This window comes from Schistocerca americana, chromosome 11 (assembly GCF_021461395.2).
Source record: "Schistocerca americana isolate TAMUIC-IGC-003095 chromosome 11, iqSchAmer2.1, whole genome shotgun sequence".
Taxonomy (NCBI): domain Eukaryota; kingdom Metazoa; phylum Arthropoda; class Insecta; order Orthoptera; family Acrididae; genus Schistocerca; species Schistocerca americana.
The window spans coordinates 9,692,124-9,764,212 of NC_060129.1; positions in this window are offsets into that span (position 1 = coordinate 9,692,124).

Below are 72,089 nucleotides of genomic sequence, written 5' to 3' on the forward strand. Positions count from 1 at the left end.
TTCATTATGAATAACTTCTTGCGGAAGCGCCCGACCGCGGCTGTGTTCTTTGATTTGGAGAAAGCTTACGACACCTGTTGGAAGGCGGGCATTCTCCGCACCATGCATACATGGGGCCTTCGCGGTCGCCTCCCTCTTTTTATTCGTTCCTTTTTAATGGATCTACAGTTCAGGGTACGTGTGGGTTCTGGTCTGTCAGACACCTTTCGCCAGGAGAATGGGGTGCCACAGGGCTCAGTCTTGAGCGTCGCTCTCTTCGCCATCGCGATCAATCCAACAATGGATTGCCTCCCAGCTGATGTATCAGGCTCCCTTTTCGTGGACGATTTTACCATCTATTGCAGCGCGCAGTGTACACGTGTCCTGGAGCGCTGTCTTCAGCGTTCTCTTGACCGTCTTTACTCCTGGAGTGTCGCCAATGGCTTCCGTTTTTCTGCCGAGAAGACGGTCTGTATTAACTTCTGGCGCTACAAAGAGTTTCTCCCACCGTCCTTACGACTCGGTCCCGTTGCTCTCCCAATCGTGGAGACAACCAAATTTTTAGGCCTTACATTTGACAGGAAACTTAGCTGGTCTCCACATGTGTCATATTTGGCCGCCCGTTGTACCCGTTCTTTAAATGTCCTCCGTGTTCTCAGTGGTCTGTCGTGGGGAGCGGATCGAACCGTCCTACTTCATCTATATCGGTCGATCGTCCGCTCCAAGCTGGATTACGGGTGCTTCGTATACTCCTCTGCACTGCCATCCATCTTACGCCGCCTCAACTCCATACAACATCGGGGTTTACGACTTGCGATCGGAGCATTTTATACCAGTCCCGTAGAGTCTTCATGCTGACGCTGGCGAATTGCCACTCACCTACCGGCGCGATATACTGCTTTGTCGGTATGCCTGTTGGCTACTGTCAATGCCCGACCATCTGTCTTATCGTTCCTTTTTTGACGACTCTCTTGACCGTCAATACGGGTTGTATGTCTCTGCCCTGCTACCCCCTGGAGTTCGCTTTCGTCGCCTCCTTCAGCACCTTAATTTTTCACTCCCTGCAACCTTTCGAGTGGGCGAGAGCTGCACGCCACCTTGGCTCCAGGCTCAGGTCCGCGTTGACCTTGACCTCAGCTCGCTCCCAAAAGAGGTCACCCCCGGTTCGGTCTACCACTCCCGTTTTTTGGAACTTCGTTCGAAGTTCATCGACATGACTTTCATTTATACAGATGGCTCTAAGACCAATGACGGGGTAGGGTGTTCCTTTATTGTCGAGGCACAAAGTTTCAAATACCGGCTCCATGGCCATTGTTCTGTCTTCACAGCTGAGCTCTTTTCCCTCTACCAGGCTGTTCTTTACATCTGCCGCCACCGACATTCTGCTTATGTCATCTGCTCAGATTCCCTGAGCGCCATCCAGAGCCTCAGTGATCCGTACCCGGTTCACCCTTTCGTACACCGGATCCAACGCTCTCTTCAGCAGCTGGTGGACGTCAGTTCTCTAGTTAGCTTTATGTGGGTTCCTGGCCATGTCGGTATCCCTGGGAACGAAGCTGCAGATGCCGCGGCCAAGGCTGCGGTCCTCCAGCCTCGGACAGCTTTTTGTTGCGTCCCTTCGTCCGATTTTAGCAGGGTGATTTGTCGGCGCATCTTATCTCTGTGGCATGCCGATTGGGCTGCACTTACCGACAACAAGCTTCGGGCCTTAAAACCTCTTCCCGTGGCTTGGACGTCCTCCTCACGCCCTTCTCGGCGGGAGGAGGTCGTTTTAGCCCGGTTAAGAATTGGACGCTGCCGGTTCAGCCATCGCCATCTGCTGACGGCTGCGCCGGCGCCGTTCTGCCCATGTGGGCACTTGCTGACGGTTAGACACATTTTAATGTCCTGTCCAGATCTTAACACACTGCGCCTCGATCTTAACCGGCCAAATACTTTCGATGCCATTTTAGCGGATGACCCACGAGCAGCTGCTCGTGTTCTTCGTTTTATCAATTTGACAAACCTCGCTAAGGACATTTGATGATGCTGTTTTTTAATCCTATGCCTGTCAGTCTGTCTTTTATCGTGCTTTCCCTTTTAGTTGTTGTGGTCAACTTGTGCCTCGCGGTGTATTCTTAGAGTAGTCAGGGCGCTAATGACCATTGAAGTTGTGCGCCCTAAAACCACAAAAAAAAAAAAAAAAAAAAAAAATTCTTCTGCAGAGTCGTCACATGACATAAACCATCGTGGGTAGCACCTGTGATGGTGGAACCTGAACCATCAACGTAGCCACTAGTTTTTCCGAGGTGGCTATAGTAAATTGCTGGTGCCAGACAAGTGGTAGAGGTACCACATTTGTAGGTAAGATACAAGAAGTCACACAAACTGAGTGTTTGAAAGTTGTACTTGGTTACACTTGTTTTCTAATTCTGGACACAATAAAACGTGAGGCTGTTAGAAATGGGTTAGCTAGTGAGTAAGGATGTGTCTGCATAAGTATGAGGTAGGTAGCAAATGAGAAACATTTGCCTGCCAAGGACAGCTCTGTTTCAGCTGCAGGCAATAGAGGTGCAGGACTGAGATCAGTGGCTTCTGTTCGGGACACAAAGCAAGTGAACAGTGCACTACTTTAATGAGCAATAGTGGTGGTGGAGGTGCAGCAGTGTAAGGGTTTCTACAGACTTCATATATGATCTCATTTCGTATAATACAGAATCTGGTTTCACCACATGATCTGTGTTCTCGTGTATTTCTGTTCCTGCTCAGAAATCTGTGTTTGGACTGCAAGATTTAAATGCATTGTACGTAAATTGCTCATACTGGCACTTAAATCCATACTCAATGTTAACAAATTTCTCTTCTTCAGAAACACTTTCCTTGCCGTTGCTAGTCTACATTTTAAATCCTCTCTACTTTGACCATCATCAGTTACTTGTCTCCTCGAATATCAAAACTCCTTTACTACTTCAAGTGCCTCATTTCCTAATGTAATTCCCTCAGCATCACCCCACTTAATTAGACTACATTCCATTATCCTCATTTGGCTTTTGTTGATGTTCATCTTATATCCTCCTTTCAAGACACTGTCCATTCCGTTCAACTGTTCTTCCAAGTCCTTTGCTGTGTCGGACAGAATTACAATGCCATCGGCGAACCTCAAAGTTTTTATTTCTTCTCCATTGATTTTAATACCTACTCCGAATTTTACTCCTGAGTGATATGATTTCCAATCTATTTTTTAAGTGTTCATTTGTTAATGGAAATGCTAAATTCTTCAGAAAATTACATCAAATTTTTACGGTTCCTTTTGGTTTTGAAAGTGAATACAAAATTTGACAATTTATCCCAGATATGTTTAGCTTACTATAAAATAACACCATAGGCCAACTTTTTCTGATTTTGGAAACAGAATAACCTGTAATCATTTTATCTACAGTATCCACTCCTCCTTCAGTGTGAATGTAAAAAAATAATTGGCTTCCCTGTTTTGGGGTTATCATCCATGTCATGCATTGTAGATAGGAGTATCAGCAAACAGTTACTTCCTGGTTGGGTACAAAAAATGAATTCATTAGCTTGGAAGCAACATTTTGAAACTCCACATGTTGGTCTCTTAGATGCAAAATTCAAGAGGTATCTCTCTTTCCTTCTTGTGAGGAGTGCGTAGAATGGTCAATTTTTTCTCCAACATGTCCTCCACTACTGGCAGTTTGTGTGACAATTGTCAATGATGACATTTCTGTGTGCATCTTTGATGTCACTGACAAGCCTTCCTACATATACTTCAATATTACTGGTATAAAACCTTTTTGTCACTCATGGCACATATTTTAATTGAATATTTTTTGGGTTTGTGTGGTGTATATATAGGGTCCAGGAGTAGCAGCCTCTAAACAGTCAACATTTCATGGACTGTAACATAATCAGCAGGATTATAGAATCACTTCAGGTTGACTGCAAAGGAATGTGGACATTTTCTGACAGCAGTTATGCTGTCAAGTTTTTTCCTTTCATTTGGAGTGGAAATGTCAGCAAATATCATACAATGTATTACAAGCAGAAATCTCTCATAGCCCATTATGGCTTTCAGGATATTCATATGTGTACTGCCTGACTCCCGAAATTCTTTTACATTTACATGCTGACCTTTCTCTATACTTGTCAAATGCAAAATGCCAAATATTGGCATAATTTCGTAACTATCCATGGCTATACAATCTCTTGTACATTTTTATTTTTTTTTCAAGGCTGTCAGTATATTTGGTAGTAAGGGATACTATCATATCTGCAATATTAGTGCCAAAAAGCTTGAAAAACACAATTTCATTAGAGAAATCTTTTTAATAGCTTATGAGACTGGGTGGCTTGCAGAGTATGTATGTAGGTGTAGATATATACAAAATGAAACCGTGTATCAGATACCATCCCCATATATCGTCATGATGTAAAAGTGATTGCTACAAAGTCTGCTCTGTTTAACCAGTCTAGTGGCTTATAGTGCTTCCTCTAGATTACAGGGTCCTGGGTTCGATTCCTGGGCCAGTTGGGTATTTTCTCCACATGTGGACTGTGTTTGTATAGTTTTCATCATCATTCACGAAAGTGGTGAGATTGGATAGAGTAAATTTAAGGATTTGTACAGGCACTGATAACTGCCCAGTTGAGCACAACACAAACAAATCATCATCATCATGATGTGTTCTACCCTGACTGTTGACTCAACTATCACCTGTGTCATCATCTTTGTAATTGTTGTCATTGGTGGTGTTGCTTTTGTTGTTATGAGGTACTGTCTCCCATAGGATTATTTCCTCATCCTGCAGATCAAATCTCGACAATTTTTTTCTACTCATAGCCATTTCTATTGAACCTACTGCCATAATTGTTGTCATTGTGCATTTTTGGCATCGGAGGATACTAATCTCTGAATTGTACTCATTTAGAAGTCTTCGTCTTTGATTTCTAGTTACTTGGTCTGTATGGCTGTGGCAACACCTCTAGCTTCCATCAGTGATGGAAGAATCATGATCAAAAATTCAAGTCGTAATACTCCAGTTTTTGTGGAAACCTTTGAAATGCTTAAATATTATCTTTGCAATATCTTGCTTGTATAATGTGCCTTAACTGTAGGTGAGACATTAAAAAATTTACTTACAAGGTACATGCACCGACATACAAATTTCTGCCCACGAGCCTAAGATGCGTGAGCCTATTTTGAAAATTGCTCTTGTTACACATTAACAGCCTTTGTGAAGTGTCACACTATCTTTGTGTGCAGCCCATAAATGAGCAGCAGCAGGCTGCCAATGTGACAGCAGTGCAGCGGAAAGTGACAAATGTAAGCTGTCCTAATTTTAATCTGACCTTAATTGAGAAATCTTGTCACAAAACACAGTTTCCAGATTTTGTCCATGTTGTCTTCAGTCGAAAGTATGGTTTGATGCAGCTTTCTTTAACAACACACAGATACCGTTTACTGTTAGCTTTATTTTTGAACTGCTGAAATTGATTAGGGCTTATTGTTCACTTAAATAATCTACCCTTAAAATTGTGTGTTGGGTAAGGAGTGCAATAGAGAAAAGTTGCTGCTAACTTAGGTCATTGCCACATGTAGTTCAAAGTAATTCACATTCAACCTTTCCTCCACCCTCACAATTGTTCCCTTAAATCTCATTATTGGTTGTAATTGATTTGGCCGGATGGCATCTTTCTCGCACCTACCATATGCAATATCACTAAAAGAGCGAAACTAGTTATTCATTATCCCTGCCCTCTGTCCTCACTGTTGTCAATTACCACTTGGCTTGTCACTGTTGGGAGAGACTTTCTCGAATGATTATTTCCTGGGGTCATGAATGTAACCTTAACAATCTTAACATTATATGCCACTGATCTCTGCTAGTAATGGCTGTTTTTGCTGAACTTAACTGACATAATTGTTTTTATTCCTTTGTGGGGGTGCAAGAGCCAATGCTTGTGGCAGTTGGATGGTATTTAAATATCATAACCGAGTGAAATTCAGTTATTTGGTCTGTATGGCTGAAGCAAGACATTTGAGTGCCCTCCATAGCTACTTGACGTTATCAGTCAGGAAACAAATTTAACAAATTCTGGTGCAATGGTTTTCTGATATCATGTGTGTTAGACTTACAAGTAAGTTAGACAAATGTGTGATAACCAGTTGTGCAGGACTACATGGATTGTCAGAAACTATTATTTCTTTGGAACCATGTATCTGAGGAAATGGGCAAGACTTCTAAAAAGTCAGATTGTTGGAAATCTGAGTGATGTTGTTTGGTATCAGCTTACACTGGTTGTAATCAGATCAAAAGTAACACATGACAGGACATATAAGGAAGAGGCCACATGCTGATACACAATTCCACTTCTAAGGAGCTGCACATCAACCTTAATATTGTGACAGGTAGGGTACAAGAGAGCCATTGAAGTCTTTTACCTGCAAGTTTTTTGTGATCTATCGAATTGTACGACGAATATTTTGCCTCTGAAAATGATCGTACTCAGAGGAGCTCGTTGTAATGTTGGGAGTCGTGTTGTTCATTACGGCACCCATCATTGCTTGCTACCACTGTACTATCCTCTGTTGATGACCAAAATTTTGTTCCACCTCCATCAATTGAACTAGAAGATTGTTGATTAAATTGGGTTTTGAGTCTGATGGCATGGGGGGATCTGGCACCCCTGGCATCATCATGGGGTAGAATTCTCTCTTTAATTACTTTAAAGTACTGGAGCATTAGAGGACTTACCTGCTGCAGCAGTAGCATCTGACAAGGAACCAGCAGCTGTGGAACGTGTTGTCCATATCTCATTCATCCATTGGCATTTGTCAGGTTACTGTGCAACCTAATGCTTTTGTTCATAGTAACAAAATTGTAAAGCAAAAATAAGCAAATGAAACTACCGTAGTGTGTGTGTTCTCCAGTGGTTTTATAGTAACAACCTACATACTGAGACTCTATGAAGTACTGTTAGTTTTTGGGGAATACTGAGTGGGCTGTGGCATGAATCGGACTTCAGATTGAGGAGTGAAGCATGCAGGATAATTGGTGAGGTTATGCAAAACCACTTTGCCATCTTATTAACTATAGTGGTTAGCACATCTGCCTAATGAGCAGGGGGCTTGGGTTCAAATCCTGCCTTTCACAATTAATTTTCATTCTTTTGAGTCTCCATGTATATATCATTGGTGTTTGAGGCCTCTGGAACTATATAGTTCCACTCGAGTAAATTATGTTGCTTTAGTGTTTTCACTACTAACGTAGGTGTCTAGTTGCGTAACCTTCCATTGTGCCCTAAAGAAATATGAGAATCACAAGGGAAAGTCAATGACTAAATTGCAAAACACCAATAAATGTCGAATATTAAACTGGATGATATGGTAACAGGCTATTACGATAGGGATGTACTGACAACTACAGAGGTTAATATTATAGATAGTGTAATAAATGTGATTTGAAATAGCAGTGCAGTCAGAAGAAGCAGAGCGTGTACAGGCAGCATTGAGCATATGCCAGTGTCCTTGTGCTGTGTGCCACAACGTTGACGGGAAAAATTAATCACTTTTAATAGTTATTGCTGAATTGCTATTCAGTACCAAAAATCAGTATTCAGAATGAATACAAATTACCGAGTTCCAAACCGATGCACTAACCACTTCAGCACACAGATGACACATCATACGCTGAAGCTCTTAATGCATTACCCACGCAAGAACAGCGACCAAAAGACGACGACACATGCTCGACCTGCTCCCTCCTCAACTATCTTGCCAATGACATCCTTCATCCACAGTTAGTGCATGCGTGACCACCATTCCAAATTTCATATGGATTTTCAAATATCGCAAATGTGAAGAACACAGTTCAGATAGTAGTAACTGAACACCACTAGTTGTTGTTGTTGTTGTTGTTGTCTGCAGTCCTGAGATTGGTTTGATGCAGCTCTCCATGCTACTCTATCCTGTGCAAGCTTCTTCACCTCCCAGTACCTACTGCAGCCTACATTCTTCTGAATCTGCTTAGTGTATTCATCTCTTGGTCTCCCTCTACAGTTTTTACCCTCCACGCTGTCCTCCAATACTAAATTGGTGATCCCTCGATGTCTCAGAACATGTCCTACCAACCGATTCCTTCTTCTAGTCAAGTTGTGCCACAAGCTCCTCTTCTCGCCAATTCTATTAAATACCTCCTCATTAGTTATGTGATCTACCGATCTAATCTTCAGCATTCTTCTGTAGCACCACGTTTCGAAAGCATCTATTATCTACTTGTCTAAACTATTTATTGCCCACATTTCACTTCCATATGTGGCAACACTCCATACAAATACTTTCAGAAACGACTTCCTGACACGTAAATCTATACTCGATGTTAACAAATTTCTCTTCTTCAGAAACGCTCTCCTTGCCATTGCTAGTCTACATTTTACATCCTCTCTACTTCGACCATCATCAGTTATTTTGCTCCCCAAATAGCAAAACTCCTTTACTACTTTAAGTGTCATTTCCTAATCTAATTCCCTCAGCATCACCCGACTTAATTTGACTACATTCCATTACCCTCGTTTTGCTTTTCTTGATGTTCATCTTATACCCTCCTTTCAAGACACTGTCCATTCTGTTCAACTGCTCTTCCAAGTCTTTTGCTGTCCCTGATGTTCGCCGATGACATTGTAATTCTGTCAAAGTTTTTATTTCTTCTCCGTGGATTTTAATACCTACTCCGAACTTTCCTTTTGTTTCCTGTATTGCTTGCTCAATATACAGATTGAATAACATCGGGGATAGGCTACAACCCTGTCTCACTCCCTTCCCAACCACTGCTTCCCTTTTATACCCCTCGACTCTGCCATCTGCTTTCTGTACTAATTGTAAATAGCTTTCGCTCCCAGTATTTTACCCGTGCCACCTTCAGAATTAGAAAGAGAGTATTCCAGTCAACATTATCAAAAACTTTCTCTAAGTCTACAAATGCTCGAAATGTGGGTTTGCCTTTCTTTAAACTTTCTTCTAAGATAAGTCGTAGGGTCAGTATTGCCTCACATGTTCCAACATTTCTACGGAATCCAAACTGATCTTCGAGGTCAGCTTCTATCAGTTTTTCCATTTGTTTGTAAAGAATTCACATTAGTAATTTGCAGCTGTGACGAATTAAACTGAGAGTTCGGTAATTTTCACATCTGTCTATGCCTGCTTTCTTCAGGATTGGAATTATTATATTCTTCTAGAAGTCTGAGGGAATTTCGCCTGTCTCATACATCTTGCTCACCTGATGGTAGAGTTTCGTAAGGACTGGCTCTCCCAAGGCTGTCAGTAGTTCTAATGGAATGTTGTCTACTCCTGGATCCTTGTTTCGACTTAGGTCTTTCAGTGCTCTGTCAAACTCTTCACGCAGTATCATATCTCCCATTGCATCTTCATCTACATCCTCTTCCATTTCCATAATATTGTCTTCAAGTACATTGCCCTTTATAGACCCACTATATACTCCTTCCACCTTTCTGCTTTCCCTTCTTTGCTTAGAACTGGGTTTCCATCTGAGCTCCTGATATTCATACAAGTGGTTCTCCTTTCTCCAAAGGTCTCTATAATTTCCCTGTGGGCAGTATGTATCTTACCCCTAGTGAGATAAGCCTCTACATCCTTACATTTGTCCACTAGCCATCCCTTCTTAGCCATTTTGCACTTCCTGTCAATATCATTTTTGAGACGTTTGTATTCCTTTTTGCCTGCTTCATTTACTGCATTTTTCTATTTTCTCCTTTAATCAATTAAATTCAATATTTCTTCTGTTATCTGTGGATTTCTACTAGCCCTCGTCTTTTTACCTACTTAATCCTCTGCTGCCTTCACTATTTCATCCCTCAAAGCTACCCATTCTTCTTCTAATGTGTTTCTTTCCCCCATTCCTGTCAATCGTTCCCTTATGCTCTCCCTGAAACTCTGTACAACCTCTGGTTTAGTCAGTTTATCCAGGTCCCATCTCCTTAAATTCCCACCTTTTTGCAGTTTCTTCAGTTTTAATCTACAGTTCATAACCAGTAGATTGTGGTAAGAGTCCACATCTGCCTCCTGGAAATGTCTTACAATATAAAACCTGGTTCCTAAATCTGTCTTACCACTATATAATCTGATACCTTTTTGTATCTCCATACTTTGAAGGTACATATTACATTTTATATTCTGCATGAACTGAAAATGTGATAGCTGATCTATAGATCATTTTTACTCTTCTCTTGTTTTATTCATTTATCTTTCTTGTAAATGTTAATCCACAAATTGCTGTTTGAATGAATATAAAAGCAAAAACAGGTTAAATTCTGTAAATAATGTACTGCCAGTGACCTGAACACGGTAGTGACACAGGTCAACACCCTAGAGATGGGAAATAAATGCTACTACTTCTTCCAGGTTTCAAAATAAAAGGCGATGAGAGCTAAACTTTTTGAGTGATGTAAAATGTTCAGCCACATTTTGAAAGCTCCTGCTCTTCTACCATCATTGAGCACAATTTTTTTCTTTTTCTTTTCTTTTTTTTTCCTAACATGAAAATAATGCTTCCATTAAAGCCATTGTCTGCATCAGGATCACCATATTTTTATTATTCCTCTTAAGAATTTCTTCCACCTACTCCCATCTGGTATTACATACAAAATTTTCTCTAAGATGCTCACCTCCTAAATTTCTCTCAAGAAGAATTATCACTTGGTTTTGCTGAGATATTATTTTTGTTGTACTGGTATACACTGAATTTAAAAATCACAACCTTCAAATTCTAACTCTCAATTGGTTTGGTCTGCTGGATAGTAGTCACCAATTTAGTAAGAATCAAAGTGTATTATTATATGTGACAATATGACATCCCAGTAACAGCAAAACTTTGCCATGGAAAGTGCATCTCTTCCAGTAACTATGTACTACGTCCCCCCCAGGGGGTCCACAACTCTTTCGTGGATACGTGCGTGGCGAGCACGGGGCCCCGAGCCATTGCAGCCTTCTTTCTCTCCCGGGCTGCATTTCCTTTCCCTTCCCCTCCTTTCCCCTCCATACACCTTTCCCCTCGCCCTCTCCTCTCTCTCTATTGGTGTCCTTGCTTATGTTGGCCCCCGCTATCCTCCTGGTTCTGTTGGTTTTACACTCCGGCTTTGTTGCGTAATCATCTCCTCCTTTTGGCATTCCTTGGTCCCCCTCTGGGGTTTGACCTCCATTCCAAAATTTCTCTTCCGTAGTGTGAGCCATTTGGGGAAGAGCACCTTACCTAGTGTCTCCAACGTGTGCCCTCATAGTACATTCCACCTTTTCTTTTACGTCGTTGTCTGATGCTAGGGTGCATAGCCAGCACGGTAGCCAGCCCGTGTGGTGGGGTCGCTATGTACCCTTTTGGTTGAGCCCCCTGAACACACAGGGATCACACTTCTGATACCTGAGCTGTGACCACCTCATGCATGCCTTGGAATGGTTGCTCGTCATCCTGGAGCATCGGAACTCCCGGCAATGGCCGCCGTGCCAGACGGCCCTTGCTGTGGCTGGGTGGCGCCCGTGAGGAGAGCCCCTGATCGGAGTGGGTGGTATCAGGGCGGACACTATGCAGATGAAACGCATACGGGTCCAAAACTCTGGCCGCTCTTCTGCGGCCGTCTCTCTGCGTGGTACTGATTCCTCAAGTGCTGCTTCTCTTGCCCCTTCGGCCTTCCCTTCCGTGGCTACCCCCTGGGAGGAGGGTCAGGCGCGTCGTCTAGGGGCAAAACCTTTCCCCCGTTATCTAGTTTGCACCAGGACTGATGGAGATACTTTCACCAGTGTCAAACCTTTATTCTTTGTGGAACACATTGAAGACAAGTTCGGCGAAGTGGACTCCCTGAGCAAGATGCGGTCGGGTTTGTTACTGATAAAAACTGCTTCGGCTGCCCAATCTGCGGCCCTTCGTGCCTGTACCCATCTTGGCACAATTCCCGTGTCCATTACCCCTCACCAGTCTCTAAATATGGTACAAGGTGTGATTTTTCACAGAGACCTCATCCTTCAAACTGATGAGGAACTTCGGGACAATCTTGGACGGCGGGGTGTTCACTTTGTTCGGCGTGTTCAGAAGGGTCCTAAAGATAATCGTATTGATACTGGTGCCTTTATCCTGGCCTTTGAAGGGGATACCCTTCCTGAGAAAGTTAAGATTATGGTCTATCGTTGTGATGTGAAGCCGTACATCCCACCTCCTATGCGGTGTTTTAAGTGCTTGCGTTTTGGCCACATGTCTTCTCGCTGTACCCAGGACCCTCTCTGTGGTGACTGTGGACGTCCACTCCATGAGGGGAGTCCCTGTGTTCCCCCTCCTGTATGTGTAAATTGTCATGGTAGTCATTCTCCTCGTTCAGCAGATTGCCCAGTCTATAAGAAAGAAAAAAAAGATACAGGGGTATAAGTCTCTTGATCGTTTAAGCTACACAGAGGCCCGTAAGAAATACGCACGATTGCACCCTGTGTCCATGACATCTAGTTACGCCTTGGTTACATCTTCATCCCTTCCTCCCCCTTCCTTACCCCCATCCCGGACCCCTCTCCTTCCCCCCTCCCCTGCGGCTCCCACACCTTCTCCTCTGGGCGCTGCTCCCCCTCCCCAGCCGGAGAAGTGTCCCACTCCTTCGGCGTCTGCCGGTCAAGGGCGCCTCTCCCGGGATGCCCCTTCCCGGCACCTTCCAGGTCAAAGGTCTGCTGCAGCGCGGCGACCGCGAGAGCCGCGGTCTATCGGCCCCCCGGTCGCCCGGTCTCTTTCCATTCCTGATCTTGCTGCAGCTGGCTCCATTATGCCACACAGCCCTCCTCGATCTCAGCCTGAAAAGAAGAAGAAACATAAGTCCCGGGACAAAGAGCCTCTGGTGTCACCGGAGGTCCCTTCCCCGGCTTCACAACCGGATTCTGACCTGTCGTTTATGGATGTCGCCCCCTCCTTGTCGGTGATGGGTGGGGACCCGGCGGTATGACTGGATTTAGCGTGTTCAGCCCTCATTTAAACCATCGTTCTGTGGTTCTCCAATGGAATTGTAATGGCTACTATCGACACCTTCCGGAATTGAAATCCCTTCTTTCGTCCTACTCAGCAGCTTGTGTGGTTCTCCAGGAATCTCATTTTACTGATGCTCACTCACCGACCCTCCGTGGGTTCCGTGTTTTCTGTCGAAATCGGGTCGGACCCTTGCGGGCTTCTGGTGGCGTTTGTACGTTGGTCCGTACAGACATTGCTAGCACGTGGATTCCTCTCCACACTACATTGGAAGCGGTTGCTGTTAGGGTCCACTTAGACTCTGCAGTCACAGTATGCAATCTTTATCTCCCTCCTGACAGGACTCTTACACCTGCTGCCTTAACCACCCTTCTTCAGCAACTTCCTCCTCCCATCCTCCTCCTTGGGGATTTTAATGCTCATCATCCTTTGTGGGGCAGTGCCTTTCCATCTAGACGAGGTCTTCTTATAGACCAATTTATTGCAGACCACGACCTGTGCCTTCTTAAGGGGATACGGAATCACCTATCCCCGCAATGTTAATATATGCCTACTATAGGGAACATTTTCTCTCAAACTACTGGAGACAGAGAGGTAAAAATTTTACTGTATGTGCATTCATATGTTACAACAATACTGAAACAACAGTTTATTGTCAAAGTATTTTCTTACAGAGATATTGTACATTTATTTTTAAGTAAATTTTTTCCATCGCTTTTTACTAGACTATCACCCCTAAGTCTTTTGTAAATCAAGTAATTAAAAAATCGTTGTTTCAGTATGTAATAGGGACCTATGTCACTACGTCATAAAAATTTCAGACTTCTAGGTTGACCAGTACCTGAGATAATGTTCCTAGATGAAGTAAAAAGTAAACTTACGGGAAACGGAGAAAGAAGATTAAAACATTCCTGATCCGTAGCTAATACCCCCTTCACAGTCTTCATAATCATCTTCAAGTCTTCTTTTGGCACCCCTCTGCACCTGTCTTGCTTTTTTCACTAATGTCTTGATTATATTATCAGCATGCCTTAGTCTGTGCTGATCTGAAAAGAACATAGCACGTACCGTACGGGAACCAACACACATACCCAACTTTTGAAGGACCTGGCATTTAGTTATATTTCCAAGATTGAAGGTTGCCACAGCATCATACACACCAAAATGTAGTGTATTAATTCCGACAAACACTGTTTTTGGGAGACGATGCCATATCACACTATTCAAGCACTCGTTGGGGTTCTGCGTTTTTCCGTGAAGACATTTCATCAGAAGACTTCTGTCAGCGAGATCTCTGAAAATGGGCTTTATTTCTGCCATGATGGCTGATGGTAGACTGTGGTGGTGAATGTATTTCTCTCCTGTTGTTAGTCCCCTATTGTATTTACACCAGCTGTTTTCACCTTTGGGGCACAAACCATGTTGTGGATGCTCATCCGTGGATGCGGTGTGGAAATATAAAGCCCATATAGCTCTCCTCATTTCTTCAAGATTGCCTGTATTTTGCCTGATTGCAAGGCCATAGCAGTTCTGAATGTGGTCTATTATGGAATCAGTCAATCTTCCTCTGCCATCCAAGGTTTTCCCATCATCTAGTTTTTTCCCTTTCATAACTGATTTTAACCTTCTCAGCCTGGCACCCATTCTCTTCTGCACATGTCCTATACATTCAAGTTTGCTTATATTTACACTGTTCCCATATGGTTTGCTTTCCAAAACTTCTTTGAATGCTTTAGAGTCACCATCTCCCAGATATTTGACATAGCGAACATTATACCACTGTGAAGAGCGATGAAAAATTTTCTTCACCCCAGCAACCTCCATGCCACCACTACTACCATAATAATTAGCAATACAGTCATCACTGTGTTCATTTTTCAGCCTGCCTGTGCACCTACAGTATTTAGACATTATTGGAACATCAATAACCTTGCCAGTATCAACACTAGTTGCTGTTACAACACCATTGTTGGAGGTGTGGCCCCTTTTCTGCCACGTGCCATCAAACGCCACTGTGAGGTCACGACTGCTGTCATTTTCTTCCACTGCTTCTTCCACAGCAACCTGCATTGACTTCTGTGCTACATCTTCAACTGCAGATCCTAGTACATAATTGTAAGCTTCAAACTTTGAAGGTGCACTTGGAAGATTTAGAACACCACATAGCATATCACCAGCTGCTTTGCCCTTACCAATTGCTCGCAATCCATAAACTAACCTAATATTTACACTATAAAGTTCAGTTTTCTTGTATCCATTATTTACAGTTACTGAAACCGAACTTGGAAACTTACAGCTGTATTTACAAACACTGCATATTAAATGAAACTGGGCAGCCAGGCCAACATGGGATTCTATTTTCAGAGAAACGTTTCCATGACATTTTTTGCAGCACAAACTGTTTTCAAGAGCTTCACACAATATATTCGTATCAATGAGTTCAAAAACTTCATTCCCTCTATCAAGTAAATTATATTTTTCTTCCAAATCTCTTAGTTTTTTATGAGAAGCACTGTTTTCATTTGGTGTAAGTTCGTTCGGCAAATCAGTAATAAGTGGATTCACATTTTCCAACAGTGATGATGATGAACTGCTTTGCTTTGCTAATGAATCATTATTTCTTTTCTTTTGCCAGTTCACACGCTTTTTAAATACTTTTGCTTTAGCTCTAGGCATTTTCACTGCGAAAAATGAAGCACTAAATACGAAATAACTCAACAACAACTACTTTCTTATATCACACTGTTTACAAAACAGTCCCGCCACAAAGTCAAAGAGTAACTTGAGGAAACCAGAGAGAAACATTTTCGGGCAACTAGTGTATAAATAGTCGCTGGAAACCGGGATATTTGAATTCATGTCACTTTAAAGGTACTGCCAAAAAGTTCATGGTCAGCCACGAGAGACGTGTATAACTAAAGCGCAATACCCGATCTCACAAATATATAAAAATAAAATAGTTATAATTGTAGTAGAGCTATGTATGATACGTCATTTTAAAGAGGAAACATGGCAGAATATAATACGCCAATAAAAAAAATTCGATTTTTTAACCCAAAATCCGATTCCGTATCCCCTTAATGATGGCTCCCCTACTCATTTCAGTGCTGGTCATGGTACCTTTTCTGCCATTGATCTTTCTCTTTCTTCTCCCTCTCTCCTCCCTTCATTACACTGGTCGCCACACGACGACCTTTGTGATAGTGACCATTTCCCGTTGATTATCACTCTCCCTTCCCGCTCCCCGATGGACAGGTTACCTCGTTGGTCTTTCCACCGCGCCGATTGGCCTCTATATACTGCACAGGTCGAGTTTTCTCCCTCTTTGTCGGGTTGTATTGATGACGTCCTACGTGACGTGTCTGACGCGATTGTTCGCGCTGCTAACCTTGCTGTCCCGCGCTCATCTGGACAATTTCGTCGTCGGCAAGTCCCGTGGTGGAGTACGGCCATTGCCATTGCCATCCGTGATCGCCGTCGAGCTTTGCAACACTTTAAGAGGCACCCATCTGTAGCCAGCCTTTCTACCTTTAAGCGCCTTCGCGCTAAAGCCCGTTATTTAATCAAACAGAGCAAACGGATATGTTGGGAACGATTCGTTTCTTCCCTTGGTTCCACTGTCCCTCTGTCACGGGTATGGGCTACACTTCGCTCTCTCCAAGGTTGCCATCGGCAGTCCACCCTCCCAGGCCTTCACCTCCCAGATGGCATTTCTACGGACCCATTAGTTCTCGCAGAACATCTTGCGACCCATTTTGCAGTGGCATCAGCGTCGGCCTCCTATCCAGCTGCTTTCCTTCATCAAAAACAGCAGGCTGAAGCTGTCACCTTATGTTTCACCACTTGTGAGTCAGAATCTTACAACGAACCTTTCACTGAATGGGAATTTCTTTCTGCTCTATCTTCTTCTCATGATACGGCCCCTGGCCCAGATTCCATTCATAACCAGCTGCTTCAACATCTCAGTGCTCCACAACGGCACCATCTTCTTCGGGTGTTTAACCGTATCTGGCTCCAGGGTGACTTCCCTTCTCAGTGGAGGGATAGCATTGTGGTTCCTGTCCTTAAGCCTGGTCAGAACCCCCTATCTGTTGACAGCTATCGGCCAATTAGTTTGACCAATGTTGGTTGTAAGTTACTTGAACGGCTGGTAGCCCGTCGGCTCACTTTGGTCCTCGAATCTCGGGATCTATTGTCCCCTTACCAGTGTGGCTTTCGAGAGGGACGATCTCCAATCGATCATTTGCTTCGCTTGGAATCCGCAGTTCGGCAGGCTTTTTCCCAGCGCCGCCATTTGGTTGCAGTGTTTTTTGACCTTCGCAAGGCCTATGACATGGCCTGGCGCCATCTCATCTTACTAACCCTTCATCAGTGGGGTCTTCGGGGCCCACTCCCGATTATTATCCGCCAGTTCCTGATCCATTGGTCATTCAGAGTTCGAGTTGGTACTGCTTTTAGTTCTCCACGGACCCAGGAGACGGGCATCCCACAGGGTTCTGTCTTGAGTGTCCTTCTTTTCCTCATTGCTATCGATGGACTTGTGGCCTCTGTCGGTCCCTTGGTCGCCCCTGCCCTGTATGTGGATGATTTCTGCATTTGGGTTAGTTCCTCCTCGATGCCATCTGCAGAACGGCAGCTCCAGGTGGCTATACGGCGTGCCTCTGCATGGACCCTCTCACACGGGTTTCAATTCTCTCCTTTAAAATCGCGGGTGGTCCACTTCTGTCGCCGTACTACGGTCCACCCTGATTCAGAGCTCTATCTCGCTGCACAAAGATTGCCTGTGGTTCCACAGTTTCGTTTCCTAGGTCTTCTTTTCGACAACAAGCTCACTTGGCTGCCCCATATCAGACTCCTGAAGGTAGGATGTTTCCGTAAACTCAATGTCCTTCGCTTCCTTGCCCACTCCTCTTGGGGTGCGGACCGTTCCCTCGTCCTCCGTCTTTATCGTGCTCTAGTTCTGTCACGTTTGGACTATGGTTGTCAAGTTTATGTTTCAGCTGCTCCTTCCACGCTGCACGTGCTGGATCCAGTCCACCATCGTGGTATCCGTTTGGCCACCAGTGCATTCCCTACTAGCCCTGTTGATAGTCTCCTGGTTGAAGCTGGGATCCCCCCCCCTTTCTGTTCGGCGGTCCCAGCTTCTGGTGTCTTATGCCCTTACTATCCGTTGTTCTCCCGCTGATCCTTCCTATTCTATCCTATTCCCAGACCATGGACGTCGCCCGCCTGACTCCCGCCCTCGGGCGGGTTTACCGGTTGGGCTACGCCTTGCGTCTCTTCACCGTGATTTTCGGCTTCCTTCTTTGTCCTGTCTTCCTCGCTCCCTCCCCTCCACCCCTCCTTGGTTAGTTCCTCGGCCTCGAATTCGGATGGATCTCCGCCGCGGTCCGAAAGATTCCATCCCCCCGGTGGTGTTCCGTTCCTTTTTCCGCCAAATTTTATGGGAGTTTCGGGATGCTGTTGTTTTTTACACTGATGGCTCTAAATCTGCTGATCATGTTGGGTATGCCTTCACGTCCTTTGTTGGAACGGAAAATCATCTACTGCCACCCTCATGTGGGGTGTTTACTGCGGAATTGATGGCAATATCCCGGGCCCTTACCTTTATTAAACAATCCCAACACAACCGCGTTTTGTTATGTACGGACTCGTTGAGTGGCCTTCTTGCTATTGACCGGTGTTTTTCGCGCCATCCCTTGGTCTCTGCCATCCATGACCATCTCGCTGATCTTCACCGTGCTGCTTGTTCCATTGATTTCCTATGGGTCCCGGGCCATGTGGGTATCCCGGGTAATGAGCTCGCTGATCGTTTGGCTGGGGGAGCAGTTACTTACCCCCCGTTTTCTGTAACCCCTCCTGCAGCGGATTTACGGCTTCACATCAAATCCCACTTTGCACAGTCATGGGCCAATTCTTGGGAGGCTACTCCACTGTCTAATAAACTTTGTGCCATTAAGGTGAATCCAGGCCCATGGCGTTCTTCCTTTAGCCTCTCCCGCAAGGACTCGACCACACTGTGTCGTCTCCGCATTGGCCATACCAGGCTGACCCATGGTTTCCTTTTGCGTGATGAGCCACCCCCGCTATGTGGTTGTGGAGCCTTCCAGTCAGTGCCCCCTTCTTTTGGCTCTGCGTGCTAAGTACAGACTCCCCCACACTTTACCTTTGATGTTGGCTGACGATTCCCGGATGGTCTCTCTGGTTCTAGGTTTCCTCCGGGAGAGTGGTTTTTATTCTCAGTTTTAAAGTTTTTAATGTCCCTCTGGTGTTGGGGCAGGGCGGTGAGTGTTTGGGTGTCTCCCACTGTAGGCAGTGTTCAGAGATTCCCGATTCACCTCCCTGACCGGAATCCTCTTTTCTTTCCCTTTTACTCTGTTTTTACCCCTTCTTTTTAAGGCTTGGTTAGTTTTTCTATTCCCATCCGTACTTTCTGCATTGTAGCAGTTGTACCTTTTAAGTCACAGGTGGTCTTGCCAATGCTGCTTCAGCATAGTGTTGGGTCCGTTCCCTTGCCAACTTCCCTCATTTGTTTTTACTAATGACAACGTGACTGCCCTTTTACGTTTCCCCTTTTTCCGTTTTATTTTTCTGACTATACTGAGATGTCCCGTTAGCAGAATGGAGTCTATTTGAAACAAGGGACTGATGACCTTGCTGTTTGGTCCCTTTAACCTCAAACAACCAACCAACCAACCAACCATGTACTACGTCTCCCAGTGAGTGACTGAGTTTGTGAGTACACTAATTGTGAATGCTACAGTGAAATGTTCAATGACTCAGTTACCCTCACACTTTCCTGCACCAAGGGAAAAATAAACAATATCAGAACCAATGTAGAAATTTTGCTTAAATTAGAATGATGAAGTATCGGTGCCTTACACAGCTGGTTTTTTAATTAACTTAAATGCTTCTTGATATTCCTTATTCCATTTCCAAATGGAGATGGACTTGTGAAGATGAACAACTTTGAGGTTGAAAACTGTGATAGAAATTACATACACTGTGTGACTTTCAGTTGTCTACAGTATTTTGGCGCAGGAAAATTTCCCTCTGGTTCTATTTTTGTCAGATCAGATATGATCCTGCACAATGAAATGTGCCTAAGGAAATTGTTTTGTGACTTGAATTCTTTTTTATCCATCTTTAATGTGACTCGTGCTACACTAAATGCTTAAATTACATAGTACAGTGTCTCTAAATGTTCTCCCTAAAGGCAGCGCTAATTAGAATATGACCCACATAATGCTGAGTGTGTCAATTCTTCTCTTAGAACTTCTGTGAGTTCTGTCATAAAGGCTACTGATAATCCTGACAGACTGAAGGGTATTCGTTTAAACACGTAACATGTTCCATTTAACAGAAAGCCTGTGTTTTTCCAGCTACACCTTCATCTTCCAGTTGGTCACATTGTACAGTAAACCACATCACTGCACCATGAGCATCAGTTAGTAAATTCACACTGCCATCCCTTTGTGCTACAGTGTGGATCGGATTAGAACATTCACTATCTGAGTGTTAAATTACCTGATTCTCCAACTTACCCTTAATTACTTTAACTACTGCTTTCTAGGGCAAGGGTACTGGATACAGTATGCTATGGAATGACTCACGATTCTTAACTACAGTTTTACAAGTGCAACATCTGATCAGACCAGGTGTTTTTAAAATACATAGACCTTAATATTTTTACCTGTTTCTTCCATTTAGCTAGAGGCATGTCCACTAATGTTTGAATCATACTGTGAGGATTAGTGAGAGCATCTTCATCAATATTATTCTCCTGGAACTCGGTATCTTCCTCAGATTTACTTAAAGTTGCAGTTCCCCCTTTTGTCGAAAATGAATAAGCTCATATTTATGATTGCAGCTCCCTAATTGTCTCCCTTGTTGAATCCTGAAACACTCTTCTCTTCTGTTCCCTCCACTAGTCAGACAGAAATGAAGTGTAGGGGAATGCATTTACAAAGCTATTCAGAATCAGTCAATTCTGAGAAATAAACTGATATTAAGTGATCCAAAAATGAATTCCCTCTGCTCACACATACTTTCCTGAATTCTGAATTTTAACAGTGCCTGGTCTTCAATTATATAGGGTACTTTTCCGGCTCCATATTATGTGAAAATCAACACCTATTTCTTTCAGGCACTGTTTATATTGTATATGTTTCACAGATTTTTTTGTTGATATCAGATAATGCAGCACACTTTCTAAATAAATTAGAAGTATTTTCAATATTTTTGAACCTGCTTGAGGTTATACAAAAGATTACATAGAAACTGATGCAACTCTTTTTTTCCCAAAATGCTTCCTCAAATTGACATGCCATTTTAATCCAATGTTGCACATTTGAAGGAGACCAAATTTTTACCAGATATGCATGATATTATGGCTGAGGTGCTAGACCTATTTAATTCCACCTATTATGTATATTACAAGTATGAAAACATTGTATCTTACATTTTAACCTTTACAATTTTTATCCTAATAAAGATGTTACATTTTCTATAATTTAGTTGATTCTGCAATATACCTAATACCTACTACCTAACTAACGACTATTACAAGTTAAAGAAAAATATTAGAGCAATGGTATATAACTTCAGGAAATATTTGTACCTGAAATCTGAAAAATACAGGTTGTGGGAAATTGTGAATGAAGACGAGTCCAATTAAATCGTGCCTCAGAACATTGCTGAAGCATACTCTTCACCCTGCAGCATTTATTCATCTTCAAGCTCCCTCTTGGCCCTCCTTTTAGCACTTCTTGCTTCTTAGGTAACTTCAAGAGCTGAATCCTTCAGCTTCATGTACCCATTGTCCGTCACACACAAGCAATTCATCTTCCATATTAGATCCACATTTTATGCCTAAATTTCAGAGCTTCCAACCTTCCTATCACTCCATCATTGAAACATATCACTGCATCTAGTACACCATTTTTAATGTATTTAGTCTTAGATAAACATTGTTGTGTAATCTTTCCCATACGCAATGGTTGAAACTTTCATTTTTATTATGAGTGCCCCCATGAAGACATTTACTAAGCAAAACAAGGTCACTCACATCTCTAAAAATTGGTTTTATTTTATTCATAACAGGCTCAGGAAGAGAATGCTTATAACAAAATATCTGAAATTTTTTTTCTTTATTGTAACCACACCAAGAATCTGCTCCTCTAGGGCAAAGTCTGTGAACAGGGTGGTCATCTGTGGGCAACTCGTAAAAATAGGTGGCCCATACAGCTTTTCTCATTGCTGTAACATCTTCAGAGTTGTTATGGACTGACCTTTAGATGACATGCGCCTCTGAATGAAGGTCTATTTCAGTTTCTGTCAATCTGCTTTGGCCAGACAGAGATTTTCCATCCGATAGCAACTTTCCTTTCGTTTCTCATCATAGCTTCCTCAATCTAACACCCATCCTCTTTTGCATATTTCCACAACACTCCAGTTTTGTTACTAAGGTGTCACCATAGACACTGAAGTCATTAGAGTCCCCATCACCTAGGCACTTCGTATATGTAACATTATAAGTGGGCACCGACCTCTGAAATATTTTTTAGAGCTGCATCACTCTCCGTACCACCACTGTAACCACCATAATTCTTAGAACACTGACGTTCAATACATACTTCAGTGTTACCATCACAGGTGTGCCAGTTCTTTGATAAGCACTCATCATCAAGAACTTTTCCATTCTCCAGAGAAGTACCACTTAAAACACCATTCAAGAAACCATGTCCTTGACATTGCTGTTGCACTTGATGGGACATGGCGATGTCCCTGGTTCCACTAATATTTACAGTTTCTTTAACTGCACATTTTGTAGATGCCTTAGGCACAACTGTCAAGGCACCTAAAAGTATTTTTATGTACTTGTTGAACCTAGTTTGAGGAAGAGGGAGGTCCATCAAACCACAAAATGTTTGAGTAGCCTTTTCCCTTTTCGTATTGCACACATGCAGGCACTAACTTTACATTCACACCATATGTATTATGCACAATGTTCAAAGTCATTTTTGAGGTTATTTATTGGAGGATGTACACAGAACAGCTACTTTTGATGCTAAACCCTTCCTGCTACCTTGTTGTTCAGTTATTTCCAGACAGCCTACACCATCACGCTGCTTACATTTCCCCACTTCCTTTATCAAAGAAGAAAAAATGCCCTCACCACCAACAACAAATCCACTACAGACAGCATCATTGTTAACAAAAAATTTTAAACACTGGGAGGCATGGTGGGAATTTCTCCCCAAAGAAATGATACATAAGTTACTATCAACAGTGTGGCTTGCTTTGTCATATATGTGGCACTTGGGCAACAGACATTCAGTAACACATGGGTAAACTGTTTCAGCAGAACAGTGGTAAATACTAACAAAGATAATCATTTACAGACACTAGAAACCTGCACTGTTACTAACATGTACAATGTATCATACGAATAATCACTGGAAACAGAAATTTCACTGTTCTTCCCAAAATAATACTGGTTTTTGCAACAGAAATAAAGGGGGTGTGGTGGCATACATGTCCATAACTCTAAAATTTGCTATATGTAGGTCATTTTTCATTGGAAACCCTATAATGTACATATATCAATGTAATCGGGAAAGACTGTAGAATTTAATAAAGTCATTAAAAAATTTAGGTTTTTCCCCCAATTAAAAGTACCCAGTATCCTTAATGGGTTTACTTTGTTTACAGCAATGGCAATATGCAAAGTATTAACAGGAAATACTGAAAATGCAGTGAGGTAGATTTTCCATAATTCCCATTCTCCCCAACGAAATGGCTGTTACATCCATAATTCAGCATATTTGGACCTCCACAAAAGGCATTAAAATATATTTATGGTGCTGTTTCCTCCCTCTATAAATCTTCTTTCACTTCAGTGAAAGGTTTGCACTTGGTAGTGTTCATTGTGACTTCTGAACCATTTCCGACAACTTCAGTTTTGGAGTGACCCATTTCCAAAGCTTTATTTAGTTTGCTGAATCACGACTTCTCATATTATGACTTGGGCTTGTGTAAATTATAGCCATTATTTTTGCACTCTTTCTCTGGCATATGTTGGAATTTTTGGTTTTTAGTCCTGTTGCTTTTCACAAAACCAAAATTTGTTTAAGAATGTGGCTTAAAATTTTTCACCTTTGGAATAATTTTTGGTAACACAAATGACCCAGATATGTGCTTAACATTACATGTGGCTAATGCATGTGTCTATTTTGCCCTGTTTCGTTTAATGTCTCTGAAATAAATGTATGAACTGTTTGAACCCAACCATGGCATACATCATGTGGCCTTTTTTGATTGTCCTGAAAGTTGCGTTATCTACAATTATTTGAGTTGCATTATCAATGTTAGTCTCTACTCTGCTTAATGCTGCATTAATGTTGTGCAGTAGAAGCCCTCTATTTATTCCATCGACACTTCCTCATAGTGTATGACTTGCTGGTGGATTTCATTTTTTCCAGTGCACACTACCACTCACCCACAACCTCTATTGACATTTTTTGCCATGTGTGCTACTGTACATTAATGCTGTCAGGGATATTAGATTCAAAGATGTATGGGTACTGCTCCCTTCTTTAGTTACAGTGGTACTTTGTAACTATGACATCACTTTCTAGTCATTTTCTTCTTGCACATAGCTGATCTCCATTATTTGTATGACTTCATTGTTGGACAACCATGTTAACATGCATAAACAGTATCTTTCCTAGAATTAGGCCTTTGGTTCAACTAATGCTTCAATGTTTAGTTGACATGTTTTAATACTTGGTCTCACTTCTGTAGATGTTTGGCACAGGTAAAGAGCTCTTGATGAGTCATTCCTTTCCTGACGTATGTACTTCTCATGTAGTAGGGAGATTAGCCAGTTGTGTTCTTTTTTGTAGTACCACCCTGGGATCACATGGAGAGTCCTTTGAGGTTGACACGTGCACTTGTGAAGCTACATTGATCCCTGATATAGCTAACAAGCTTCATAACTGACAGAAGGTTAATAAAAGTACATCTTATGTTGGATAAGTAGTTTATAAACATACATTACAACATAGTGATTCAAGAGAAAGTTATGTAATTTAGTTTTTAGTAGATATTTACTATTCCATAAGATTTTCAGCTCAGTGGGAAGGAGGTCGAGAATTTTTATAGCAGCATACATAGCATCTCGCTGCAGCAGAGACAGTGTACATAATTCTTTTAGTGCCACACCTGTGAGTTGCTGAGTTGTGTCACAAAGGATCCAGTCTCCAGGAACACTATACATTAGAGAAAATAAGTGTTGAGAGGCAGTAGCAAATATTCTCAGCTGGCTAAATTATTTGCAATGAGAGTTTCATGGACTCATTCTATATATGACTATTTTCACTGCTCAGTAGCGAGATGATAGTTCGATTAAGGAAGAGTTCCCCCAGGGCATATTTCTATGTGACACTATAGAGTGCACAGAAGCAGAATAAGCTACCTGTCTGACCCCTTCATCATCCAGAATGAGAGAACAAAAGCTGCTGAGCTGACTCTCTGCTCAGTCTTATAAATGTGACATTACTTGCATGATTTGCAGTGGATGTCAATGCCCAATAACTTGATGGTATCAACTGATAATATGCTGGTTATTCAGTGTCACTGGGTGTTTTGTCTGGCTTTTTGTGAGTTCATGTAAATTGCATAAAATTTAACATGTTTATATTGGCAGGAAGGGAGTTAATGAACCTGTTACAGAAGTTTTGTGAAATGTTATTGGAGACTGTGTTTGACAGATATTCTGTTACAATGATGGTGTCATCTGTAAACATGGTACATTTCCACTATACACCATTCACTACTGCAGGCAGATCTTAGCATAAATCAGAGATGCTGAAGGACTTGGAAGGACGGAAGGTGTTTCTTTACCCAAACTCTGTTGCAGCTGTACTACTAGATGACTTATCAGGTTCATGACACACAGTACCAGTTGCATGTAGCCTATATAAGTGCTTTCTTTGATTTTCAGTATTTAATACAAATGTAGAGTGAATTTAAATCCCTGCCATAATTTAGTACTTACATGTTGCAACAAAAGTTTTACCCTGTAGGACGAGTATTACAGTCGGAAACTGTGCATGCACGTCTTGCAGCAGTGTTGCTAGAGTTGCGCTATTTATACATACTGTAAACATCCAATGTTTCATAGTGAGAGCACTTTGTGATTTCCAAAAACTTCAAACATAATTTCAAACTTATCCTAAATGCTAAATGTCAGAACATACTTGTGCATTTGCAAAGCAGTCAGAAGTATGAAGTTGTTATATACATTGTAGTTTGATTCCTTAAACATACTGAGTATGTTTTATATGGAAGATACTTGTTGTGCATCATAATTTGAGCATATTTTTACAATAATGTGGCTCGTCACTCATGCCTGAAATTCTCTTATGCAGATGTAACAATAGTATATATCCTAAATGATTACTAAGTATTATTAGAAGTTTCAGTTATAGGTTTCTCTTCTAACTGTACTTCACAGACAATTAATGGATACACGTGTTGGCTGAAATGTATTGTGCCATTGTCCTAATAATCAGAATGTTAGTAGTCTGTTACAAGCATACATGCATTAAAACTTGAAAAAGCAGTTCATGATGTACATACATTTCTACTAAGCAGCAATCTTTCAAGATTGACAGAGCACTTTACTATACTAATATGATGCATATTTTATAATACTAAAGTATGAGATGGCAATCGTGAGTGACTGGATATTATCAGTCGTCTCACTGCATACAGTTGTTGCTAACATTCCAGTAACAGTGTTTATACCAATTTGGTCTATTTTAGAATGTAAGATTCAACTGACACTAATTGGCACAGCAGAAAACTATGTAATGTGCCTTGGCATACAGTATCGGAAGACTTGTATATTGTTTTTTAATACACATACTGTACTGCTCCTTCCTTTGTATTTGATACAGAACATACTGTTGCTCATGTGTGCCTGTGTGTGTGGGCTGTTCATTATCTGTATATCACATTTCATGGAACATGGTGCATATTTTCCAATGCAGTCTACAGTGGACGATGTTTTCTTTTACAAAATGATTATCATATTTGGAGGCTGCGGACGTGCATATAATCAAACTTGTTAAATGTAGCTACCATAACTGCTGGTCAAGAAGGTATGGGAGTTTGTTAATGACATTGTAAATATGATTGTTATTAGTTTTTAAATTTTATTTATTCATAGAAAACTTACTTTAGCATAGTTTAGAAACTCAGAGGAATTTGTGGAATGTTATATTTACCATGTGTTAGGTAGCCTGTGTATACAGGCACTTACCATATTTTGTGTTGGTTAAATTGTTATCTGTGCACGTTCCTATCATTACCACAATAGCAGTATGTTTTCCTAAAATTCTAGTTTCTCTCAACGTTGATATTTCTGTATTATGCTTTTCTGTATGACAGTCTGCATTTGTAACCCAATTTAGGAGGGGCATTCACTAAGTAATGGAACATTTTTCTATTCATGTTCCTATTCCAGTTCAAAAAAATGTGCACGAAACGTCTTTGGATATGATGAAACTATAGGAGCTGAAGTAGGAATATTCCACAAAGTTCCATTAAGTGGCAGCACTAATTGTGCCTTAAAAATTGTTTGTAACAGAGGTATGTTCCAAGCAGGGACCTGTTGAGTTTTCAGTGCAAAAGCAGACCATCACAGTTATTCATAGGCACTTGCAGTTGTGACTCTGCTGTGTCGGAACATGCAAACACTCTGAGGGTGATCTGGCAATCACAATGGATGGAACAATCTTGTTTCTCAGCTGGACATCTCTGATGTTAGTGCAGACACAGTTGTCCACCAGTTAGGGTAATCAAAGATGTGCCCTGCTCTGTTCCGGCAAACTAGAGATGGTAAAGACCAACGAACGACCATCTGTGCCAAACAGACTGTGCATTAGGAGGGTTATAGTGATAATTTTTGTTGAATTTGTCAGACGGTGAAACACTTTGAACTGAGAAACAAAACAGCAATCCACAGAGTAGTGCCACATCACCTCCTCTGAAGAAAAAGTTCAAAGCTGCATCCTCAACCAATGAAGTCATGGTGGTGGTCTTCTGAAATTTTGAAGTTGTTATTCTTTGTGCTTACCTCCATCATAATGTAGTGTTCTGCACTACCATCAGGAAGTTGAAAAATGACTTCAGCATGTAGATCACCACAAAAATTGAAATGAACTTTTCCTTCTCCATGGCATGGCAACACTGCACCAAGTCTGCACACGTTAGAGGAGCACACATACTTCATTGGGACAAAGAAAAAAGCCAGAAGGTGCGATATCCAGACTGTTGTGTGGACAAGGAAGAACTATCCATTGAAGGACGCTCTCTACAGAAAGCAGTGTGTGGATGATAGGGTAGTTGTTGAAGCAACAAGATGGCACCAATGTCAATCAGTAGATTGGTGTCGCACAGGTATACAAGGCCTCCCAGAAAGGTGGCATAAGGCCATCAAATTGAACAGAAATTATGTTGAAAACTCAGGTTTTGTATCAAAGATGATAGGAAATAATATGGTGTTACGGAATCCTGAATAGAACCAACATGCTTTCTAAAAAATTGTTGCATTACTTACTGTATATCCCTCATACAATTAATTGAGCATTTTAGACAATCCAATGTTCCAATTTAGTAATGTAGGACATACTATTTTGTGTATTATGATCAGCTCAAACAAGCTGCATAGTTATTTAAATTGTAATAGGTGCTAAGAAATTCCTTTTAACACTTATTATTTAATGTCAGCTGAGGTGTAGCCTGTACTGACTACAGATGCTTGTTAGATGTTAAATTTCATTAATGTGTCTGTGTTGTAAAAATAAAATTTCAAACAATTTAATATCAGCAAGGTACCATTAACTTGGAAGGAATATCTAACAGCATACATCAGCGCATAAAGTGCTGTTACATTTTTGAATAATTTAATGTTGCACTTCTGTATATTTACCCATTGTTAATTGTACCATGACCAAACAATGTACATGTGATGTTAGGAAACATGGTATTGCCAACTTGTTGGCTCAGCATAAACATGTAAATCTCACAGTATTAAATTTGACATGATCTTTGGTTTTAAATATGGTCAAATACCACTTGCCATAAACAGAACAATCATGTGTGTCTCACTATCACCTTTCTAGAAATGTCTGGCATTACTTCCACTTACTTGTGTCAGACATATTCTGTTTTCTTTCCTATCAGTCTCGCTTGACCAACTCTTGATCTCTTCGACCCCAATGGTATTAGGTTGCGAGGCCAGAGGGTGTCTTTCATTTTCTTTATTTAATCTTCTCTCTGATGGAAGGAGGACATGCTCATGTATTGAAGAACAAGAACAAGAACAAGATGAAGAGGAAGCAGTTGTGATACAATCTAGTATCTCCTCAAAGTGTCTGGAGAAATCTTTAGCAATACTTGCATCAGAACAGAGTGATGACCATGCTGTGGTGGAGCATTATTAAATTTCCGTGAAGTTGTGCAAAAGACTGGACATCCCTGATGGACACAAAAGTAATTTGGAGGTGCCAGATGTTTGGAGAAGACTGAAATAGAAATGAGGACAGGACTTTGTGATGGAGCAGTGTTGAAAGTATGAGGTACTGCTGTATCTCCTCACAAGAGAGTATCTTCTTGCTAAACAGTTTCCCAGATGCTACTATGTTCAGAGTGATGCCTCTCATCCCAGACCTCGTGGATGTCTGCTCTGCTCCTATCATTTGTATTTTGGTGTCCACTACTGGGAGACAGATAATTGTCATCATGGGTGAATGTTCTCCAAGGCTGCTAACGGGAAGATGACACAAGGTCCTGCTAGCATTGTCAGATTCCTGAAGTACCTTTACCTGCAGCCTATCACTTGGGGAAGGCACCAAACTGTCTCACATCAGAAGCCCTACTTGCTGAGCATCACACTTTTTCCAGCCATTTGCATGCCTCCCTTCCCAAAAATGTGCATCAGCATTATAAAAGCCAGAGCACAAATGTATTAAGGGTAGTTCACGAGTGTCGTCAACTAAAAGTTGTGGAATCTCCATCACGTGTCGACACTGTAGCTACTCACAGCACTTCATATTGGTCAGAAAGTGATGTTAAGTGGTTGTGGATATCACTATTGTCTGGTGTGGAAGGAGCCAGCTTAAAATAAATATTGTGCAAGTTTCCAGTGTTAACCCAGCACTTCAGATGTGGAATTCCCTTCCAGATGTTTTAAGACACATCCAGTGAGGCCTGGTGTGGTTAGGCAGGATCACATAACTTCAGAATTAAATGGATAATAGAAATGGTAAAGTCGCTATTTTGGTCATTTATTTATTTAGTCTTAAATGCCATATGCTTCTGGGATATTTTCATTGGTGTTACACGCATTTAATGTAAAATATGCAATCTGTTGTAAAACTGCCACAGATTCCTCTTGCTGTACACAAGGCATGTCAGAATTCCTATTACAGGTGTATAAGAGTTATAGAAGGGACTTTGTATGTTTCCAGACATGGGTTCATTAATGAAACCTGGTGGATAAAGTTTGCTCTAGAACCTCTCTGTAATAGGAATTGTGAAACACTCTGGAATTATTAGTGAGCAGGTGGATGGCATGTGTTGAGTGTAGACTTACTGAGGCTCAATAGTTACAAAAATCTTGCATTTAAGAAGCTTTGCTTTAGTCTCACCTAATCAATATAAATATGCAATAATACAAAAACATCATTATTTGGTGAAGTCCATATGATTCTCAGTTTAGATATCTTTTGTAGTAATATCACCTCAGTTTGGAGTTTTCAGTTATTAACTTCCAAGTTTCCCTTTTAAATTCAGTATTACAGTGGTGAAGAATGTGACTGAAACACAACAGGTAATATTACAATAGTTTGTTCATAAATATATTCTGAGTGCATGTGCTGTCAGCAAGAATGTATATATGGCACACTTACTCTGTTACAACAAACTTTTTTGTGGTTCACAAGTTACTGCAATAATGTCTTTGTATTCATAATATCCCTGTTGTGATAATCATATGTACACAAATTATAGTGATATTTGCATCTTCCTGTTGTTCATATGTGAAAATTTAGTACCTTACCATCCAGATTTTGTAAAGGTATCAACAAATTGCCAATTGTTCAGACTCTGATGCCCTTTTATACACAAGAGTTAATCTTCTGACTGGTTTGCAAATAAGTTAATGAGCTCAATGTTTCACTTAAAGCATAATTGCAAACATTTGCTTGACGTTTTCTTCCTTAAATGCTTGAAGTCGTCAGAAGTCTGTAAGTGCACTCATCCTGAAATACTCAACAAATAATGTTACACTGCCTTGACAAGCACACAGTTTCCCACTGTACTACTGGCCAATATCTACTCGCTAAGACGTATAATCTAACATCAAAAATGTCTTGTGTTAAAGTCCATCAATAATTAAGCAAAATATTTTTGTAGTTCCTGGAAGGCTTTAATTAGGCAACTTGCGACTGGTACTGGGTTCCAGGATATACAACTGAATCTCCAGTACCACAGTGTAAGAGTTAACTTGAAGGTCAGTTACTGGAATAACATTAGTTTAATAAGTGATGTGATTCGTTATGTGTATCCTGTGCATAGAAAGTCAGTTTCGCAATACTGTCTGATTGTAAAGTGACTCATGTCAAAAAAGCCTTGTTATTAATATAGTGCATCTTCATTGGGGCTCTTCTCTGTTTTTTATTACACTAGCCATTGGCTACAGATTTTTCTCCATCAGATGCATGTGCCCATGCATGTCCACTCCATGCACATTTCTTATTTAATGTGTAAGAATTTTGGGTACATGAACATTGATTAGTGTAGATCTTGTTTGTGTACATGGTTGTTGGGTGGTCATAAATCATTATCTCAATCCATTAATTTATGGCTAAAGTTAGAAGCAGTTCCCAGCTGTGGAAGGTTCTTGATTCTCCTATGTCATATCTTTACTTAAACACATGTTCCATTCTTCTTCTGATACTGATCACTGCAATACAGGGGACCAAGTATACAAAGTGTCTGTTAACTGTTGTTGTTTGAATATGAACTTCTGTTAGTGGATACAGGACTCGGAGCATGTGAGTGTGGACTACCACAATGCAAAGACCCACAAATACCATCAAAAGCATGAGACAGCTGTTTCCATAAGTTGTTCCTCCGTGATTTACTTGTAATTATGTTGGGGGATCTGATCGGGTCATTACTAAGATAGTGAGCTGCAGTAGGTTGGATTTAGCAGTTTACTCCCATTGACTTGCAATGTAGGGGAAGTTAGACATGTTTGCACACTTCCATTCTTTCACTGTTCATCTCTATTACTGTGATTCAGTAACTTCACGATTGGATAGAAGGCAAAGAGCTTGAGTAGTTCTCTAGAATGTTTCTAAACACTTTCAATGTGCCTATTTAGAGAGATTGCTATACTCATATTCATTTCCTGTGGTGGATTAAATGTACTAAGCAACCAGTAGGAATAAATGGAATCAGTACCGATGTAGAAATTTCTTCTGAAATCAGGATGAAGTACTGGTGCCTCATGCAGCTGGTTTTTAATTAACTCAAATGCTCCTTGATATTCCTTATTCCATTTCCAGATGGAGATGGACTTGTGAAGATAAAAAAAATCAAGGATGAATACTGTGATAGAAATAGCATGAAATGAAATGAGAGATTTTTTCAGTTGTCTACAGCATATTTGTGCAGGAAAATTTCTCACTGGTTTCATTTTCATCAGATCAGATATGATTCCACTCAAAGAAATTACATGCCCAGGGAAATTGTTTTGCAATTTGGCAAATTCTTATTTATCCATCCTTAAGGTGACTCTTGCTCCACTAAACACTTCAATTACATGGCACAGAATGTCTAAATGTGCTCTCTAAAGGCAGTACTAATTTGTATACTGCCCACATAATGTTAAGTGTGTCAATGGTTTGAATGGCTCTGAGCACTATGGGACTTAACATCTATGGTCATCAGTCCCCTAGAACTTAGAACTACTTAAACCTAACTAACCTAAGGACATCACAGAACACCCAGTCATCACGAGGCAGAGAAAATCACTGACCCTGCCGGGAAGCGAGAAAGCTACCGCACGACCATGAGCTGAGGACTAAGTGTGTCAATAATTCTTCTCTTTGAACTTTGTTAAGTGCTGTCATAAAGGCCACTGATGATACTGACAGACCAAAGGCCATTCTTTTAAACTGGTAACACCTTCCACACCACAGAAAGCCTGTGTTCTGCCTGCTATGCCTTCATCTTCCAGTTGGTCACATTGTACAGTAAACTGCATCATTTCTCCATGAGCATCAGTTAGTAAATGCACACTGCCATCTTCTTTTGTTACAGTGGGGATTGGAATAGAACCTTCCCTACCTGAGTTATAAATTATCTGATTCTCCTACATATTCTTAATTGCTTTATTAACTACTACTTTCTAGGGCAAGGATACTGGGTACAATTTGCTATGGAATGACTCATGATTCTTAACTGGAGTTCCACAAGCGCATCATCTGATCGGACCAGGTGTTTTTAGAACAGATCGACATAACACCCTTGTATTTTTACCTGTTCCTCCCATTTACCTTCAGGCATGTCCACTAATGATTGAATCATATTTTGAGTACTTTTGCACTGCATCTTAATCATTATTATTCTCCTGCAGACCAGCATTTCCTCAGACTTACTTGAAGATGCAGTTCCCAAGCTCATATTTATGAATGGAGCACCCCAATTGTCTCCCTTGATGAATCCTGAAACTATCTCATCTTCTGTTCATTTCTGTCTGACTAGTGGAAGGAAGTGCAATAGAATGCATTTACAAAGCTATTCAGAATCAGCCAACTCTGAGAACTAAACTGATGTCAAGTGATCCTAAAATGAATACACTCTGCTTGTACATACTCTCCTGAATTCTCAAATTTAATAGTGCCTGGCCTTTGGTGGGATTGCATTGATTGTTTACAGCAATGGCAATATGGAAATGATGAACAGGAAATATTCAAAATGCAAGGATGTGGATTTTCTGTAATAGCTCCCGTCTTCCTCGCATGAAAAGCATTAAAATGTATTCATGTTTCCATTTCACCTTCCTCTATAAATCCTAACTCACTACAGTGACAGGTTTGCACTAGGTTGTGTTCTGACTCATTTCTGACAATTTCAGTTTCTGAGTGACCAACTTCCAAAATTCATTTAGTTAACTGTATCATAACTTCACATATTACAGCTTCAGCTTTGGAATACCTGGCCATTGGTTTTGCACTCTCTCTGGCATATGTTGGAAGTATTTTATTTTCAATCCTGCTTTTTTTTTTCACAAAACCAAGATTTGTTTATAAAGGTGGTTTAAATCCTTCAGAATTGGAATAAATTTTTGTTAAACAAATGACCCAGATATTTGCTTAACATTACATCTGGCTAACACACACGTCTACTTTGCCCTGTTTGGTTTAATTTTTCTGAAATGTTTGAACTGTTTGAACCCAACCAAGGTGAACACCCTGTGCCCATTTGTGATTGTCCTGAAAGTTCCATTATCTGCGGTTATTTGAGGTGCATTGTCAACGTTAGTCTCTATTTTGTCTATTCTGCATTAATTTTGTGTAGTAGAAGCTCTTTATTTATTCCTTTTCATCCTTTGTCACAGTCTGAGGATTTCTGGTGAATGTTGTCTTTTACACAATGCACAGCTGCTCACCTACAACCTCTACAGATATTTCTTGTCACACACGCTACTGCACATTGATGCTTGCTAGCCACGTTCCTCTTGTATGTAGCTGATCTCCATGATTAGTATGGCTTTGCTGTTGGACAACCATGTTGATAACATGCTTAAACAGTATCTTCCCTAGAATTTGGTTGGTTCAACTAATGCCTTCATTGTTGAGTTGACATGTTTTAATACTTGGTCTCACTTCTGTAGATGTTAGACCCTGGTAAAGAGCTTTTGATGTGATGATGAGTCATTTCTTCCCTGACTGGTATGTACTTCTCATGTAGTCAGGTTAGCTAGTTGTGTCGGTTTTTTAGTAACACCCGGAGACCACGTGTAGGGTCCGTTTAGGTTGACACGTGCACATGTGAAGCTGCATTGCCCCCTGAAATACTTTTATTAACCTTTTGTCTGTTATGAAACTTGTTAGGTATATCTTATGTTGGATAAGTAGTTTATAAACACATTGTACAACAGTCATTAAAGATAGTTATGGAATAGTAAATAACTATTCAAAACTGAGCAATATGAGAAAACTACAGAAGGTTTTCAGCTCCATGGGAAGGAGGTTGAAAATTTTTACAGCAGCATACATAGAATCTCTCTGCAGCAGTGGCACTGCACATAATTCTTTAGTTTAGTGCCACACATGTGAATTGCTGAGTTGTGTCACCAAGGATGCAGTCTCTAGAAACAAGATTTTCTGTGGTGGATTAAACGTAATAAGTGTACCTGTGGGAACCACTTTCATAGCCTCTCACAGTCAAACACCACTGCGTTTTGTGACAGGCCTACTCTCCAATTTATCACCCTTAAGGAAAACACAGTTGCAGTAAATGTTAGTACACAACAACAGAAGAACCCACATAAGCCACAGTCTTATTGGTGGATGTGGTCTGCCAGACTGCTAATCTGACTCGTGGAGCAGTTAACAACCTGTTGCAGCTTCTCGTTGTTTTCAACTTTTATTAGAACTGTCAAACCCTCAGCAAATAAGATAACTTTATGTTCTTCTACACTTATATGCATTATGTTCAGCTGCTTTGCCTTTTGGTCACTTTACCTAGAGTACCATCTGCTAATGACGCTGTAATACACAGAAACATATAATCATTTAGGAACTCTTGGAGGATACATGTTGACCTGGACTGAATTTCTATTTAGTATGATGAACGGCAGCTTGTTCCACATGTAAAAAATGTAAGTGGATGTGAACAAGTAGGAGAAACAAGCCATTAATGTTCAAACACAGTATCGGTACTGTGATGCTTGACACCATCTACATCCACATGACTAATCCGCTATTCAGAATAAAGTGCGTGCAGAGGGTTCGTTGACTGACCTTCAAGCTATCTTTTCCGTTCCACTCACGGACAGCATGGGGAAAAATGAACACTTTAGTCACACCATGTGAGCTCTACTTTAATTGGTGGTGGTGGTGGTGGTGGTGGTGGGCATCATCATTTCAACCTATGTAGGTTGGTGCCAACAAAATATTTTCACACTAGGAGAAAACTGGTGATTGAAGTTTCATCGGAAGATCTCACTGCAATGAAGAAGACCTTGGTTTTAATGATCGCCACACAAATTCGCTTATTATATCCATGACACTGTCTCCCCCTAGTGAAGGATAATACTAATTGAGTGGCCCTTCTATGAACTGATTGTTTTAGTCTGTCAATAATATCTGATGCAGATCTCATAAAGCACAGCAATACTTCAGATGACGGTGGACAATCTTGATTATATGCACTCTTTCTTGTAGACCTGTGGTCCTCTCAAAGTGTACCGTCAATAAAGTGCAGTCATTGGTTAGGTTTTCTCACAACAATGCCTATATGATCATTCCAATTTAATTTGTCTGAAATTGTAATTTCTAGGTATTAAGCTTAATTGATAGCCTTTAGATTGAGATATTGTGAAACAGAAATTTAGCAGGTATCCCCTTGTACTCTTGTGGATGTTCTCATTTCTCCTTATTGAGAGACAATTGCCACTCTTCACACCATACAAATATCGTATAAATCATTTTGCAATTCGTATTGATCATCTGACAACTGTGCTAGATGGTAAATGAAAGGATCATCTGCTAACAATCTAAGAGGACTGTTCCCTAAATCATTTGTGTAGATCAGGAACAGCAGAGGGCCTATAATAGTCCAGTGGCACACCATAAATTATTATGGGCTATGACCTTTCTGACAGGAAATCGTCAATCCAGTGCATAACTAAGATTTGACACATAACTATGCAATTTTATTAGAAGTTGTGTCTAAGGAATAGTGTCGAAAGCCTTCTGGAAGCCTAAAAATATGACACCACTTTGGATCCCCCTGTCAGTCTCAATTGTTACATTGTGGAACTAAAGTGTGGATGTGTTGCCTTGCTTAACGAGAAAAACATTTTCTGAATCCATGCTGACTGTGTATCAACAGATTGTTTTCCCGGAGCAAATGGGTGTGTTGTTGTTGTTGTTGTTGTTGTTGTCTTCAGTATTGAGTCTGGTTTGATGCAGCTCTCCAAGCTACCCGATACTGTGCAAGTTTCTTCATCTCCCAGTACCTACTTCAACCTAAATCCTTCTGAATCTGCTCAGTGTATTCATCTCTTGGTCTCCCTCTACAATGTTTACCCTCCACGCTGCCCTCCAATGTTAAATTTGTGATCCCTTGATGCCACAGAACATGTCCTACCAACAGTCCCTTCTTATCGTCAAGTTGTGCCACAAACTCCTCTTCTCCCCAATTCTATTCAACACCTATTCATTAGTTATGTGATCTACCCATCTAATCTTCAGCATTCTTCTGTAGCACCACATTTCGAAAGCTTCTATTCTCTTCCTGTCCAAACTATTTATCGTCCATGTTTCACTTCCATACATGGCTACACTCCATACAAATACTTTCAGAAACGACTTCATGACACTTAAATCTACACTCGATGTTAACAAATTTCTCTTCTTGCCATTGCCAGTTTACATTTTATAATCTTCTCTACTTCGGCCATCATCAGTTATTTTGCTCCCCAAATAGCAAAACTCTTTCACTACTTTGTGTCTCATTTCCTAATCTAATTCCCTCAGCATCACCCGACTTAGACTACATTCCATTATCCTTGTTTTGCTTTTGTTGATGTTCATCTTATATCCCCCTTTCAAGACACTGTCCATTCCGTTCAGCTGCTCTTCCAGGTCCTTTGATGTGTCTGACAGAATTACAATGTCATCGGCGAACCTCAACACTTTTATTTCTTCTCCATGGATTTTAATACCTACTCCGAATTTTTCTTTTGTTTCCTTTACTGCTTTCTCAATATACAGATTGAATAACATTAGGGAGAGGCTACAACCCTGTCTCACTCCCTTCCCAACCATTGCTTCCCTTCCAAGTACCTTGACTCTAATACCTGCTATCTGGTTTCTGTACAAATTGTAAATAGCCTGTCGCTCCCAGTATTTTACCCCTGCCACCTTTAGAATTTGAAAGAGAGTATTCCAGTCAACATTGTCAAAAGCTTTCTGGAAGTCTACAAATGCTAGAAATGTAGGTTTGCATTTCCTTAATCCTTCTTCCAAGATAAGTCATAAGGTCAGTATTGCCTCACGTGTTCCAATATTTCTACGGAATCCAAACTGATCTTCCCCGACGTCGGCTTCTACCAGTTTTTCCATTCATCTAATTATGGAGTTATTGTGTAAGCATACTCTGAAACAAACCTGAGTGGCATACAATCCCGACCAGAAGCATTCTTTATTAAGTAATGTAAGCTGCTTCTCAACATGGAGAAAACCTGCTGCCAAGTTAGTCATGTTCGCATTCATTCTTGATTTGAATACTGGAATATATTCTTGGTTTTTGAAATTCTTTCAGCAAAGCAAACTATGCTTTCTGTAACTCAGCTTTAGTCTCACTTCATCAGTAACATCACTATTGTTATCGCACAGTGAAGGTATTGATTCCTTGTTGGTGTTGTTGTACTTTACATACGACCAAGATCTCTATCGATTCTTCTAGTTTTAAGGCCAGTTTCATTGTGGAACTTACTAAAAGCCTCTCACACTGGGATTTTACATTGTTTTACATTTGGCATTCATTTCTTCATAGCTTCTGTAATAGTGTTCCAATCTGTTTTGTGTACTATGTGCGACCTCTTATTAATTTATTTTGTACATAGCTCTCAAGTGCCATTGTTTCCATTTATTTGTATCCATGATCTCTGGTCTAGGCCTACGTAGTCAGATCAGATGGAGTTCAGGCTGCCTCTGAAAAAGGTGTCAAGTGCATTTTTAACTGTGTTTCTATATGTATACTTTACGTTTATTTTTGTGTGTTTGGATCTTAGAACATTTAGTCTCGCTACAATAAGCGTGTGGACACTAATCCGTGTATCCATCGTAATGCTCCCTATTTGCTCATTATTATTTGTTGCTAAGTAGTCAACAATGCTTTTGCAATAACTTACAATTAATGTGGGCACCTGCACTAATAATTATTGCTGTAAATACTTCTCTGAGAAAGCTTTTGGTATGATGTCAGATGACATACCTAAAATCGACTTGCGACATGTATTTTAGCCAACATATGGAGGCTAGATTGAAGTCATCATCAACTGTGTTTGTATGACTGGAGTACCTATTTGGAATGGCTAAGCTCTTCTTTGAGCTGTTCAGCAACTCATTCAGGTGGTTGGTTAAACAAGGTATGTAAGCTTCAGTGCTTTCTATTAGCGATTGGTGTTCTGGATCTTTCCCAACACAGCTACAATACTTTAGTTACAATACCAAATGCATCTAAAACTACCTTCATCCTGTTTTTGCCCTGCACTGTTTTAAACTGTCAACTATTCTGTAGCTTACTGAGACCCTCTAATATAGTAAGAGAGCCATTCACCACAACACAGCCCCCACTATCCGAGTAGGCACCTCCTGTGTGGAGTGGTCCCCTGACATATTAAGCATAACCCAGGAAACACCACCATAAGGCGCAAGTCGGAGAATCTGCAGACTGAGTGCAGAACTGTCGTAGCCCCTGATACAGAGCTGAATTGGTGGTATGTTACAAAGGACCATGGTCAATTCTGTCATAATGCTATTGATAGTGAGCTCCACCTTCAAATAGCAAGACAGGCAATCTTTACCATATCAGCTAGCCACCAAAAAGCAGGCGCACTGTGTGTGTGTGCTTTGGATCTGATCAGTGTTAGTACCAACATGAGCCACCGTCTGCAATTGGCAAAAACCTCTGTTCACCGTGGCATCCAGAAGCACCTATTCCACATCAGGAATAAGTAATCCTGAACTTTCATATAGGCTTGACCAGAGTTTTGCAACATTAGTTGGTCCGGTCCTAGTGTTATATTGCATCCTCAGTCATTGCCACATTTCTTCACTGTAATAGGTCTTCAGCAGTCCCATAAACATTTTATCCAGTGGCTGGATCCTACAGGTGCAGTGAGAAGGGAGTCTAACTAAGTGAACATGATGAATCCTACTTGCAGATAAGAGCCTCAATGCTTAGGTGGAGATTCGCTGGTAGCACAGTTCAACATGCTAATTTCATTGTTGCTGCCTCCTTCTCTGACTTAGCCAACAAAAAGTGTCATCCAAGGGACATTGTGGCAGCTTTAAAATATTGCATTTTCTATTCCCCACTAGGTTAACAGCCATTTGATCATAATCCAGTTTCTTTTGTTGCTGTTGGTCCTGCAACACAAATGTCTTGTGACTGCTACTAGAATCCCCATGTTATTCGTTAGCTCAGTAATACCCAGACTATATTTTACTGTAACATCCAGAAACCGCTTTGAACACAAGAATTAAGATTTAAACATCCATGTGAAAATCAAGGGGTTACGGAATACTTGGAAGCCAGACTGTTTCATAACCCCCCCCCCCCCAAATAGAATCTGTCTTCATCATTCTTTGGATGAATAACTTGTAGAGCCTTCATGGGGAGTTACAAAATTGACTTGCTTTATTAAATTACTATATGACCAACTTTTGCTCCTCAAGGACCTCTCACCTATAAATACTTCTTCAGTGTATATTGTAAATGGTCAGCCAGCCACATACACCCCTGTGTCTCCTAGTTTTCCTCTTGTTTCAGTTGTGTTTTGAGTTTTTAAACATCTCCCGACTTCCACATTTTTTTCATGTGGTTGTGCACCTGTGGTTGCGCCCACGAACACGCATATGTACCATACCGCACCTGTATCAATCAGCGGCTGAATGGGGCAGCGAAAGGAAGAGTGGCTAATGTACAGCATCGGGATCTCCCAGCTCTTGCATCTGTTAGAGCTGCTGCCACTCTGCTGATGAGATGCAAGAAAGTCAGTTATTCACTGATCTATCCATCCATCCATCAATTTCACTTCTTCAGTTAGTAGTATTGCCTCTGATGTATACTGTGTGGGATTTGTCTATAACAAAGAATTGGAGTGATGGACGACATAGAAGATGCACATAGAAACAGATGAAGAAAGATCGTCAGAACAGGACAGACTGACTGACTCCAGTTTAAATCTGTCATAAGACAGATCCAGCAGCACTCCACATGCACAGTGAAAGCTGGTTGGCGGAGGACTGTTTCAGAGGTTATTTAGGGTTACCTTTTCAGTATTTTGGCATAAGGGGTCTGCACTCTCCAGTATCTCATTTGAGAGTTATTGCATTCCATTTGCTTTCATGCCAGATTAGCTCAGTATCTGTAATGCACTAAAAATATCCCAACACTGCCAATGCTGAAGATGTGTACTGTGCATTTTGTTTACTAACAACTCCTATCACATCCATTAACAGTACTCTCTGCTCACAACATAATGCCCACCTTACACTTCAACCTTGAGCTCACAACCTCCAGGGGACTCGCCGCTCTTTGGTGGGTTCATGCTTGGCTACCACAGGCTCCCAGCCTTTGCAGCATCTGTTCCCTTTTGTGCTGCATGTCTGTCATGTTAGTATCATTTTTCCCTTTCCTTGGAGAACATGTCTGGTGTTTTGTTTGGGAATGTTGCACACTGTCCATAGCTGTTTTCCCTTTCCTTGGAGAACATGTCTGGTGTTTTGTTTGGGAATGTTGCACACTGTCCATAGCTGACATACACAGTCTCACCACTGGTTTTCATGCGCATTTTCCTTCCTTCATTCACCTTCTCCTATCATTCCTCCTCTTCAATATTTGAGGCTCCTCTTTGTCCTTCTTCCTCCCTTTGTCCATGTGAAGGCCAGTAAATGCATCTAAAATGTTGTACGTGACTGGGTAACATGTAATTCCCTGCCTTGGACCAACAGGTAATGTTTGCATGTACCACCTGGTGCAGGCCAGGCCCAGAGAGGGGCGATTGCCTGCACTGCTACCTTCCTAAATTGCTGTTTGGTACTTGTGACTTAGGATTGAACAAACACCTGTCACAGGGACCAATCACCTAAGGCTGCTGTGTGCCCATTTGAAAGGGGCACCCAGTTAGAAGGAGCAAGCCATCAGACATGCTGGCAGTCATGGGAGATTTCGTCGAAGTGAGCCAATTATCATCTTTGCAGTCCACGTCTACCAAACATAAATTGAATGAAGCTCCCAATTCAAAGACCCTCCCAGCTGCATCACAGTGCTGCTCAACACTCTAACAGAGGCCTAAATCCAAATGTATGTCTGATCAGGGTGGCATTGCAGTCCATCGGGTGACTAAAAAGGTAGATGCCTCCTTAGTGCCCACAAGCACTATTTTTCTCATCTTTGTTACAGTTTGATAATCTGTCCAGGATCAAAGCAGGCTATGATGTTATCACAGTCTGACTGTACATTATGAACCTAAAGTGCTGCTCCCAGTGTCATCATTTCAACCACACTTTATAGCCTTGTTGACAAGCGGCCAACTGTGTAACTTGATGTAGGGAAGCTAACCACCTTGCTGCTGCATCTACTGCAATGGTTATCATGCCACCTCCTGTCGTAATTATCTGTTATGTTTTGATGAGCAGCTGTCTAGGAGATCTGGGTAAAGGAAAAAGTTCCTTACTTGGTCACTCGCAAGTTACTGGCTAGTTAAAATCCCTGTGTCCTACAATCAGGCACTTATAATGTGGTTCTTGCTTCATCTTGCTCAATGAAGGACATGGCCGTGCAGACATGTGAGCTCAAATACATCTCAGAGATTGTGAAATCTCCCATTGTCATGGTAGTATCACCATCCCCTTGTCCAGCTGTGCAACAAGCCATCAAACCCTCGCCACAATGGGAGATGTCACCAGATACATAACTGACCTGCTGGAAAGGACAGATGAAATACTCCCATGAAGACTTCCTATCTCCTTTCAGTCAACCAACATCTAAGACATCCTCTGCCAACTGGAAAGGCTCAAGAAATCCAACAAAGGCAAACAGTCTTCTCCTAAACTGACTCGGAGATACTCTTCGATAGTGTCATCATGTACTACCTTCACCTGGCCAGCCTCCGTGCCACCAGAGCACAGAGGTGAAACCCCTTGATTTTTATCCTCATCGTGATTGTCCTTACAATGACCAACACTTCCCCAATTGTGATGCCAGGTAGAATATCTTACAAACATTATCCGTATCACCGTAGAACGTTCTGTTCCCTGCTCTTCGTCTATACAATGCATGTCAAACACCTTAGGTCATCATTTTGCGGAAATTTCAAGCTCTTCCCACTGTCGCCCGGCCTTCTTCCATCAGAAATGAATGGAGGTGGCTCAAGTGAAACCCTTCCCTTCTCTGAATTGTGAGGCACAGTACTGCCTATGATATGAGAGAGCAATACTCTCTTGTGGACAACCAGAATGCACGTTTCCCAATCACTGGTGGGAAGCCATTGTCATACCCATACCTAAACCCGGTAAGGACAAACGCATTCTTTCTAGTTATCACCCAATTTCTCATGCCAGATTCGTTTGCAAGGTGATGCAGCATATGTTTTATGCCTGGGTGGTATGTTGGCTCGAGTCTCGCAATTTACTAACAACTGCACAGTGTGGATATCGAGGACACTGTTCTGCAATTCACCATCTCGTCACTACGTCCACCCGTGTTATGGTTTCCTGCAGAAATCCCAGATTATGACCATGTTTTATGATTTGGAGAAAACCTAAGACAGCTGCTCCATGCCTGAAAAATTCCTGAAGATAATAGTTCAGGCTGCCATGGATGTCCCGTGTGTAGAGAGTGCACAGGATACCAAAGACTGAGTTTTCAAGGCCCAAGTGTCCTCTCCCTTGTCAATCACCTTTATTCCTGAAGATTGTGTTCCTAAGTATTCCTTCCTCAGTGACTGTACCTTTGTGTATACTCATGGTTCTCAGATTGACCATGGTGTTGGGTACACCATTGTCATTGGTGCCGACATCTTTAGTTATTGCCTTCTGGTGCACTGCTCAGTATTTACAGTGTAGTTTTCACCCTGTATCAGGCCACTGAATACATTTGGCGACACAGGCTTTTTAGATGTGTCAGACACCGTCGGCACCGTTCAAAGCCTCTGTGCGCTGTACACCACCCATCCCTTAGTGCAATTGTTCCAGGAAAACTGTCACTTGATCACTCGTGATAGAGCCACTGGGATGTTCATGTGGGTTCATGCCCATGTCGGTGTGGCAGAAAACAAAGCTACTGATACTGGTGCCAAGGGTGCAGTAATTTTACCTCTGCCCATTGGTTCATAAATTCCCTCTAATGATTACTGTGTTGCCATCTGTCAGGGGGTGGTGTCCCTTTAGCTTCACTGGTTTTCCATTCAATGGAATAAGCTCTGGGTTATTAAGCTTCTCCCTGTGGCTTGGACAAACTCCTGTCAGCCCTCCCTTCATGAGGTCATTTTATCTAGGCTGTGTATTTTGCACTGCCTTTTCAGCCTTCGCCATTTGTTAAGTGGTGCTCCCACAGCATGTTGTGGACATTGGGTGGAATGTTAAAATGTCAGGCATTTTCTGGCAGAATGGTGTTTTTTTTTTAAATAGTCTGTGTGCCTGTTTGAGTTTTGCATCTGAATTATAGCCCGTTTTAGCGAACGACAAGCGAGCTGTTGACCGCGTGTTACTTTTTCTCCATAAAAGCAATATGGCGAAGACCATGTAATTTTTATTTCAGGACCTCCATTACTCTATGGCATACTTTATACACTTTTCTCCACGTCTTTGTTTTAGCATTCTTCTGTTCCATCGATTGTGAATAGTGTAGTCATTTCTACCTCCTCTCTTAGTCTTCATGTTGTATAGTTCTGATATGGGCGCATATCATTATAGTTGCTTTTGCACCCAAATACAAAACAAAAGAAAAGGAAACAAACACCACACAAACTAATGTGTAGAAAGCAGCAGTTTCGAAATCAGAATGAAAGATGGAATTTCCATTTGTGCATGACAGCAGGGGGACTGAAACTCGTGCAGGGACTTCTGGAAACACAATTCTGGTATGCTCTTAGGCGATTTGAAGTGCTCCACGTTTTTCAGTCCAATGTGTGGATCTCATTGTGTGATTTTTCTTGTCCTCCGTATGTGATTAGGACTTCTGCATCTTACAGTCTCCAAATTGATCTGTTAATATGTTGCTTGTGTTGAGCGTGACATTCACTTACATCTGTTAGAGAGAAAATGATAGTGTGTATGGTGAACTTGATGAAAGTCATGGCAGTAAGAAAGCAAATACTGGGTTGGTGTATATGTTCATATCTCTTTCCAATTTTGATAAACACAAGACACACACATAAGAGATTTCAGTCACCAGTAATGTGTTTTTCTTCACTACTTACAACAGTCTGCCACAACTGGGGCAACTTTACTATTCTGTGACTAGAAATCGTGTGGTTTTGAGGCAAAGAACTCGCCAATCCATGTTCACAGTGCCTTTTCATCCAGAAAGAAAGGAAGTAAGTTTCTCAGAGGTTGTTATGCAGAGAGCAAAAAGGTGAAAATCTGAGTGCACAAGATTAAGTGAACCACATTGGCCTGGAAGGACTTCTAAAATAAACTCCTGTACAATATTTTTTGTCAGTCTAGCAGAATGATAGAGGCTGTTATAATGGAGCAGCATCACTTCATACAGTCTTCCTGGTCATTGTTCTTGGACTGCATCTGCAAGAAGTCATAGTTGTTTAAAATGAATGTATTTTCTTTGTGAATCTTTTGTTGATGTGTGCAGATCTTTGTGTCCAGACAAAGCAGCAACTCCCCAAACAATCATTCCTTTCTTTTCCTTGTGTTAGCATACACAAACCATTTCTCAAAGCCAGTGACAATACAGGATAGGAATCATTGGTGTTCTTAATGAACCACTAGAATCCCATCAAGCAGTGAGACACAGATGTACCCCTGCCGGTTTTTGTGATTTTGGCTTGGAGTACACGATACCTGTAAAAACAGTTTTTGAATATTCCCCTTTCGCATGCAAATGTAACATATGGTAAAATGATCACACTTAATCGTATTTCCCTGTTCTCAAGTACACTGACGTAGTTCATGGTGGGTTAAGGTGCCTTTAACTGAAAAAATGACTATATATTAACTTGACAAGCAATGGTGAACCTCAAATAAAAAATAAGCAATAAATAAATTCATAGCAATTGGAATAACAACATGCAAAACACAAAAGCTACAAAATTATACCCCGACCTAATACCTATTAAGTCATGGTGTGAAGGTATAAGTACAATACAATTTACAGACCATAAAAAAGTTTTCCAGTTGGAGCTCCTACATACCATGCACTAGGCTTTTGTCTGCATGTGATAAAGGTGTTGGACAGAGGTCAGGGTTCTGGGGTGGGGGCACACAACAGCTGAACAGCACACTACCAAAATCAGCACACATACCAACACACTATACATTAGTGATGGCAAAGGTACAGTAGTGTGTATGTTACTACAAACTCTCATTGCTTTGGGGGGAAAAGTGACCAGATGCCAGCACCTCTGTGATGAACTAAAGTTGACACATCCATAGTTTTGAAGTGGTCATGACAGGTGTCAACAGTTCCCATTTTGTGTGAACTGCTGAGTGGGAATGAAAGTCGTGTGTGCAGAGATGCACATTTGCTGGCCGCCTCCATGAGAGTGGTACTGTGAACTGGAAAGCTGCAGTGTCTGGTCTTTTAATGGAACCTGGAGGGAGACCATTCCCCGGTCAGTTTGGGAAAAGGATTAGTGCAATTTTGCAAGTAACTCATCAGCTCGTGGCAGAAGGTATGTGCAGATAACATGACTGTGATAAATTTCATGTCTCCACAAAGTTGGAGATGACACACCTGTTTATTTATTTATTTAATGATAAAAAAAAATAAACAAAAATAATCATGTAGCCCACTCACTTGTCTAAAGCAGTTGAGTTATGCCTGGTGACTCGAGAGATTCAGTTGTACTCATTCATGTGAGGACATGAAAAAATGCAGTCAAGCCAAATTGTTACATTGATTTGTGCTATGAAGTTGTTCACACACCATAATCCCACAGAAAACAAATCCAAAAATTCAGAACACAGTTAATCTAGGTCTTGATAAGGAACCAGATCTGACAAAAGATAAATATTTTAATTTATAGATAATTCAAAAGTAACAAAAGCATGGAACCCAAACAAATTTTTGGTGTAAGTATCATTAATAACCAAATACACATCTGCAGTCCGTTCAACCACATGAGCAGTGGTGGACAGAAACAGAGTGAGAATTGTAATATGCTGCTCGTTTGTAGCTTAGCACATGGCATTTGATGGTTGCTGACGGAGGGAGCTGATCTGTGTGCGAGTCTGAGAGCTGAGGAGTGGAACAGTTGATATGGTGTTCACTTTTGGAGATAACGGTTTCTTCAGTGCAAACACTTAAATAAAAAGCTCATTCTAACCTGTAGACAATAATGAAATGGAATGAATGTCAAGGTCCATTCATATTGAGGAAGGCTGGGTGTGACAAATTGAAGCCATGTAGTTTTTGCTGTCCCACAACTCTCACCATCTGGGGGGCAAGCAGCCTCCTCACGCCGTACAAAGTGAGAGGGATTTGTTGCAAGTGCCACATGGTTTCCTTGTAAGCATCATCATTGGGTTTATCCATCTCAGCTAGGCTTCCCAGCTTGAGCACCAATGTCTTCATCATCTTGTGCCATGTGCAGAAATTGTTCACTGTAAATGATGGTGACGTTGCCTGGGTCTTCGATTTGGTAGGCTACTGCATGGGGGACTTAGACAATGACCAGTATTAAAATGTTTTCTGAAGACAGATCTTTACTTCAAAGGGTTCTCTGATGAATATCCTTATTCGGCACTAGGCAGATGATCATATCATCAACTGCAAAGACTGCGTTAGATTCTGTGGCGCTTTTAGGAACAAAGTGACACTTACGGCCCTCAAACCCTTCAGCTCTGCTACCTAATCCTGATAAGACTGATGTGACTGCCTGCGTTACTGGTAAAACTCGACACAAGTGGCACTGATTTGAATGCGCTCGTGGCTATAAGGTGATGACAAACTACACGTTTCATCAAAAGTGTGAGGCCAGTTCATTTAAAGCACAACTACTGTTGGACACATGGCAGGAATCCCCAACAAACCCTTAAGTTTATGTGTCAATTATCCTGAATGCAATGAGGTGTTGGTGTAGCCAGTTTTCATGTTTCACTTCTTCAGCAGAGTCGTCGTATGACATAAACCATCGTGGGTAGCATCTGTGATGGTGGAACCTGAACCATCAACGTAGCCACTAGTTTTTCCGAGGTGGCTATAGTAAATTGCTGGTGCCAGACAAGTGGTAGAGGTACCACATTCATAGGTAAGATACAAGAAGAAAGTCACACAAACTGAGTGTTTGAAAGTTGTACTTGGTTACACTTGTTTTGTAACTCTGGACCCAATAAAACCTGTGGATGTTAGAAATGGTCTAGTTAGTGAGTAAGGACGTGTCAGCATAAGTATGAGGTAGGTAGCTACATGAGAAACATTTGCCTGCCAAGGACAGCTCTGTTTCAGCTGCAGGCAATAGAGGTGCAGGACTGAGATCAGTGGCTTCTGTTCGGGACACAAAGCAAGTGAACAGTGCACTACTCTAATGAGCAATAGTGGTGGTGGAGGTGCAGCAGTGTAAGGGTTTCTACAGACTCCATATGATTTCATTTCGTATGATACAGAATCTGGTTTCACCACATGATCTGTGTTCACGTGTATTTCTGTTCCTGCTCAGAAATCTGTGTTTGGACTGCAAGATTTAAATGCATTGTACGTAAATTGCTCATACTGGCACTGTTCTCTTTTGCACTGGATTTTCATATTTTCTCATTTGTAAGGGAAAATTCCATATTAGCTAGTTTTGATGGAATATATGTGCATCTTCAGTATATTTCCTCACAGAGTGGATATGGAAATCTGCTTTTGAATTTCTTTACTTCTTGACATTGAGTATGCTTTGCAATCTTGTGGCTAAATCATTCTTCCATGTAACTGCTAAAAATGCAACAGTAGTTAGACAAATGTGTTCACACGTTGCTGGTAGTAGGCACAAAGAGTACATTTTCGTAGAAATGAAGATACAACAATCATCCTTCCACTAGGATGAAAATTTCAAATAAATAATACATTCTATTAATAAATAGTTCCCAAAACTTTAAGTCAAAACCTAATTTGAAAGAATTGTCGTTGTTGTTGTTGTAGTTGTAGTTGTAGTTGTAGTGCCCTTCAGTCGTGAGACTGGTTTGATGCAACTCTCCGTGCTACTCTATCCTGTGCAATCTTCATCGTCTCCCAGTACTTACTGCAACCTGCATCCTTCTTAATCTGCTTAGTCTATTCATCTCTTGGTCTCGGTCTACGATTTTTACCCTCCATGCTGCCCTCCAGTACTAAATTGGTGATCCCTTGATGCCTCAGAACATGTCCTACCAACCAGTGCCATCTTCTTGCCAAGTTGTGCCACAAACTCCTCTTCTCCCCAATTCTATTCAATACCTCCTCATTAGTTATGTGACAACCCATGTAATCTTCAGCATTCTTATGTAGAGCCACATTTTGAAAGCTTCTATTCTCTTCTTGTCCAAATTATTATCGTCCATGTTTCACTTCCATACATAGCTACACTCCATACAAATACTTTCAGAAATGACTGCCTGACACTTAAATCCATACTCAATGTTAACAAATTTCTCTTCTTCAGAAACACTTTCCTTGCCGTTGCTAGTCTACATTTTATATCCTCTCTACTTTGACCACCATCAGTTATTTGTCTCCTCAAATATCAAAACTCCTTTACTACTTCAAGTGCCTCATTTCCTAATGTAATTCCCTCAGCATCACCCCACTTAATTCGACTACATTCCATTATCCTCGTTTTGCTTTTGTTGATGTTCATCTTATATCCTCCTTTCAAGACACTGTCCATTCCGTTCAACTGTTCTTCCAAGTCCTTTGCTGTCTCTGACAGAATTACAATGTCATCGGCGAACCTCAAAGTTTTTATTTCTTCTCCATGGATTTTAATACCTACTCCGAATTTTACTCCTGAGTGATATGATTTCCAATCTATTTTTTAAGTGTTCATTTGTTATTGGAAATGCTAAATTCTTCAGAAAATTACATCAAATTTTTACGGTTCCTTTTGGTTTTGAAAGTGAATCCAAAATTTGGCAATTTATCCCAGATTTGTTTAGCTTACTATAAAATAACACCATAGGCCAACTTTTTCTGATTTTGGAAACAGAATAACCTGTAATCATTTTATCTACAGTATCCATTCACACTGAATGTGAATGTAAAAAAATAATTGGCTTCCCTGTTTTGGGGTTGATATCATCCATGTCATGCATTGTAGATAGGAGTATCAGCAAACAGTTACTTCTTGGTTGGGTACAAAAAATGAATTCATTAGCTTGGAAGCAACATTTTGAAACTCCACATGTTGGCCTCTTAGATGCAAAATTCAAGAGGTATCTCCCTTTCCTTCTTGGGAGGAGTGTGTAGAATGGTCAATTTTTTCTCCAACATGTCCTCCACTACTGGCAGTTTGTGTGACAATTGTCAATGATGACATTTCTGAGTGTATCTTTGATGTCACTGACAAGCCTTCCTACAATTATTGCTGGGCTGTTTGTTACTAGAAATGGTCCATCTAGCTGCTTTCCTACATATACTTCAATATTACTGGTATAAAACCTTTTTGTCACTCATGGCACATATTTTAATTGAATTTTTTGTGGGTTTGTGTGGTGTATATATAGGGTCCAGGAGTAGCAGCCTCTAAACAGTCAACATTTCATGGACTGTAACATAATCAGCAGGATTATAGAATCACTTCAGGTTGACTGCAAAGGAATGTGGACATTTTCTGACAGCAGTTATGCTGTCAAGTTTTTTCCTTTCATTTGGAGTGGAAATGTCAGCAAATCTCATACAATGTATTACATGCAGAAATCTCTCGTAGCCCATTATGGCATTCAGGGTATTCATATGTGTCCTGCCTGACTCCAGAAATTCTTTTACATTTACATGCTGACCTTTGTCTATACTTGTCAAATGCAAAATGCCAAATATTGGCATAATTTCATGACTATCCACGGCTATACAATCTCTTGTACATTTTTATTTTTTCAAGGTTGTCAGTATATTTTGTAGTAAGGGATACTATCATATCTGCAATATTAGTGCCAAAAAGCTTGAAAAACACAATTTCATTAGAGAAATCTTTTTAATAGCTTGTGAGACTGGGTGGTAAAAAAAAAAATTCTCTCACCAGAACAGGTGCATTTTCAGAGAAGTATCTGTTCCAGGTATTAGTTATTAAGAACCAAATACGGGGTAATGCAACTGTCGTTCAACTTTAGTATTTAAAATGTCTACAGCCTTGTACCTGTACTGTTTGGCTGATCCGTGTGGAGGAGATGTGATAATGTAGCCTTGTTCTCCTTATTATTTGAGGTCATAGTGTCAATGGAGTTATTGGCTCTGAACAATGATAATTTATGTTAAACTTTGTACCCCTCCATAATTCTGGAGGGTTGCCATTTGGTATCTTGCAGAAGTGAAGGTACGGAAAGCCACCTAAGATACACATCATAGATATGATACACAGACAATTAGGACTTGACAACTCTGTCAAATATGCATAAGTCCAGATCTCACTGGTTGCAAGTTTGCACATACCATCTTGTGTTGAATGAACTGGTACTGCATAGGATGAAAAAATAAGATATGTTAGATTTAGTATTTTCCTCATAAGCAGCTCAAATCTTTCGAAAAATGTATTTACATTTCCTCCTGGTGATCTATATAAGCTAACAATTATGGTATTCTCTACGTTTAGTCTTATACAGCTAAATTCTCCATCTAGTTCTGCACAGTAAGAGCTAACATCTATTTTAGTAAACATTATCTATCTTTAACAAATATTAGGGCACCTCCATTCTTTCTTTCACTTCTACACATAATGTCTCCAACAGCATACCCCTGAGGAACAAAATATTGTACTTGATCGTCTGTCAGCCAATGTTCTGAGATACAAACAACATCAACGTTTTCAATGCTGCACAAATGTTCTAATTGTAATACTTTGTTCCTAATGCAGCGAATGTTCGTTTGCATCACAGTAACAGATTTATCTTTATTGTTTATTGTCTGAGAACACTCTCTCATTCGAATGTCGCTTCTAGCAGCTAGTTCAAGTACAGGAGGTTTATTACCCGCTGATTCACAGACTTTTATACTAAAAAATGACGTACATTCCAGGTATTACTCAAACCGCTACTTTCGTAGATCGTTTTATTCCGTGTGAGTCTTTCTTTAATTATTTCATTGACACGATCGCAAACAAACTTTTCCCTTCATAGTTTAGGTGGCGCCCGTGTCTGGTGTGAAGGTTACGCTTAAGTTTACTTATATCGACCACAGCACAATTTGCGTATTCAGAGCACAGTTTCTTTATTTTAATATTCGTTCTTCGAATTTCTTTATTAACGCATGAACTATAGATTAGATCGTGCCTATGAGGCACTGTAGCAACAACTGTATTCCTTGATTTATTTTTTTCTAGAAAGTTCTGAAGCACTTTTACGCAGACATCTGCTTCATGTTTCGCAACATCATTTGATCCCGTTATGCAAACGACAAAGTCATTTTCTTGCGTGGATTTTGTTTGAATGCAAGCGTCTAAAACGTGTTTAGTTCCCGCTCCAGGTTTAACAACACTAGTCACTGCTAAGTCTCGATTTATTTCTGGAAACATATTTGATAAATTCCTGTCATGGCTATCTGTTAGAAAAAGCACACTGTTCTTTTTACCTGTTTCCCGTTTATCAACATTTTTCCCAGAGTGACGATTCGTTTTCAACGCATTGTCTTTTGAATGGTCTGGATAATTTACACTGTCTTTAACTCCATCACTGGACTGCAGAACACCGTATTTGTTTTTATCCGTAAATGTAACTGCTGTTGCAAAGTTCGTTTTCATTTTTCCAGCTAAAGTCCTACCTTTGTGTCTCACTTCTGTCCACTCGGACGATTTGTGCCTTTCGTCAGATGCCACTTCGGATGATTTGTTCTTCGACCGTAGTTCCCGATTTTCATTCTTGAGTGTGGTGATTTCGCTTCTTAAAGTGTTGATTAAGAATTGTAGACCTGAAACTCGTTCTCTTAAATTTGTTATTTCGACGTTACAATTCTCGCACACTCCCTTTTTTAGTACATAACTGTAACTTTTTCTCGTCTTAGGGTTATACACTTCTACACTCGCGGCCATATTGCTGACTATCACTGGCAGTGCATTATCAAATATGCTTGTAGAAGTGTTAGATTGGGTCAGCTGGCAGCATATGATTTTTTTCTAGTGGAAATTACTTTGTTATATGATTGCTTCTCATTAAACTTCAGTAATAAACCCATTGTAATTTCCACTGTGTGTTAGTGTGCATATGAAAGGTTTCCAATGTCTGGAGAGAGGGGTCATGATAGAGACCAGGCAGTATCAGTACTTGATATCGTCTGCTTGGGATAAGCCATGAATACTGGCATTCATGCAAGGTTCATAATCGAGACAATTCGCGTGCTTGAAACACAAGAGAAAAATTATTCCAGAAAACGTAAGTGTTGATTGGCAATCCCTCAGTAAAGGTATGCAGACCCTAGTTTCCACCACTTGTATGTGAAGTGGACCATCTCCTCTCCACTACTGTGGCCAATATAATAAGAGATCCAGAGTTGTGGCAATCTGATAGAGCAATGTAGAAGTAGAGGCTGGCTATGTATGAATGACAAGGTGTTGGGGCCCCAATGGTCAGATAGAAAACTTGCCCTGAATAAAAAATACGGGTTTTTGAGGGATAGTGGCAGCACACTAATTCTCCTTATCCGTAGTTCGCCAACCAATCCAGTCATACCACATGCATTGTGCATTGTGGCTTTGTACTTCCCTGGTGTCTTGGGCTAGCAACTTTGTATCGTTTCTCTTCTCTTCTCCTATTGTGTAGGTGGTGACGATCTGGCCATTAAATCAACTCCAAGTTTTATAGCAAAGAATGCTGAAGGTCACTGCACTTGGTATTACGACTAGCAACAACCATGTTCTATGTCACCTGGCACTACCCTGAGGCATCTCATGAGTGGGGACTGATGTTGCAGCACTGTTCCCCTTTCTCATCAGATTCTAACCTGTGTAAACAAACTAAATTGCAGTTAGCATAGGCAGCAGGCTTGATACTTGCCCATAATAAGACATTTGGTGTGTTTGTGGGCGGTAAGTGGGTGGGTGTGTGGGCAGCCATCTTCTAAAGTGACACTGTTCAGCAGCATTTAGGCAGTGGATGCTGTTGCCATTTAATTTTCTGAACTGAAGATTCTACCCTGGGTCAGTTAGTGCCTGCTATTTGGAGGCAATACTATCTATCTCTGGTATTCTAAATACTGTCACTCTGCCTGCTATCTGCTTTGTGTCTGATTTCCTATCCTCTAGTTCCAAAGCTAACTTCCAACAGCCTTCAGCTTAACAATGTACCAGTCAATATGTTCTCAATATATGACATACAATTCAGGAGAATACTATAAAAATTACTGTAACACAGATTCCAAATCTGTTGCATAGAGGTGAACCTTTATCTTTCGGGATTCTGTAGTTCAGCGCACAAAGTATGTCATTAATGACTCCAGCAGAGTAACCATTAGTGTGTTTGCATAGAATGTACTTCAAGGACTGGACTATTCATCATGAAAATAGGCATGATTTCATCCTTACATCCTGCCTTGCTCAACCAGTTAGACTAAAGTTTTACCTCAGTAATGCAGTTTATTAATATTAGGCCACTCTTTTGATTAGTTATGAAGAACATGGTACAGAAACTTCTTAATTTCAGTCCATTACATAGCACAATACCTTTATCTGTGAAATAGCTCTGCAACAACTTTCACAGATGTGACATTGAACAAAAAGCCTCTGGTCTTGGTGAAAAAACTGTTGTATTTGTATCAACACATACCTGAATACTTTTTACACCCATATTTTATGTCACAGCTACAAAAATTGTTGCACATTCTTTGACAGCCTTGATTGAAGTCAGAATGAAGCTGCTAGTCATACCTGTACGGTAATTGCAATTATCTGTGGTTCCTTATACAGTGTGTGAAGCGTGGCAATCTGAACACTGGAGTGGGGTAACGCAGTGCTAGTGATGCTCAGAAGTATGATGCACTGTTGCTTTGGACATGCATGCCTGTCCGAAGGAACATTGGACGGTACTTCTTAACAACACAGAGCATGTCTCTCCCCTGACACCAGGTAAGTGACATTTGAATCAAAATGTGCATTTCAATCACAATATTTCACCCATACAGGAGTGTACCTAGTGAATGTAAGAGTGAGAGTTTAAGACACATGGTTGACAATAAGTGGAAGTCTGGGTTTGCCCATGAATTGTGCTTCGATAGCATAATGGTAAGACTACCTTGTTCAATAAGGAGAAATCTGGCTGAGAGTCCTGGCCCGGCAGAAATTTTCATGATTGTCATTCCATTATACAACTGATGGCTGTTCATATTTGAAACAGTGAAAACATTTCATGAACATCACAGTGCCAGCCTACTGGTATGCCCTCCAGTGGTAAATGCGAGAAATCTGAGTGTCCCAGGTTGGCATTTAATTTTGGATGGATATGTAAAGTGTTGCACTGCACGGCAAAGGAGTTTGATGCCTCCGCCAATATGTTGCATCCTTTTAGTGCCGGTTCTTTCTCTACCTCCCTTTCTCATGACGTTGGAATCACAAAATATAAACAAGTTACAGTCTGCCTGAATCTGAAGGACTTTCAACCTGATGACATTCCGATCTCACCTGTACCCCCTTCAAAGAATCCTAGTTCAGTTCATGATCTAGATGGAGTGAGAAACATCAGTCAATCTGTTCCGATATCTTTTCCCAAAACACAGTTTTCAACCATTTTCTTGTTGTGGGCTTCAGTGCAAATACGGGTTTGATGCAGCTGCTCTTAATAACACAAAAATTCCATTTACACTCAGCTCTGTTTTTGCACCACTGAAATTCAATACTGCTTGGTGTTAATTTTAAAGATCTTCTCCTACAACTGTGTGTGTGTGTGTGTGTGTGTGTGTGTGTGTGTGTGTGTGTGTGTGTGTGTGTGTGTGTGTGTGTGTGTGTGTGTGACAGCTTATGTCCTCGGTACGTCTGGGCCAACCTAATTAGAACTGAATATTTCTCCTTTCCACAATTCAAACGTCAATTATTTTTTGTGATTGAAATAGTGAGGTTTCTCATCTTGACACATGATACTGCTGATAACCAGAACACCACATCATTCAAAACAGCAAGACCTCACCTGAAGAAATAATAAAAGGGTGAATGACTTTGCGGGTTCTGTACAAAGTCAGATTAAAGAAAGATTCCGAAGCATGCTGCGAGATATTTTACCCATAGGTTTGAACAACATGTGAGTATTATAGAGATCGGGAAGTTAAATGACTCCCAGGAAGAAAGGGACTTTCTTTTTTAGGAGCACTGTTGAAAAAATTTAGAGAACCACTATTTGAAGCTGACTGCACAACGATCCTACTGTTGGCAACATACATTTCACGTAAGATAGAGAGAAATTAGGGCTTGAATGGAGCAATTCAGATAATTGTTTTCCCCTCGCTCTGTTTCCAAGTTGAACAGAAATAGTTATGACTACTAGAGTTATGGGATACTTTCAACCGTGCACTACACCGTGGCTTGCCGAGTATGTATGTAGGTGTAGATGTATACAAAATGAAACAACGTGTATCAGATACCATCCCGATGTATCATCATGATTAAAAAGTGATGGCTACAAAGTCTGCTCTGTTTAACCCGTCTAGTGGCTAATAGTGCTTCCTCTGGATTACAGGATCCTGGGTTCGATTCCTGGGCCGGTTGGGTATTTTCTCCACATGTGGACTGTGTTCGTATAGTTTTCATCATCATTCATGAAAGTGGTGAGATTGGATAGAGTAAAGTTAAGGATTTGTACAGGCACTGATAACTGCCCAGTTGAGCACAACACAAACAAATCATCATCATCATGTGTTCTACCCTGACTGTTGACTCAACTATCACCTGTGTCATCATCTTTGTAATTGTTGTCATTGATGGTGTTGCTTTTGTTGTTATGAGGTACTGTCTCCCATAGGATTATTTCCTCATCCTGCAGATCCAATCTCGACAATTTTTTTCTACTCATAGCCATTTCTACTGAACCTACTGCCATAATTGTTGTCATTGTGCATTTTTGGCATCTGAGGCTACTGATCTCTGAATCGTACTCATTTAGAAATCTTCGTCTTTGATTTCCAGTTACTTGGTCTGTATGGCTGTGGCAACACCTCTAGCTTCCATCAGTGACGGAAGAATCACGATCAAAAATTCAAGTCGTAATACTCCAGTTTTTGTAGAAACCCTTGAAATTCTTAAATATTATCTTCGCAATAGCTTGCTTGTATAATGTGCCTTAACTGTAGGTGAGATATTCAAAAATTTACTTACAAGGTACATGCACCGACATACAAATTTCTGCCCATGAGCCTAAGATGTGTGAGCCGATTTTGAAAATTGCTCTTGTTACACATTAACAGCCTTTGTGAAGTGTCACACTATCTTTGTGTGCAGCCCATAAATGAGCAGCAGCAGGCTGACAATGTGATAGCAGTGCAGCAGAAAGTGACAAATGTAAGCTGTCCTAATTTTAATCTGACCATAATTGAGATATCTTATCACAAAACACAGTTTCCAGATTTTGTCCATGTTGTCTTCAGTCGAAAGTATGGTTTGATGAAGCTTTCTTTAACAACACACAGATACCGTTTACTGTGAGCTTTATTTTTGAACTGCTGAAATTGATTATGGCTTCTTGTTCACTTAAATAATCTACCCTTAAAATTGTGTGTTGGGTAAGGAGAGCAATAGTCAGAAAATTTGCTGCTAACTTAGGTCATTGCCACATGTAGTTCAAAGTAATTCACATTCAACCTTTCCTCCTCCCTCACAATTGTTCCCTTAAATTTCATTATCGGTTGTAATTGATTTGGCCAGATGCCATCTTTCTTGCACCTACCATATGCAATATCACTAAAAGAGCGAAACTAGTTATTCACTATCCCTGCCCTCTGTCCTCACTGTTGTCAATTACCACTTGGCTTGTCACTGTTGGGAGAGACTTTCTCTCGAATGATTATTTCCTGGGGTCATGAATGTAACCTTAACAATCTTAACATTATATGCCACTGATCCCTGCTAGTAATGGCTGTTTTTGCTGAACTTAACTGACATAATTGTTTTTATTCCTTTGTGGGGGTACAAGAGCCAATGCGTGCGGCAGTTGGATGGTATATAAATATCATAACCAAGTGAAATTCAGTTATTTGGTCTGTATGGCTGAAGCAAGACATTTGAGTGCCCTCCATAGCTACTCGACGTTATCAGTCAGGAAACAAATTTAACAAATTCTGGTGCAATGGTTTTCTGATATCATGTGTCTTAGACTTACAAGTAAGTTAGACAAATATGTGATAACCAGTTGTGCAGGACTACATGGATTGTCAGAAACTATTATTTCTTTGGAACCATGTATCTGAGGAAATGGGCAAGACTTCTAAAAAGTCAGATTGTAGGAAATTTGAGTGTGATGTTGTTTGGTATCAGCTTACACTGGTTGTAATCAGTAGGTCGAAAGTAACACATGACAGGACATATAAGGAAGATGCCACATGCTGATATACAATTCCACTTCTAAGGAGCTGCACATCAACCTTAATATTGTGACAGGTAGGGCACAAGAGAGCCATTGAAGTCTTTTACCTGCAAGTTTTTTGTGATATATCGAATTGTACGACGAATATTTTACCTCTGAAAATGATCGTACTCAGAGGAGCTCGTCGTAATGTTGGGAGTCATGTTGTTCATTACTGCACCCATCATTGCTTGCTACCACTGTACTATCCTCTGTGGATGACCAAAATTGTGTTCCACCTCCATCAATTGAACTAGAAGAATGTTGATTAAATTGGGTTCTGAGTCTGATGGCATGGGGGGATCTGGCACCCCTGGCATCATCATGGGGTAGAATTCTCCTGAGGTCACTCCTTTTACTACTCTTTAATTACTTTAAAGTACTGGAGCATTAGAGAACTTACCTGCTGCAGCAGTAGGATCTGACAAGGAACCAGCAGCTGTGGGACCTGTCGTCCATATCTCATTCATCTATTGGCATTTGTCAGGTTACTGTGCAACCTAATGCTTTTGTTCATTGTAACAAAATTGTAAAGCGAAAATAAGCAAATGAAACTACAGTAGTGTATGTGTTCTCCAGTGGTTATATAGTAACAACCTACATACTGAGACTCTATGAAGTGCTGTTAGTTTTTGGGGAATACTGAGTGGGCTGTGGCATGAATCGGAGTTCAGATTGAGGAGTGAAGCATGCAGGATAATTGGTGAGGTTATGCAAAACCACTTTGCCATCTTATTAACTATAGTGGTTAGCACATCTGCCTAATGAGCAGGGGGCTTGGGTTCAAATCCTGCCTTTCACAATTAATATTCATTCTTTTGAGTCTTCATGCATATATCATTGGTGTTTGAGGCCTCTGGAACTATATAGTTCCACTCGAGTAAATTATGTTGCTTTAGTGTTTTCACTACTAACGTAGGTGTCTGGTTGCATAACCTTCCATTGTGCCCTAAAGAAATATGAGAATCACAAGGGAAAGTCGATGACTATATTGCAAAACACCAATAAATGTCGAATATTAAACCGGATGATATGATAACAGGCTATTAGGATAGGGATGTACTGACAACTACAGAGCTTAATATTATAGATAGTGTAATAAATGTGATTTGAAATAGTAATGCAGTCAGAAGAAGCAGAGCGTGTACAGGCAGCATTGAGCATATGCCAGTGTCCTTGTGCTGTGTGCCACAACTTGGACAGGAAAAATTAATCACTTTTAATAGTTATTGCTGAATTGCTATTCAGTACCAAAAATCAGTATTCAGAATGAATACACATTACCAAGTTCCAAACCGATGCACTGACCACTTCAGCACACAGGTGACACATCATATGCTGAAGCTCTTAATGCATTACCCAGGCAAGAACAGCCACCAAAAGACGCCGACACATGCTCGACCTGCTCCCTCCTCAACTATCTTGCCAATGACATCCTTCATCCACAGTTAGCGCATGCGTGACCACCATTCCAAATTTCATATTGATTTTCAAACATCGCAAATGTGAAGAACACAGTTCAGATAGTAGTAACTGAGCACCATTAGTTGTTGTTGTTGTCTGCAGTCCTGAGATTGGTTTGATGCAGCTCTCCATGCTACTCTATCCTGTGCAAGCTTCTTCACCTCCCAGTACCTACTGCAGCCTACATTCTTCTGAATCTGCTTAGTGTATTCACCTCTTGGTCTCCCTCTACAGTTTTTACCCTCCACGCTGTCCTCCAATACTAAATTGGTGATCCCTCGATGTCTCGGAACATGTCCTACCAACCGATCCCTTCTTCTAGTCAAGTTGTGCCACAAGCTCCTCTTCTCGCCAATTCTATTCAATACCTCCTCATTAGTTATGTGATCTACCGATCTAATCTTCAGCATTCTTCTGTAGCACCATGTTTCGAAAGCATCTATTCTCTTCCTGTCCAAACTATTTATCATCCATGTTTCACTTCCATACATGCCTACACTCCATTCAAATACTTTCAGAAACGACTTCGACACTTAAATCTACACTCGATGTTAACAAATTTATCTTCTTGCTATTGCCAGTTTACATTTTATAATCTTCCCTACTTCGGCCATCATCAGTTATTTTGCTCCCCAAATAGCAAAACTCCTTTACTACTTTAAGTGTGTCATTTCCTAATCTAATTCCCTCAGCATCACCCGACTTAATTTGACTACATTCCACTATCCTCGTTTTGCTTTTCTTCATGTTCATCTTATACCCTCCTTTCAAGACACTGTCCATTCTGTTCAACTGCTCTTCAAAGTCTTTTGCTGTCCCTGTCGTTCGCCGATGACATTGTAATTCTGTCGAAGTTTTTATTTCTTCTCCGTGGATTTTAATACCTACTCCGAACTTTTCTTTTGTTTCCTTTATTGCTTGCTCAATATACAGATTGAATAACATCGAGGATAGGCTACAGCCCTGTCTCACTCCCTTCCCAACCACTGCTTCCCTTTTATACCCCTCGACTCGTATATCTGCCATCTGCTTTCTGTACTAAGTGTAGATAGCCTTCTGCTCCCAGTATTTTACCCCTGCCACCTTCAGAATTAGAAAGAGAGTATTCCAGTCAACATTATCAAAAACTTTCTCTAAGTCTACAAATGCTCGAAATGTAGGTTAGCCTTTCTTTAAACTTTCTTCTAAGATAAGTCGTAGGGTCAGTATTGCCTCACATGTTCCAACATTTCTACGGAATCCAAACCAATCTTCATCGAGGTCAGCTTCTATCAGTTTTTCCATTTGTTTGTAAAGAAATTACATTAGTCATTTGCAGCTGTGACGAATTAAACTGAGAGTTCGGTAATTTTCACATCTGTCGATGCCTGCTTTCTTCGGCATTGGAATTATTATATTCTTCTAGAAGTCTGAGGGAATTTCGCCTGTCTCATACATCTTGCTCACCTGATGGTAGAGTTTCATAAGGACTGGCTCTCCCAAGGCTGTCAGTAGTTCTAATGGAATGTTATCTATTCCCGGGGCCTCGTTTCGACTCAGGTCTTTCAGTGCTCTGTCAAACTCTTCACGCAGTATCATATCTCTGATTGCATCTTCATCTACATCCTCTTCCATTTCCATAATATTGTCTTCAATTACATTGCCCTTGTATAGACCCACTATATACTCCTTCCACCTTTCTGCTTTCCCTTCTTTGCTTAGAACTGGGTTTCCATCTGAGCTCTTGATATTCATGCAAGTGGTTCTCCTTTCTCGAAAGGTCTCTATAATTTCCCTGTAGGCAGTATCTATCTTACCTCTAGTGAGATAAGCCTCTACATCCGAACATTTGTCCACTAGTCATCCTTTCTTAGCCATTTTGCACTTCCTGTCAATATCATTTTTGAGATGTTTGTATTCCTTTTTGCCTGCTTCATTTACTGCATTTTTATATTTTCTCCTTTAATCAATTAAATTCAATATTTCTTCTGTTATCCATGGATTTCTACTAGCCCTCGTCTTTTTACCTACTTAATCCTCTGCTGCCTTCACTATTTCATCCCTCAAAGCTACCCATTCTTTTTCTACTGTATTTCTTTCCCCCATTCCTGTCAATTGTTCCCTATTGCTCTCCCTGAAACTCTGTACAACCTCTGGTTTAATCAGTTTATCCAGGTCCCATCTCCTTAAATTCCCACCTTTTTGCAGTTTCTTCAGTTTTAATCTACAGTTCATAACCAATAGATTGTGGTTAGAGTCCACATCTGCCCCCTGGAAATGTCTTACAATATAAAACCTGGTTCCTAAATCTGTCTTACCATTATATAATCTGATACCTTTTTGTATCTCCATTCTTTGTAGGTACATATTACATTTTATATTCTGCATGAACTGAAAATGTGATAGCTGCTCTGTAGATCATTTTTACTCTTCTTATGTTTTATTCATTTATCTTTCTCATAAATGTTAATCCACAAATTGCTGTTTGAATGAATATAAAAGCAAAAACAGGTTAAATTCTGTAAATAATGGAGGTACTGCCAGTGACCTGAACACGGTAGTGACACAGGTCAACACCATAGAGATGGGAAATAAATGCTGCTACTTCATCCAGGTTTCAAAATAAAAGGAGGTGAGAGCTAAACTTTTTGTGTTTTACATTTGCTAATTATTCTCCCACACTTCGTTGTTTGGGGGGGGGGGGGGCGGGGGTGATAGTGAATGCAGTGATGTAAAATGTTCATCCACATTTTGACAGCTCCTGCTCTTCTACCATCATTGAGCACAATTGTTTTTCTTTTTTTTCCTATTTTTCTTTCTTTCATTTTTCTTTCTTTCTTTCTTTTTTTTCCTAACAAGAAAATAATGCTTCCATTAAAACCATTGTCTGCATCAGGAACACCATATTTTTATTATTCCTCTTAAGAATTTCAACCACCACCTACTCCCATCTGGTATTACATACAAAATTTTCTCTAAGATGCTCACCTCCTAAATGTCTCTCAACAAGAATTATCACTTGGTTTTGCTGAGATATTATTTTTGTTGTACTGGTATACACTGAATTTAAAAATCACAACCTTCAAATTCTAACTCTCAATTGGTTTGGTCTGCTGGATAGTAGTCACCAATTTAGTAAGAATCAAAGTGTATTATTATATGTGACAATATGACATCCCAGTAACAGCAAAACTTTGACATGGAAAGTGCATCTCTTCCAGTAACTATGTACTACGTCTCCCAGTGAGTGAGTGATTCAGTTTGTGAGTACACTAATTGTGAATGCTACAGTGAAATGTTAAATGACTCAGTTACCCTCACACTTTCCTGCACCAAGGGAAAAATAAACAAAATCAGAACCAATGTAGAAATTTTGCTTAAATTAGAATGATGAAGTATCGGTGCCTTACACAGCTGGTTTTTTAATTAACTTAAATGCTTCTTAATATTCCTTATTCCATTTCCAAATGGAGATCGACTTGTGAAGATGAACAACTTTGAGGTTGAAAACTGTGATAGAAATTACATACACTGTGTGACTTTCAGTTGTCTACAGTATTTTGGCGCAGGAAATTTTCCCTCTGGTTCTATTTTTGTCAGATCAGATATGATCCTGCACAAAGAAATGTGCCCAAGGAAATTGTTTTGTGACTTGGCGAATTCTTTTTTATCCATTTTTAATGTGACTAATGCTACACTAAATGCTTAAATTGCATAGCACAGTGTGCCTAAATGTTCTCCCTAAAGGCAGCACTAATTAGAATATGACCTACATAATGCTGAGAGTGTCAATTCTTTTCTTAGAACTTCTGTGAGTTCTGTCATAAAGGCTACTGATGATCCTGACAGACTGAAGGGTATTCGTTTAAACTCGTAACATGTTCCATTCAACAGAAAGCCTGTGGTTTTCCGGCTATACCTTCATCTTCCAGTTGGTCACATTGCACAGTAAACCACATCACTGCACCATGAGCATCAGTTAGTAAATTCGCACTGCCATCCCTTTGTGCTACAGTGTGGATCGGATTAGAACATTCACTATCTCAGTGTTAAATTACCTGATTCTCCAACTTACCCTTAATTACTTTAACTACTGCTTTCTAGGGCAAGGGTACTGGATACAGTATGCTATGGAATGACTCACGATTCTTAACTACAGTCTTACAAGTGCAACATCTGATCAGACCAGGTGTTTTTAAAATACATAGACCTTAATATTTTTACCTGTTTCTTCCATTTAGCTAGACGCATGTCCACTAATGTTTGAATCATACTGTGAGGATTAGTCAGAGCATCTTCATCAATATTATTCTCCTGGAACTCAGTATCTTCCTCAGACTTACTTAAAGTTGCAGTTCCCCCTTTTGTCGAAAATGAATAAGCTCATATTTATGATTGCAGCTCCCTAATGGTCTCCCTTGTTGAATCCTGAAACACTCTTCTCTTGTGTTCCCTCCACTAGTCAGACAGAAATGAAGTGTAGCGGAATGCATTTACAAAGCTATTCAGAATCGGTCAATTCTGAGAAATAAACTGATATTAAGTGATCCAAAAATGAATTCCCTTTGCTCACACATACTTTCCTGAATTCTGAATTTTAACAGTGCCTGGTCTTCAATTATACAGGGTACTTTTCCGGCTCCATATTATGTGAAAATCAACACCTATTTCTTGCAGGCACTGTTTATATTGTATATGTTTCACAGATTTTTTGTTGATATCAGATAATGCAGCACACTTTCTAAATAATTTAGAAGTATTTTCAATATTTTTGAACCTGCTTAAGGTTATTCAAAAAGATTACATAGAAACTGATGCAACTCTTTTTTTCCCAAAATGCTTCCTCAAATTGACATGCCATTTTAATCCAATGTTGCACATTTGAAGGAGACCAAATTTTTACCAGATATGCATGATATTATGGCTGAGGTGCTAGACCTATTGAATTCCACCTATTATGTATATTACAAGTATGAAAACATTGTATCTTACATTTTAACCGTTACAATTTTTATCCTAATAAAAATGTTACATTTTGTATAATTTAGTTGATTCTGCAATATACCTTATACCTACTACCTAACTATCGACTATTACAAGTTAAAGAAATATATTAGAGCAATGGTATATAACTTCAGGAAATATTTGTACTTGAAATCTGAAAAATACAGGTTGTGGGAAATTGTGAATGAAGATGAGTCCAATTAAATCATGCCTCAGAACATTGCTGAAGCATATTCTTCACCGTGCAGCATTTATTCATCTTCAAGCTCCCTCTTGGCCCTCCTTTTAGCACTTCTTGCTTCTTAGGTAACTTAAAGAGCTGAATCTTTCAGCTTCATGTACCCATTGTCCATCACGCACAAGCAATTGATTTTCCATATTAGATCCACATTTTATGCCTAAATTTCAGAGCTTCCAACCTTCCTATCACTCCATCATTGAAACATATCACTGCATCTAGTACACCATTTTTAATGTATTTAGTCTTAGAAAAACATTGTTGCGTAATCCTTCCCATACGCAATGGTTGAAGCTTTCATTTTTATTATGAATGCCCCCATGAAGACATTTACTAAGCAAAACAAGGTCACTCACATCCCTAAAAATTGGTTTTATTTTATTCATAACAGGCTCAGGAAGAGAATGCTTATAACAATATATCTGAATTTTTTTTTTTTTCTTTATTGTAACCACACCAAGAATCTGCTCCTCTAGGGCAAAGTCTGTGAACAGGGTGGTCATCTGTGGGCAACTCGTAAAAGTAGGTAGCCCATACAGCTTTTCTCATTGCTGTAACATCTTCAGAGTTGTTATGGATTGACCTTTAGATGACATGCACCTCTGAATGAAGGTCTATTTCAGTTTCTGTCAATCTGCTTTGGCCAGACAGAGATTTTCCATCCGATAGCAACTTTCCTTTCGTTTCTCATCATAGCTTCCTCAATCTAGCACCCATCCTCTTTTGCATATTTCCACAACACTCCAGTTTAATGACTACAGTGTCTATGGTGACACCTTAGTAACAAATTTTGTTGCAAGCTTTAGAGTCCCCATCGCCTAGGTACTTCGTATATGTAACATTGTAAGTGGGCACCGACGTCTGAAATATTTTTTAGAGCTCCATCACACTCCGTACCAACACTGTAACCACCATAATTCTTAGAACACTGACGTTCAATACATACTTCAGTGTTACCATCACAGGTGTGGCAGTTCTTGGATAAGCACTCATCATCAAGGACTTTTCCATTCTCCAGAGAAGTACCACTTAAAACACCATTCAAGATACCATGTCCTTGACATTGCTGTTGCAGTTGATGGGACATGGCGATGTCCCTGGTTCCACTAATATTTACAGTTTCTTTAACTGCACATTTTGTAGATGCCTTAGGCACAACTGTCAAGGCACCTAAAAGTATTTTTATGTACTTGTTGAACCTAGTTTGAGGAAGAGGAAGGTCCATCAAACCACAAAATGTTTGAGTAGCCTTTTCCTTTTCCTTTTTCGTATTGCACACATGCAGGCACTAACTTTAGATTCACACCATATGTATTATGCACAATGTTCAAAGTCATTTTTGAGGTTATTTATTGGAGGATGTACACAGAACAGCTACTTTTGATGCTAAACCCTTCCTGCTACCTTGTTGTTCAGTTATTTCCAGACAGCCTACACCATCACACTGCTTACATTTCCCCACTTCCTTTATCAAAGAAGAAAAAATGCCCTCATCACCAACAACAAATCCACTACAGACAGCATCATTGTTAACAAAAAATTTTAATCACTGGGAGGCATGGTGGGAATTTCTCCCCAAAGAAATGATACATAAGTTACTTTCAACAGTGTGGCTTGCTTTGTCATATATGTAGCACTTGGGCAACAGACATTCAGTAACACGTGCGTAAACTGTTTCAGCAGAACAGTGGTAAATACTAACAGATAATCATTTACAGACACTAGAAAGCGGCACTGTTACTAACATATACAATGTATCATATGAATAATCACTGGAAACAGAAAGTTCACTGTTCTTCCCAAAATAATACTGGTTTTTGCAACAGAAATAAAGGGGGTGTGGTGGCATACATGTCCATAACTCTAAAATTTGCTATATGTAGGTCATTTTTCATTTGAAACCCTATAATGTACGTATATCAATGTAATCTGGAAAGACTATAGAATTCAATAAACTCATTAAAAAATTTAAGTTTTTCCACCAATTAAAAGTACCCAGTATCCTTAATGGGTTTACTTTGATTGTTTACAGCAATGGCAATATGCAAATTATTAACAGGAAATACCGAAAATGCAATGAGGTAGATTTTCCATAATAATTCCCATTCTCCCCAACGAAATGGCTGTTATATCCATAATTCAGCATAGTTGGACCTCCACAAAAGGCATTAAAATGTATTTATGATGCTGTGTTTCCTCCCTCTATAAATCTTCTTTCACTTCAGTGAAAGGTTTGCACTTGGTAGTGTTCATTGTGACTTCTGATCCATTTCCGACAACTTCAGTTGTGGAGTGACCCATTTCCAAAGCTTTTTTTAGTTTGCTGAATCACGACTTCTCATATTATGACTTGGGCTTGTGGAAATTCTAGCCATTATTTTTGCACTCTTTCTCTGGCATATGTTGGAATTTTTGGTTTTTAGTCCTGTTGCTTTTCACAAAACCAAAATTTGTTTAAGAATGTGGCTTAAAATTCTTCACCTTTGGAATAATTTTTGGTTACACAAATGACCCAGATATGTGCTTAACATTACATGTGGCTAATGCATGTGTCTATTTTGCCCTGTTTCGTTTAATGTCTCTGAAATAAATGGATGAACTGTTTGAACCCAACCATGGCATACATCCTGTGGCCTTTTTTGATTGTCCTGAAAGTTGCGTTATCTACAATAATTAGAGTTGCATTATCAATGTTAGTCTCTACTTTGCTTAATGCTGCATTAATGTTGTGCAGTAGCAGCCCTCTATTTATTCCATCGACACTTCCTCATAGTGTATGACTTGCTGGTGGATTTAATTTTCTCCAGTGCACACTACCACTCACCAACAACCTCTATTGACATTTTTTGCCATGTGTGCTACTGTACATTAACGCTGTCGGGGATATTAGATTCAAAGTGTATGGGTACTGCTTCCTTCATTAGTTACAGTGGTACTTTGTAACTATGACATCACTTTCTAGTCACTTTCTTCTTGCACATAGCTGATCTCCATTATTTGTATGACTTCATTGTTGGACAACCATGTTAACATGCATAAACAGTATCTTTCCTAGAATTAGGCCTTTGGTTCAACTAATGCTTCAATGTTTAGTTAACATGTTTTAATACTTGGTCTCACTTCTGTAGATGTTTGGCACAGGTAAAGAGCTCTTGATGAGTCATTCCTTTCCTGACGTATGTACTTCTCATGTAGTAGGGAGATTAGCCAGTTGTGTTCTTTTTTGTAGTACCACCCTGGGATCACATGGAGAGTCCTTTGAGGTTGACACGTGCACTTGTGAAGCTACATTGATCCCTGATATAGCTAACAAGCTTCATAACTGACAGAAGGTTAATAAAAGTATATCTTATGTTGGATAAGTAGTTTATAAACATACATTACAACATAGTGATTCAAGAGAAAGTTATGTAATTTAGTTTTTAGTAGATATTTACTATTCCATAAGATTTTCAGCTCAGTGGGAAGGAGGTCGAGAATTTTTACAGTAGCATACATAGCATCTCGCTGCAGCAGAGACAGTGTACATAATTCTTTGTTTAGTGCCACACCTGTGAGCTGCTGAGTTCTGTCACAAAGGATCCAGTCTCCAGGAACACTATACATTAGAGAAAATAAGTGTTGAGAAGCAGTAGCAAATATTCTCAGCTGGCTAAATTATTTGCAATGAGAGTTTCATGGACTCATTCTATATATGACTATTTTCACTGCTCAGTAGGGAGATAATAGTTTGATTAAGGAAGAGTTCCCCCAGGGCATATTTCTATGTGACACTATAGAGTGCACAGAAGCAGAATAAGCTACCTGTCTGACCCCTTCATCATCCAGAATGAGAGAACAAAAGCTGCTGAGCTGACACTCTGCTCAGCGTGATAAATGTGACATTACTTGCATGATTTGCAGTGGATGTCAATGCCCAATAACTTGATGGTATCAACTGATAATATGCTGCTTATTCAGTGTCACTGGGTGTTTTGTCTGGCTTTTTGTGAGTTCATGTAAATTGCATAAAATTTAACATGTTTATATTGGCAGGAAGGGAGTTAATGAACCTGTTACAGAAGTTTTGTGAAATGTTATTGGAGACTGTGTTTGACAGATATTCTGTTACAATGATGGTGTCCTCTGTCAACATGGTACATTTCCAATATACACCTTTCACAACTGCAGGCAGATCTTAGCATGAATCAGAGATGATGAAGGACTCGGAAGGACAGAAGGTGTTTCTTTACCCAAACTCTTTTCCAGCTGTACTACTAGATGACTTATCAGGTTCATGACACACAGTACCAGTTGCATGTAGCCTATATAAGTGCTTTCTTTGATTTTCAGTATTTAATACAAATGTAGAGTGAATTTAAATCCCTGCCATAATTTAGTACTTACATGTTGCAACAAAAGTTTTACCCTGTAGGACGAGTATTACAGTCGGAAACTGTGCATGCACGTCTTGCAGCAGTGTTGCTCAAGTTGTGCTATTTATACATACTGTAAATATCCAATGTTTCATAGTGAGAGCACTTTGTGATTTCCAAAAACTTCAAACATAATTTCAAACCTCTCCTAAATGCTAACTGTCAGAACATACTTGTGCATTTGCAAAGCAGTCAGAAGTATGAAGTTGTTATATACATTGTAGTTTGATTCCTTAAACATACTGAGTATGTTTTATATGGAAGATACTTGTTGTGCATCATAATTTGAGCATATTTTTACAATAATGTGGCTCGTCACTCATGCCTGAAATTATCTTATGCAGATGTAACAATAGTATATATCCTAAATGATTACTAAGTATTATTAGAAGTTTGTTATAGGTTTCTCTTCTAACTGTACTTAACAGATAATTAATGGATACACGTGTTTGCTGAAATGTATTGTGCCATTGTCCTAATAAGCAGAATGTTAGTAGTCTGTTACAAGGATACATGCATTAAAACTTGAAAAAGCAGTTCATGATGTACATACATTTCTACTAAGCAGCAATCTTTCAAGATTGACAGAGCACTTTACTATACTAATATGATGCATATTTTATAATACTAAAGTATGAGATGGCAATCGTGAGTGACTGGATATTATCAGTCGTCTCACTGCATACAGTTGTTGCTAACATTCCAGTAACAGTGTTTATACCATTTTGGTATATTTTAGAATGTAAGATTCAACTGACACTAATTGGCACAGCAGAAAACTATGTAATGTGCCTTGGCATACAGTATCGGAAGACTTGTATATTGTTTTTTAATACACATACTGTACTGCTCCTTCCTTTGTATTTGATACAGAACATACTGTTGTTCATGTGTGCCTGTGTGTGTGGGCTGTTCATTATCTGTATATCACATTTCATGGAACATGGTGCATATTTTCCAGTGCAGTCTACAGTGGACGATGTTTTCTTTTACAAAATGATTATCATATTTGGAGGCTGCGGATGTGGATATAATCAAACTTGTTAAATGTAGCTACCATAACTGCTGGTCAAGAAGGTATGGGAGTTTGTTAATGACATTGTAAATATGATTGTTATTAGTTTTTAAATTTTATTTATTCATAGAAAACTTACTTTAGCATAATTTAGAAACTCAGAGGAATTTGTGGAATGTTATATTTACCATGTGTTAGGTAACCTGTGTATACAGGCACTTACCATATTTTGTGTTGGTTAAATTGTTATCTGCGCACATTCATACCATTACCACAATAGCAGTATGTTTTCCTAAAATTCTAGTTTCTCCCAACTTTGATATTTCTGTATGATGCTTTTCTATATAATGACAGTCTGCATTTGTAACCCAATGTAGGAGGGGCATTCACTAAGTAATGGAACATATTTCTATTCATGTTTCTATTCCAGTTCAAAAAAATGTGCACTAAACGTCCTGGGATATGATGAAACTATAGAAGCTGAAGTAGGAATATTCCACAAAGTTCCATTAAGTGGCAGCACTAATTGTGCCTTAAAAATTGTCTGTAACAGAGGTATGTTCCAAGCAGGGTCCTGTTGAGTTTTCAGTGCTAAAGCAGACCATCACAGTTATTCATAGGCACTTGCAGAATATCTTCAGAGACATGGTAGTGGAAAAAAGGTGTGTGCCATTCGCAGACAGTTGCGACTGTGCAGTGTCAGAACATGCAAACACCCTGATGGTGATCTGGCAATCACAATGGATGGAACAATCTTGTTTCTCAGCTGAACATCTCTGTTGTTAGTGCAGACACAGTTGTCCACCAGTTAGGGTAATCAAAGATGTGCCCTGCTCTGTTCCGGCAAACTAGAGATGGTAAAGACCAACGAACGACCATCTGTGCCAAACAGACTGTGCATTAGGAGGGTTATAGTGATAATTTTTGTTCAATTTGTCAGACGGTGAAACACTTTGAACTTTTCCTTCAGAGGAGGTGATGTGGCACTACTCTGTGGATTGCTGTTTTGTT